Here is a 62174-nt window from a genome sequence, read left to right on the forward strand (position 1 = left end):
TAGATAGCTGGGGACATAGGATGCAAGATGGAATTCACTCCTACCCGCATTCAGGGATAGTAGAGAGGTTGTTCCCTTAAGTGCTGGCTCTGGGTATTTAACAAGGCGCCCCGCCCTCTCATTGGCCCGGGAAGGACTCGGTTTGTTGATCGGATCACAAACTAATTGTTCATTAGAGGATCAATGAGACTTAAAGAAAAAGAGGTAATCTCGGGAGTAAAACAACCATTTGACCTAGCCGTTATTACGAACAACCTATGAATGGTTAACTTACGAATCATGGTTATATCGAGTGGACATAATATATCTAGAGTGAGGAAAGTGTAACTCTGGGCTTAGTGGAGTGACCCAGTAGTTAACGAATGAGGGTTAATTTGGTGTAAAGAGTTTAGCCTTAGAGTAGCGTGATAAGTTAATTTGAAACATTCAAATTAGAATTAAGGGAATTAGTAATTATATGTGATATAATTACACGTTTGATTTTGGAATTAAACGGAATTGGAGAATCAATTAATATTTAAATACAATATAAATATTAAATTCATGAATAAGGATTCATCATGGAGGAATTAGTGTTAAATTAATTTAATATTTGATATTGATTAATTATAATTAATTAAAATTTTTAATTAATTATTAATTATTTAATTTATTAGAAAATTAATTAATGAATTAATTTTGTAAAATTAATAAATATTTCAATTTTGAAAATAAAATTGATTTGGGAAATCAATTTAGAAAAACAAAATTGAAGAAAAGATGGAAAATGAAAAAGTTGGATTTTTCCACTTTCCATTTTCTAAATAGCTCACTCATTCTCCACCAATTTCTTGATTCAATCTTCCAAGCATGAGCCACTCTTCATGCAACAATCTACTTTGCATGATGGTCTTGCAATAAATAGAGAAGATTGGTCTGAGAATTGGGCATGCAACTGATGCACTTGATAAGTTTTTGCTGAAAAACTTGAGGTTGAAGAAGGTCTTCTTCCTTGGTGCAACAGTGACTTCTTCTCCAAATTCCCTTTATTCAAGCTTATTTTGAGTCCCACAACTCAATCTAAGGCACAGAGAATAGTAGAGAAGGCCTTGAGGTGGCTCACAAGTAGATTTGGAGGAGATTTGCAGCTAGAATCGAGATTCACATGGTTCAACAAAGGTATGTTATGAAACCCTCTTATTAGTTTATGAGCATGCTTAATTTAAAGCAAAAATTAATGAATTAGAATGCTTATTGATCTGTTGTACTTCTATTGCGCATTCTCTGACTCTAACATAAATTACATGAAATAACCTCGGATCATAGTTTATTAGATTGAGTATATGTTGATAAAATAACACTTATTTTATTAACAACAATATGTTTATACAGATTTTACAAACTACGTGATTACAAGGAGATTTAGGATACCATTCCCAACACTTTAAACAGGCAATGAAGGATGTAGATAGAGACCAATGGATAAAAGCCATGGATCTTGAAATGAAATCTATGTACTTCAATTCAGTCTGGGAACTTGTAGATCAACCAAATGGAGTAAAACCTACTAGCTGTAAGTGAACCTATAAAAGAAAATGAGACCAAGTTGGTAAGGTATAGACCTACAAAGCTAGACTCGTGGCAAAAGGATGTACCTAAAGAGTGGGAATAGACTATGAAGAAACCTTCTCTTTTGTTTCCATGATCAAGTCTATTAGAATACATCCATTGATTCCTTTTATGATTATGAAATATGGCAAATGGATGTCAAGACAACTTTTCTAGATGGCTATCTTGAAGAAAGTATCTACATGTCTCAACTAGAAGGGTTCATTGAACAGAATCAAGAGTAAAAGTTTTGCAAGCTTAAAAGATCCATTTATGGGTTAAAACAAGCATCTCGATCCTGGAATATAAGATATGACACTACGATCAAATTTTATGACTTTGAACAAAACATCGACGAACCTTGTGTTTACAAGAAAATTGTTAATAAATCTGAAGCTTTTTTGGTACTATATATTGATGATATCCTACTCATTGGGAATGATGTAAGATTCCTTGCTGACGTTAAGAAATGGCTAGCATTGAAATTTCAAATGAAAGATTTAGGAGATACACAGTATGTTCTTGGAATCCAAATAGTTCGGAATCACAAGAACAAAATACTTGCACTATCTTAAGCATTTTATATAGACAAGATGTTGTTTAGATATAAAATGCAAAATTCCAAAAGAGGTTTATTACCTTTTAGACATGGAATTCATCTGTTTCAGAAATAACGTCCTAAGACACCTAAAAAAGTTAAAGATATGAAAAGAATTTCATATGCATCAATAGTCGGAAGTTTGATGTATGTTATGTTATGTACATGTCTAGACATATGCTTTGCAGTTGGAATAGTTAGCAGGTTTCAGTCCAATCTTAGATATAATCATTGGACTACAGTTAAGAACATCCTCAAGTATCTTCGGAGAACAAGAGACTATATGCTCGTGTATAGCTCTAAGGCTTTGATTCTGACTGGATACACTGATTCTAATTTTCAGACCGATGTGGGTTCTAAGAAATCTACTTCAGGATCAGTATTCACTTTGAATGAAGGAGCTATAGTATGAAGGAGTATAAGCAAAGTTGAATTACTACATGTGAAGTAGCTAAAGAAGCATTATGGCTTCAAAAGTTCTTGACCGATTTGGAAGTGGTTCCACATATGCATCCGTCAATCACCCTCTATTGTGATAACAGTGGAACAGTTGCCAACTCAAAAGAACATAGAAGCCATAAGCGCGAAAAGCACATCGAGCGTAAGTACCACCTCATCCGGGAGAGAGTACATCAGGAAGACGTGATCATCACGCAGATAGCCTCAGAAGACAATTTAGTTGATCCATTTACAAAATCCCTCATGACTAAAGTGTTCGAGGGTCACCTAGTTGGACTAGGACTACGAGCTTCATAAATCTAGGGCATGTGGGAGAATTCATGGGTACATAGATTCCCTAGTTTATTGGGTATATTCTTTCATACTCAACATTGTATATTTGTATATATTTATACTGGAGTTTTAGTCCATGTGGGAGTTTTTTAGGTTATATGTCCTAAAACTCGCAGTTTGTAAACTTTAAACATATTCTATTCAAGATAAAGATATTAAATTTTTTTCAATAAAGTTGTTATTGAATATGTAAATTTCAATCCTAAATCCAATAAACTAACGAACCCATGCCTATAACATGAATACTTAAAATTTATGTCGGGACATAAAAGAGGATCAAGTTCGAGTATGTAGCCAAAATAGTCTATAAGTATATGGATAGGGTTGGGTACCTTATCCTGGGGACACTATGGATACGACCCACTTTGATACAAACGAGGTGATCTCAAAGTCGCTCATTTGGGGCATCTATGCAAATGATGTTTGCATAAGACCAGACCACGAAATAGTCACTTTTCTTTATAATAATCGTTTACTGTTAAAACTGAGTATTTCAATTCAATGACCTAAGGTAACTCGATTTCAATTCTAAGCTAACTATAAACTCCCGTTATTCGGGATTATCCTTTAATCTGCATGAGTGAGAGTGGCTCAACATCGCCACTCAATAATCCTCACATTTTAGGGGTACGACTGGATAGATAGCTGGAGACATAGTTTTGCAGGACGGAAATCACTCCTACCCATCTTAGGGTTAGCAAATAGGTTGTTCCTTTAAGTACTAGCTTCTGGTCTTAAACAAAGGGGCATCGCCCTCTCTATGGCTGAGAGAGACCTAGTTTATTAGTAGGACCAAAAGCCAATTATTCATTAGAGGATCAGTGGAGACTTAAGAAGCAAGATGTATTGCATGGGTAAAACGGTAATTTTGACCTAGCTGTAAATACAAAAAACCTATGAAGGATCGACTTACTAATTATGGTTAAATCAAGTGGACGGAAATATATCTACATTGAGGAGAGTGCAACTATTGAGCTATAGTGGAGTGTCTCGGTAGTTAACGAATATTGATTAATTTGGTTTAAAATGTTTAACAATTAATCTCAAATCATTGGAACTCATGATCTGTAGGTCCATTAGGTCCCTCTACTAGCTTGTAAAAGGATTAAACCTTAGAATAGCGTGTTGAGAGAATTTGAAATGTTCAGATTCGGTTTAGGGTTTTGATTATGATATTCGATATAATTAAAATTTAATTAACAAATTAAACGATTTTTGGAGAGTTAAAAATATTTAAATAAGATTTAAATATTAATTACATGAATAAGGATTCATATTTTTTATTAGGTATTTAATTAATTTGATATTTGATATTAAATTAATTAATTAATTAATTAAATTTGATTAATTAATTNNNTTTAAATAAATTTGAATTTGAAAATTTGAAAATTAAGTATTCAATTTTCTATTTAATTTTAATTTGATTTCTTTTTTAAAACTAAAATTGTATAAAAGGGAAATTAATTGAAAAGGGGTGAAAGTGGGTTTTTCCTACTTTTCACATCTAATCCACCTTTCAAAGTGGGGGTTTGAGTGTCAAATTCTCATTCTCTTTTAATTTGCATGCATGAGTTGATTAAATACCAGCTTAATCAACAAAATTTTTGTGCATGCTAAACTAAAAGCTGAAGAAATTTTCTGAATTTTTTTTCTCTCCATCTCTCCAAAACTCATCTCAAAACCTCACTCAATTTGGATTTCACAATCCAATCTAAGGCTTGGGAATAGTAGAGAAGACTTTTGTGGTAGTCTACTTCAAGGATTGGAGAAAAAAATCATGGATATTTAGAGCAATCAAGAGGAATCATCAAAGGTGATATTCCTGAAACCCTAATTCTGTTATTATCATGAACATGCATGCTAATCCACTAAAATTGATGTAGTTAGAGTACTTAGGATCCTAATAGCTTCCATATGTTGAGTGTCAACTCCATCAGAATTTTGTAGAAGAAAATGTTCTTCTTCATCCTCATACCAAAACCATCTCCAATCTAAAATTTTCTCAAAATTTACACTCAATTTGGGTCCCACAACCCGTTCCAAGGCTGAAGAATAGTGAGGAAGACACTAGAGATGGTCGACGAACTGATCGTGTGCTAATTTCAAGGAGAATTTGTTCATATTTGGAATTCTTCAAAGGTTAATTTCCGAAACCCTATTTTTCTATTGTGAACTAGCATGCTTGTTGACTAAAATTAAAGAAATCAGAGTGCTTAATATTCGAATTTCTTCTACTTGTTACTTGTTAACACCAACTACAGACTCTAGCGATCGAAGTCATATGAATTCTCTTCGCTCTGCTCATTCTGATGACAAAGATGATGAAGACGATATTACTATCACACAACTTTGATCAAGAAAAATTGTACTTGATGTTGGTGCTTTTGATGCTATTGATGTAAATTTTGATGCCTTCTCTGAGACATCTGAGAATGAATCTGAGAAATCTACTTCTGAGGAAGCTTCAGACTGGGGTTTCAAAAGCACCTTGGACAATGATGATACTGGTTTTGCTCGTGTCACTAGAGCCTCTACTCAGGCCAAAAGAAAACAACCAGCTACTTCCAATGTTCCTTCTGTGTCGTCAGATGGTGTTTCCTTGCACTCTTAGGAGGGTATCAACCTGTGGAAGTTCATTGTTAAGCACAAAATTGTGGATGAGATAGAATCATCTTACTGTACTTAAGAGTATGTTGAGCTTATGGAGTTAATTCATGGTGTTGGACTTAAACGGATTGTTTTGAACTTGGTACCCTACTATTCCCAACTTTTTTGTGAGTTTATTGTGAATCTTCCTTTAGTTTTGCAAATCAAGCCAGCCCAAATTACCAAAGGCTGCATATCAGGTGTCATCTATTTGTTTTCTCTGCTGCTGTGATCAACCAATTTTTGCATTGAAATGTGCCTAAGCATGTAAAGGAACAACGTCTTTCCTTCAAAGATTTCACAAAGTTGGAGGTTCAAGCCCTCGAGAAAAAAAAAACATAAAAAAAGGAAAACTAGAAGAGCCCGTTCCACTTGGCCTCAAAAGGGTCGATTGCTTATAGCTGTTTTGAGTGTTAAATATGCCATTCTGCACATAACTAACATTTATAATTGGTGCCTCTCCTCTCACAAATCGGGTTTATCCATTGCTCTCGCTACCTTGCTGTATCAGATAGGGACTCTAGCGTAGTTCAATTATGGTGTGTTTGTGTTGAACCAGATTAAAAGGCATATTGGGTCCAAAGCTCTTAAGTTGCCTATTTTCTTTCTTTGCCTTATCTGTGATATTTTGTTGTCCTAGAAGCCTGATCTGCTATCCCCTATAAAACCTATTGTGGATTCTCTAAGTCTCTTTTCCATCAACCCGAAGCTTCTACAGGGACACCATGTTCCTGACCTGGACACTATCACCACGACTCATCATCTTCATTGTCCAAGCAGGGCTTTAATTGAGTCTTCTTTTGGTGGTCATATCCTTCACTTGCTCTCAAATGAATCTTGTGAACTTTAGTCTATTATGCACATACTTCATGAGAGAAAGACTGAGGCTGATGAAGTTCTACAAATTATGCGGTCTGTCTTGTCTAGAGATGGGAGAGCATCTACTTTTCAACCGAGGAGTTGATTTTTTTTTTTTTTGACAGCCAGAAAGGAGGAGTGTTTGGGTTGATGCCCCAAATCTCCTGGTATTATAGTTTGTAATCATATTTGTACAAACATTTTATTTATCTAATAAAATAAGAGGTATTTTATTCGACATTTAGTTACATTAACCCAAAAACCAATAAACTAAAATTCAAGGTTATTTGTTATAACTTAAACATGTATGTGGAGTCATACAGGTGGAATATGTCTATGTGATAACATGAACGGTCTGTAATAAATAGATAGGGTCGGGTACCTTATCTTGATGACACTATGGATACGACTCGCTTTGTAGTTGTTACAACTATTGTAAAATGCTACAAATGATCTGATTATGATCATTCATGTGGAGACATGTGCGCGGAGGTATCTTATCCAAAGAGTTTGCATAAGACCGAACCACGAAATGAATAGTCTCTCTTTATAATACCATTGCTAGAAGAGACTTACATTTCATTAGGATAACCATAGGTGACTTGACCTAAATCCTGAGTGATTTGTGAACTCTTGCCCATGAGGTAATCTTTTGATTTGTATGGGTGAGAGTGACCAAATTCGTCGACTCAATAAATCTACCATTTTGGGAATCCGTTTGATTGGGGAGTTGGGAATGCAGCTACACAAGAAGAAATTCACTCATTCCATTCTGTTAGGGTAAGTAGATAAATTGCTCCCTTAAGGGCTGATTCCAGGGCTTAACAATGTACCGCCACACCCTCTCTTGGTCTGAGAAGGTTCGTTTATAGTTGGACTATAATTAATTTTTATTAGAGAGATTAGTGGTACTTAAGGAGCTAGATGTAACTATAGGGGTAAAACAATAATTTTGAACCAACTGTACTTACGAGCAATTTGTAAAGGGTCAATTTACCGTTGATTGGTTATATCCAATGGATACAGAAATATATCTACAATACAAAGAATGCATTTTTCTATGTTTAATGTGAGTGATCTCATATCTAAGAGTTCCATGAGCGTGTTCGGATCGCTTTGATCTCACTGTGACCGAAATATAACAATATACATTCAACACATACACATATGCAATCAAAACTTAATTAACGGCATGCTATGAACAACAAAATCATGGGGGAAAGAGTTCCATACCAGTTGAATACTATCTTCAAACTTCAGAACTCCTACGCAGCGGAAACCCTCCACGTGATCTACCAACGCCCGACGGGAGCGTCGACTGCAACAACACGATCAACGCGAACACAAATGCCGCAACGGGGATGACACAACCAAAATGAGCCCTGGGTATTCTCAGAGTGAAAACTCAAAGGGTGGGCTTTGGTGAATTTGGTAGAGGATGAAGGAAAACGAGTCGTGTAGGCGATAAGCAAGTGGGAGAGAAAACAACGCTATTGTATAGCAGAAGTGCTTATCACATAGAGGAGTTACACGATCGTGTAGGATTTGCTGAATGATTGTTTTGGAAAAGGTATACGATCGTTTAGCTAAATCGGCACACTATACGATCGTTTAGAGAAGCTACCCGATCATCTAGGCGACTGTGCGATCATTTAGGCGGAGAACGCTATCGTATAGGTTTCGAGCGATCGTTTTCTTTTACCAACGCGCACTTCACAATTCTTTTGGGCAAAAAACCGATGATCGATCGATCGATTCAAAATGAAAATATTTTTCATTTTAACTCATCGATTACCATAACCGACGTCCGAACGTGAATTTTGGATTAATTATCATATAATTAATCAATTAATCAATTAATTAATATAATCATATTATATTTATAACCTATAGTTTGATATCACATATCTACTATAGTATTTTCTCCTTTACTTGATATAAATCATATTTATATCTAATTTCCTCCAAACTAATGTATCTCATACATTTAGCCAATTATATCATATATAATTAACCAGTCTAATTATATAATATATAATTGAACTTCCTCTTGTCAATTTGAACATTTCAAATTAACCCAAATACTGGTTCTCGACTTTTATCCAAGCTACCCAGGGGATTTAATGGACCTGTGGCTCGAAGCTCCAATGGTACATGAATAGCTGATTAAACTCTTTAGCCACGAGATCCACCATCCGTTAACTGTCAGGCATTCCACTAAAGACCAACAATTGAACTCTTCTTACCACTGATATATTTTTGTGTCCATCAAATATAACCAATCATGAGTACGATGACCGTTCACAGATGCTCGTAAGTATAGTTGGGCCAATTTACCATTTTGCCCCTGTAGTTACATCCACTCATTAAGTACCACTGATTCCTCTAATGAATAATACAACATAGTCCAACTATGTGTGAACACCTCTCGGGCTAGGAGAAGGTGTGTGTGGTGTCACATTGTTCAAGCCCTGGAATCAGCCCTTAAAAGAGCCATCTATCTACTTACCCCTACCTCGAGGAAGGAGAGAATTCCATCTTGTGTAGTTGAGTTCCCAGCTCCCAGATCAGACGAGACGCTAATACTTCGTGGTTAGGTCTTATACAAACTCTTTGTATAGGACGCCCCCGCTTGTATGTCCCCAACACGAATGATCAGAATCATACCATCTGTGACAAGTCACAAAACTTGTGACCATTCCACAAAGCGGGCCGCATCCGTAGCGTTACCAGGATAAGGTTTCCCTCCTTTATCCATATACCACAGACCATTTTGGTTATCACTCAAGACATGATCCACTTGTATGTCACCACATACATGCTTGAGTTACATACAGATAACCAGAGATTTTATGTTTATTGGTTTGTGGTAAAACAAATTAAAACAATTAAATGAATAAAATACAAGATGTGAAGTAAATATCATATATTAACAACACAAGCGTTCGTACATACTGTTTACGAACTACAGGACACGAGACTTTAGGGCATCAACCCCAACAATCCCCCACTTGTCCTAAAGAGAAGTGGGGTATACAAAAAACTTAGTACAAAATAATAAACTAGGGCATAAAAGCCCAGTACAAGAAAATCTCCCACTTGCCCTAGTCCAACTGCGGGTTATCCTGTAGACCCATACTCCATAGGTGACCCTCGCCATGAGAGCCTTCGTAAACGGGTCAACAACATTAAAATGGCCTGGGTTAGACTGATCCGTCTCATCTTCTTAACCTCTTGAGGCGTCTTAAGACACATTTTCTTAGACAAAGTGACTCCATTCCTGAACGGCAGTAGGCCCCTCCTGGAGTCCTGCATCGAGTACTTAAACAACATCTTGTAAATGTAGGATGCCTGAGACATTGCTAGCACTTTGTTCTTACGATCTCGAAAGATCTGTATACCTAGAACAAACTGAGCCTCTTCCAAATCTTTCATTTGGAATTGGGTCGCTAGCCAGTTCTTAACTGCAGTCAATAGACCTACATCATTCCCAATGAGTAAGATATCGTCTACATACAACATTAAGATATCGTCTACATACAACATTAAGAAGACTACTGAAGCGTTGATGATCTTCCTGTAGACACAAGGTTCATCAACGTTTTGTCAAAGCCATACGACTTGATTGAAGTATCAAACCGAATGTTCCAAGTTCGAGACACCTGTTTCAGTCCATAAATGGACCGATTCAGTTTGCAAACTTTTTTCTCTTGACCTTGGGCTATGAATCCCTCAGGCTGCACCATATAAATGGTCTCCTCAAGATTTCCATTCAAAAAGTCGTCTTGATGTCCATTTGCCACATCTCATAATTATAATAAGCTACAATGGACAGGAGGATGCAAATCGACTTTAACATGGCAACAGGCGAGAAAGTCTCCTCAAAGTCGACTCCCTTTATCTGGGTATAATCTTTTGCCATAAGTCGAGCCTTGAAGATCTGTACCTTCCCATCAACACCCCGTTTGTGCTTGTAGATCCATTTACAACCTATAGGACGAACCCCATCAGGCTGATCTACAAAATCCCATACTGAGTTCAAGTACATCGATTCCATCTCTAGATCCATGGCCTTGACCCATTCATCCCGGTCAACATCCTCTATTGCCTTCTTATAAGATAGTGGATCCTCAACGTCACCATCTGCTACCATAGTAAGAATTTTCGTGAAACCCAAATAGCGAATGGGTGGGTTCGAAATCCTCCCACTACGTCGAGGTTCCTTAAACTCTTGAGGTGGAACCGACCTACTGGATGAACTCCCATCAACAAATCTTGTTGATGTAGTAGGCTCTTCAACAACTTTTGTTGAAGTTTCAGTAGTTTCATTGGAAAGATCATGCAACACGACTTTGCTTCATGGACTGTGCTCCCTTATATGATCCTCCTCCAGGAAAGTAGCGTTTATTGAAACAAACACCATATTTTCCATCAGATCATAAAAATAACCCCCTCGTGTACTTTTGGGGTAGCCTACAAAGAGGCATAACCTCGACCGTGATTCCAACTTCTTGGGATTAGCCTTAAGCACACGTGTAGGGCAACCTCAAATGCGGAAGTGATGTAAACTAGCTTTACGCCCATTCCACAACTCCAGAGGTGTTCTTGCAACACTCTTGGAGGGAACACAGTTGAGTATGTACACCGCAGTCTCCATTACGAAATCCCAAAACGAGTCTGGTAAGGAAGCGTAACTCATCATCGAGTGAACCATGTCTAACAAGGTCCTATTTCTCCTCTCCGCTCAACCATTCTGCTAATGGTGTACTCAGTGCTGAGAGTTGGGAAATGAATTCCATGTTCTATCAATAGCCTTAGAATACCGAGTCTAAAAACTCTCCACTAGATCCGATCGAAAAGTGTTTTAATCCGTCTATTCTCATGCATTTTCAACTTCAGCCTTGAACTCTTTGAACTTTTCCAAAGGATTCAGACTTTCGTTGCATAAGATAAACATACCCGTACTGGAGTAATCATCAGTAAAACTGATAAAATACTCATACCACTCGGGCTCACACATTCATGACTAACAAAGGTCAGAATGTACTAACTCAAGAGGCTCCTGGCTTATACCTTTCCAGTATAAAAGGTCGTTTAGTCATCTTACCCTCAGCAAAGATTCACACCTGATGACAAAGAATTTTCTTCTAACTCACTTAGAAGTCCATTCTTCACCAATCTCTCAATCCTATTGAGATTGATGTGCCCTAAACGTAGATGCCAAAGTGCATTTTCTTTTGGAGAATTCGTTGACGTTTTATTGAGTTACGAACAGTTTGAACAATTTCAATATTAGGAGGGAATATGATAACGCTTCTTTAGCACATTAAATTCTATTCCAGATTTGCTGTGCAAATAAAAACCACCATTCTTTATGAATAAAACTTATTCAACATCAGAAGAGACAGTATATTTACATTTGCAATAAACATTTTACACGAAAATAGATTCCTTTTTAGTTAGGGAAAATATAATCATCATTTAAAATAAGAAACCTATTGTTAAAGCTAACTGGAGTCCTTCCACTGCCACAAGTCTGAGACGATGTGCCGGTGCCTGCTCGCATGGTCATCTCACTAGCCTCCAGCTATCGCCAAGAATCATAATTCCCCTGAAAAGAAAACAAACATGATTAGTGCACTTGAATCAATTATCTAGGAAGAATCATCATTTCTCCACTAAACAAGTTTCAAGCACAAGTAAATCACATTTTATCTTTATCGGCCTTGGCCTTAGCCTTGGCTGCTTTCTTCTCTTTCAGATACCCGAGGCAGGTCCTCTTCCAGTGTCCATCTTGGTTGTAGTGGAACACTTCTCCGTTAGCAACTTGTGACGCCTACTTGGGGCGATCAGCAGTGGGTTAGCAGGTGCCTTTCCTTTACCCTTACCACCCTTCTTCCTTCTTCCCCTTTACAGAGTTAGAATTAGAAGGTGCAGACTTCGTTCCTGAGGTCAAACCTTATGAAACGTCTGGAGGATGAACAACATTTGCCTCACTCTTCTGCCTCTCCTTACTTTTCAGTAAAGATTGGTATGTTTGCAACTCGTTGAGGAAAGTTGTAAGGTTATATTTCACTTTGTTTAAGAATCACATTACTAACAAAGTGCAGGAAGCTCTCCGGCAAAATGAGCAGATTATGCTAACCTGGTTGTCCTCAATCAATGTAGGACCCATTCAACTCTGCCACATTAAAGTGGATCATCATGTTTAGCACATGTTCACGAACAGAGGTGCAATTCCTGGCATTTTGGAGTTGAATATGTATTTAAGAGCCTCATGCATAAGCTGTTCAGACGGTTGTCCAAACATCACCCGCAGGGACTCCATGATCTCAGCACTGAGAACATAGGCTCATGTTTCTTGGCCAAGACTTCAGAAAGACTTGCCAAGATGTAGGCTCGAGCCTTCTCATTCGCCCTTGTTCATCGCTCATATGCCTCCTGAACATTTCGAGCGGCATTTGGAGCTACAATAGGAGGACAAGCCTCCGTGAGAGTGAACATGAGATCCTTGATGATTAGGATCGTCATGATCATGTGTTTCCATGTTGCGAAATTATCGCTAGTAAGTTTTTCAGCGCTTAACAAAGCTAATGTGGTTATTGCCATTTGAAAATGTTGCTAAAAATACGAACATAACTTTATTAGATTTTGCTAAACCACTTTTAAACCAATCAGATTTGCAAAACAGATTCAAGTACCCTAAGTTATAGACTTCTATTTTGCAATGACGCTCCAATGAGGAAGGACAAATGGTATTGGTGGGGTGATCAGTTGTCCCTTTGCTGGGATGAGACATTCTCAACCATTAGACAGAACCAACTCTTGGAACTGAACCTAACAACCACCATTTTTTCGGTTCAGAATCGTTAACTTTTAACTATTTCACGTAAGTGTAACCTCTCGCTTTCGATGCCAGAGTCCATCCCTAATGCGTTTACCGTAGGGAAAAGACAAATTAGGAAAAAAGACTAAGTTACCTTATCCTCTTATAGGAGATCAAATACAGAAACGCGTAAAACTACGATCCTTTAGGAGGACACTCCCAGGGTATCTCGAGGCGATGCGTAGTAACTTTATTCATCCTAACGAGGGAGACCGAGGGATATGCTATCGCACTTCCCACTCCCACTTACTATGAACATTCTCTCCATCCACCTTGATATTGACCTACCCAAACACCATCTATTGGGGGGACACGCCAAAGGTGCCGTGAGGCCGAGGATAGATCTCACGGTGTGGACTATGTAGGAGAAATGTGAAAGGTTTAAGTGAAACATCTCATGCCCCAAGTACCTCCCACTGAATGTTCTACCTAGGGATTCATTAACCTAGACAATCCGGCTATTGATTTTAGTCTAAGTCGTCTTTTTAATCTCTGCTCATAAACAACGTTTGTCTATGAAATATGAACAAATTCAAGTAGTCACATTTAAACACTTTAATGAACTGTCCTTAACTTGCATGCATGCATCAAATCTATCTAATTCACCTTTCTAGGTAAGTTCCTAGGTAGGGGTGTTACGTTTCCGTCATCTTAAATACCCCAACCTAGATAGAACCCGTCTTAGATAAAAGGTCCCTTATAGATAGATTTGCTACACTTTAACCTTTTATTAGCCAATTTAATCCTTTTAAACTGATTAAAAGATTAAAGCCTTAGGGTTTCTAATCATATTAGAACCGTGATTTTAGGTCTATGTGATCCAAGTTTTAAATACATAAAAACCATGAATAAAACCTAAGTGAGCATGCGTGTCTTTCTTATTTCTTTTAGTTCTAATTTCTCTTTAACTTTTAAAAAGAAACAATTAAACCATTGCGCACAACTAGAAATTTATAACATTTATAAAATAACCTATGTGTCATGCTTCATGCAATGTCTGGTCATTACTATATATAACTTTTATATATAACGTGTAACAACCTAGCAAACATGCTATCATTCACCCTTATACTATAAAAATTATAATATAAAGATGATGCATGTCAATGCTTTGTATGCATGCATAAACATAACTCTTATATTATATGATGCATGAGCATGCTCTTACATAATTAAATCATACTTCTCTAAATTATAACAATTACAATAAAGAGATGATGCATGACCATTGCATAACCTAAGGTGAGATTTACTATATGTGCATACCATATGACATATAAAGACATACATCGCATGTAATAAACAAATGATTAATGGACCGGGGTGAGCCTTTACAAAAAACTAAAATGAAAAACCCTATCCATTACATTTTTCATCGAACAAATCGGTTCACAGTCGAACCGGGTTTTGAACCGCCAGGAGGTCTTCATCGTGTAGCAAACTCCAGTAGGTAGACGATCGTTCAGCATGCACTAGACGATAGAAGTATAAGTAAACGATCGCGTAGACGATGATGAGGCTGCGAAGCCTGATTGTCCATGCGATCGTGTAGTGCGATGATAGGTAAACGATTTACCTTGCTATGCTAAGCGATCGTTTAGTCAGTTACTAAGCGATGAAGCTTGCTGACCTAAATGATCGTTTATCCCGCGCGTGCTTTAAACGATACGCGAGTGGCTCATCGTCTACACTATGTGTGCAACCAGGTAAACAATTTACCTTGTGATACTAAGCAATCGTTTAGTCAGTTACTAAGCGATGAAGCTTGCTGACCTAAAGGATCGTCTAGCGCGCACGTGCATTAAACGATACTCAGCAATCGCGTACTCAATCGTTAACCCGATGCAATCAACTCTTGATTGCATTCCCCATCGTTTAATCGATGCATTCATCAGCGATTGCGTACTTCTTCATCTTTACGATGCGATCAACAGTGACTGCGTAGAACATCTTCTGCTCGATGTGATCAACCCTAGATCGCCTCCTTCCTCAAAGAGCTGCAACGCTTACCCAGAACTTCGACGAACGACTCAAAACTTCAAACAAACTTTGAATACATACTCGATAACGATTATTAATGCCCAAAAACGGAAGGGCCTTTACAAATAACCGCAAATGTAAAAGAATCTTAAACAAACCGAGGCTTTTCATCCCGAAAACATCCATTAATCCGACACATCCACAATGGATTTAACAATTAAAACAACGTAGAAATGCACCCACCATGCATGTAAAAGTCATTTCGTTGCAACAGATGAAATCGGAGTATCAGAACCTGGCTCTGATACCAATTGAGGGATCTCATATCTAAGAGTTCCATGAGCATGTTCGGATCGCTCCGATCTCACCATGACCGAAATATAACAATATACATTCAACATATACAGATATGAAATCAAAACTTAATTAATGGCAAGCTATGAATAACAAAATCATAAGGGAAAGAGTTCCATACCAGTTGAAGACTATCTTCAAACTTCAGAACTGCTATGCAGCGGAAACCCTCCACGTGATCTACCAACGCCCGACAGGAACGTCAACTGTAACAGCACGATCAATGCGAACACGAATGCCGCAATGGGGACGACTGATAATGGGCAAAAATGCACGTTATTACAGTGCTAAGTTATTAAACATTGCAGGTTTGTGTTGATAAAAAATATAAGATTGCGTCCAAAAAGCATTAAGTTCATAACATTGCGGTCGAATGCATACATCGCATGAAAACAGTTAACTTATGTATTTTTGTGTAGAATATGCGTTGACGCAAGGCAGAAAACGCGATCACAAGAAATCAACGGTCGAACGCAGCGTTACCGCAAGGCTTTGCGGTGATTTGCGCTCACAAATATCTGCTCAAGAAGGATTGCCGCATAGAGTCGGCACAACTTGGTGGGTGCATCTGGGTGAAAAGCATAATAAATCACGATAGAACAGAAAGCTGAAGACGGTCGATTCCGAATTAAGTTGACAAGCCGCTAACGAACTACTGTAGCAAGTACATCAACTTTTCAGTGATAAATATTCGGCGCATCAAACAGAGAATTAATGCCATCTTATCAGTGTAATCATAAGAGAGAAGAAGCCTTTCACCCCAAAGCTCTATAAATATTAAAGGCAACCTTCAATGAAGGAGTTCAGACAGTTAGATAATTTTTCCTTAGATAGAAGTAGCCTTGTTCATAGTTTTTCTTTCACTTAGAAGGCGGAGCGAGAGAAGGGAAAAGACACCGGAAGATCGCGCTGGTAAGCTCGAGAGAGAACCCAGAGGTGTGGAAAAGCAGAGAGAGGGCCGGCTCTCGCGAAAGCGAGACTATCTTTTGAACAGAGTAGAGAAGAACAGTGTAAAAGCCTTGGGAAGCAAGAGATTGCTACCAGGCTCTTTATTCTCATTTCGCATTGTTATTCTGTATTTCAACTCTGTATCTATAAAATGAAACTTGCTTATCTACATCTATTCACTCTCTTAAAAGCACGCATGAGTAGCTAAATCTATCGAATGGGTTGCGAAGAACTAAGCTAACATGACCTAGGATCTTCATTGCATGTGATTATCTTATCTTATGTTGCACCCAACATCCCTTTAGAGCTACTCGAGAGAGAGTCTAAAGAAAGAACCTAAGACTTGAGAGAGCTAGGTTAGAATCTAGACTCGAGAGAGCGAGATTAGATCTACATAAGTGAGAGATAGAGACTTAGAAATAAGCTCTGTTTGCCAACATGCATCGCATGCACCCTAAAGATAGGTTGTGGTATTATGCGGTCGCCTTGTATGTGTGTATGTCATTTGTCATCGCACAAACAAGAATAGAGGCTTATGTGTAGGTCCTATAGGATTTATCGCATATATCGCATGCGTTATAGAACTAGAAGTTGTAGCATTTGCGTTGAGAGATGACTTGTTATTGTATGTATGTTGCATGATCGCATAACATGAAGGCATCCTAGGAAGTGTTAGCTGAACTCCTTCTCAACCTGTTCCCCGCATATTCATTGAATCTTCCGTATTATCAACTCTTTTCTTAACTCCGCCACATACTTTTTTTTATACCACAAACAAAAAACCAAAAATGACTCCTAATTTATTGGTTACCATAAAGTCTTCTTAAAAATTATTACCGCATACTGTTTTCCTTAGTCCCTGAGTTTGACCCTGGACTTGCCGGAAACTCAGTAGAATTTATACTTGGATTCTGCTGAGAAAACTTGTTGCACAACACATTCCCATCACCGCAATTCACTTCATTATTTCACCACATAAAATAATGCATCAACGACACCACCACTAATGAGCCCCGGGTATTCTCGGAGTGAAAACCCAAAGGGTGGGCTTTGGTGAATTTGGTAGAGGACGGAGGAAAAATGAGTCGTGTAGGCGATAAGCAAGTGGGAGAGAAAACAGCGCTATTGTATAGCAGAAGTGCTTATCACATAGAGGAGTTACACGATCGTGTAGGATTTGCTGAATGATTGTTTTGGAAAAGGTATACGATCGTTTAGCTAAATCGGCACATTATACAATCGTTTAGAGAAGCTACCCGATCGTCTAGGCGACAATATGCGATCGTTTAGGCGGAGAATGTTATTGTATAGGCTCTCGAGCGATCGTTTTCTTTCACCAACGCGCGCTTCACAATTCTTTTGGGCGAAAGACCGACGATCGATCGATCGATTCAAAATAAAAACATTTTTCATTTTAACTCATCGGTTACCATAACCGACGTTGCCCACTAACCCATGTCCAAACGTGAATTTTGGATTAATTATCATATAATTAACCAATTAATTAATATAATCATACTATAGTTATATCCTATAGTCTGATATCACATATCTACTATAGTATTTTCTCCTTTATTTGATATAAATCATATTTATATCTAATTTTCTCCAAAATAATGTATCTCATACATTTAGCCAATTATATCATATATAATTAACCAGTCTAATTATATCATATATAATCAAACTTCCTCTTGTCAATTTGAACATTTCAAATTAACCCAAATACTGGTTCTCGACTTTTATCCAAGCTACCCAGGGGGACCTAATGGACCTGTGGCTCGAAGCTCCAATGGTACGTGAATAGCTAACTAAACTCTTTAGCCACGAGATCCACAATTTGTTAACTGTCAGGCATTCCACTAAAGACCAATATTGAACTCTTCTTACCACAGATATATTTCTATGTCCATCGGATATAACCAATCATGAGTACGATGACCCTTCACAGATGCTCGTAAGTACAGCTGAGCTAATTTACTGTTTTACCCCTGTAGTTATATCTCACTTCTTAAGTACCACCGATTCCTCTAATGAACAATACAACATAGTCCAACTATGTGTGAACATCTCTCGGGCCAAGAGAATATGTGTGGCGCCACATCGTTCAAGCCCCGGAATCAGCCCTTAAAGGAGTCATCTATCTACTTACCATTGCCTCGGGGAAGTAGTGAATTCCATCTTTTGTAGCTGAGTTCCCAGCTCCCAAATAAGACAAATCCCCAAAATGGTAGGTTTGAGTCGGCGACTTGGCCACTCGCACCCATACAAATCAAAGAACCGTCTTTAATGGCAGGAGTTCCCAACTCACTCAGGATTGAGGTCATGTTACCTATGGTCATCCTAATGAAGTGAAGTCTCTGTCATGAACGATTTTATATAACGAGACGTTAACACTTCGTGGTCAGGTCTTATACAAACTTTTTGTATAGGACGCCCCCACTCGTATGTCCTCAACACGAATGATCAAGATCAAACCATCTGTGACAAGTCATAACACTTATGACCATTCCACAAAGAGGGCCGCTTCCGAAGCGTTACCAGGATAAGGTTTCCCTCCTTTATCCATATACTACAGACCATTTTGATTATCACTCAAGACATGATCCACTTGTATGTCACCATATACATGCTTGAGTTACATACAGATAACCAGGGATTTTATGTTTATTGGTTTGTGGTAAAGCAAATTAAAACAATTAAATGAGCAAAATACAAGATGTGAAGTAAATATCATATATTAACAACACAAGCTTTCGTACATACTGTTTATAAACTACAGGACATGAGACTTTAGGGCATCAACCCCAACATAATGGAGTGACTAGTAGTTAATGAAGGTCGATTAATTTAATTAAAGAGTTTTACTAATTAATCAAGTATCATTTGAGGTTCAATCTATAGGTCCATAAGATCCTTTTGTTAGCTCAATATGGATTTATAAGAATCAAATTATTTTTTGTTTAATTTGAATTTTTCAAATTAATTAAAGGGAATTAATTATATGAGATATAATTAATATAATATATAAGATACACTATAATATAAAGTTTTATTGAAAGAAATAATATTTGAATATGATTCAGATATCATTTATTATTTATGATATAACATAAACTATAGGTTATATGTTATACGTGATATAACATGTAGTTTGATATTATATGTATAATAAGTTAGTTAATATATATATAACAAACAAGATTCGCTTGTTCTTCAGCCCTCACTTAGACATAGGGGAGAGGAGCGAAGCTGCTTTAACGAGTTGGCGAGGGGAAGGGGGGAAAGGAGATCTCACAAATAAAATTTGAGTAACACGAAGAAAAGCTAGTTGGATAAATGGGGATCATCATCAAAAGAAAAGCTTCTTAAACTTCAACCGAATCTTAATCCTCTTTAGTAAGGAAATTTCATCCCAAGGAACTGACTTCAAATAAAAGAGCAGTTGATCAATAATCTTTCTTTTGCCCACTTAATTAACAATTAACACATAGTAAGCAGAAAGCACTTCTATGAATATGCTATACTATATAGGTTTGATCCATTACAGGCTCTTTCCTAGGAACTCTACAGACCTCATGGCTCTAAGGGGATGCTATGGGACCTCATGGATCGATGGGGGACCTCAGATAAAACATCGACGGCGAGCGTGGCAGAGGAACTGCTAGTCTTCTAAGACTCTTAGTTATTTAGTTATTATGCTAGGTAAAAGAAGAGGGAATAAAGACCTATTTTTCACTATTGTTAACATGTTAGCTCGCTAGTAGTACTGATAGAATAGAAGATTATCTCTTATCTTAAGACATAAATCATAATACTCATGCATACTTACCTCCATTTGAGAGTCTCATTCACTCAATGTATCTTCCACTATATTGATGATCTTATAAAAGGTGTTTTTATACATAACTATCATTAATTATTGTAGAATTTGGTGACAAAAAAGATCTTTTCCTTTATCAACAGTGGTATTCTCTCTTGACTCAAGACTATTTTGAACATTATACAATTCTCAATCTCCCTTAGGTTTTGTCACAACGAGGGGATTACTCATTTCTTAATGAAAGAAGAACAAATGCAGCAGGATGCATTCAATGAATTAGTTCGATTTTGGGGCACCTTTTTTGAAGGTTATCAAACCATATATAATGAGAGAAAATAGAGTAAGTCTGCTCAGTATAAGAAGAAAGTTTTTAATATATTTAATGATGCAAAATCAAGATTCCCATTATCTGATGAAGAATTATTATCAATGCAGATGGAGATAGAAAAGGGGGAGGGAGTTATTGGATAACTCCCTATACCCCTCAACTCCCTCATATACGTGAACTTCATAGAGAGAGTAGAACCATTTGGTCTTCTTAATCTCCTTCTTGAAATCTCACTGTGAAAACTCTCTCAAGTAAAAATCGATTCCTCCCTTACCAAAATTAACTCATAAGACCTCGTGGTGGTGTTTATTGGGTTGCTGTGAAAGTGAGATCGGGAAAAGGTGGCCATTCATGTTCTTGCTGTGATTTGAAGAGGATTTGAGAAGATAGTTTTCTTCAAGGATAAGTCTTTCAAATTCCCTATTTCCTCATAAAATCACAGTAAGTTGCATGCTTAATTATTGTTAGTTTATCTTGTGTCTTTGCCCTCTGTGTTTATTGTTTTGTAAAATATAAAAATGGTACATGATCGCATTAATTTCTTTTTCGCTACGGGTTCTCACATATCCTTCACTCGAAGCTTCTGCAGGGACACCATGTTCTTGACCTGGACACTACCACCATGACTCATCATCTTCATAGTCCAAGCATATCTTTAATTGAGTCTTCTTTTGGTGGTCGTATCCTTCACCTACTCTTAAATGAATCTTGTGACCTTGAGTCTGTGATGCACAAACTTCAGGAGAGAAAGACTAAGAGTTCTACAGATTATACATTCCATCTTGTCCAAATATGGAGGAGCGTCTACTTCTCAACCTGAGGAGTTGATTTTTTTTTTTTTATAGCCAGAAAGGGGGGAGTGTTTGGTTGTGGTTGTTTGATTATAGTTGTTGTGTTTGTCTTTGCTTCTGGTTTTGCTATTAGATATTTTGCTACATCTAATCTCATGTTTGGGTTGATACTGCTCTTGACTTATGGTTTATGATTTATTTTTCTTTGGAAGCCCTTGTTGTTTGAGTTTGTCTTGTATTGTTACTGATGATGTTATACTTTTGTCAAGCCTTTATTTCAGACATCCTTTTCTTTTTCATATTTGGTTATTTGCTTTTGTTTTGCTTATAAAAAAATAAAAATTTATAAAAAAATAAAAATATAAGCCAAAGGGGAAGTTTGTTGGAAATTTGTTTAGTTGGCTTTATATTTTTTTTAAGACAATGGTTTCTACAAATATCTCAAATAAAGTCTTAACAATTGTCTGTGACATCGAAATATCTTCCTACATAATATTTTCCTTATTTGGAAATATTCGAGTGTAATATTTTATCTGGTATTTTCCTTTATCGAAGTGCGACCTTTCTTTTCCAAATGAGGATTTGTTTCCTTTCTTGGATTCGATTATTAAAGGAGAATTATGCTGATCATTTAAGGTTGCAACTTTTGTTGATCAAGCAAGATGTTTTCTACTCTACAACCATTGTTGTGCATTGTTGTGTTTTTGTTTGTTACTTACCATTCCGTTGAAGTGCAACACTTTGAAATAAATCACGGTCTTAGGGGGAGCCTAAGTCATTGCTGTTAGAGAAGGGATTCTCAGTCTTAAGGGGAGCCTAAGATTCATCTTCGGAGAAGGAGTTCTCCATCTTAGGGGATCCTATGATTCATCAGTGAAGGGAGTTTGCTGAATTGAGGAAAGATATCATCGTGAGAGGAGTCTCACTCATCGTCAGAAGCCAAGGTGATCAACACTAATAATGTTAAACTTAGGGGGAGCCTAAGTTCACTTGAGAGGGAGTCGCACATCTAAAGGGAGCCTAGGTGTTCAGTAGGCTATGCTCTACTTTTGTCACTATAGCGGTCGTGTATTATAGATAAGTACTATGTTAAAAGCTGTTTAATTCTTTAATATTAGTGAATTATCTTTTCTAGGCACACTGCTCCCCAGATATAGGTGGTTCATCACTGAACTTTTTTGTTGTTTCGGTGGTTGTAAGTGCTTTTCGTTTATCATCTGTATATCGAGTGAAGAATCATCCTATGGTTTTTTCAGAGTCCACCAAAAGCTGGTTGGAAAACTAGTACTTGTAAGAGAGAGTGTTCTTGAAATCCATATACCAAAATCATAAGAGTAGCTCCTTCATTCTAATTACTAAAACAAAAATCAAATCAAAGGCATAGAGTAAAAGCTTGGGTTACTCTTTCTACCTAGATAGAATCAAACTATCAATCCTTGAAGTATAGCTTCTCCAGATGTTGTTCTTCGTCACCATAATAGTGCTTCAAGCTTCGATCATTCACCATAAACGTTGACTCATCATTGGATTGTAGCTCGACCGCTTCATAGGGAAACATTTCCTTAACTACAAAAGGATTAGACCATCTCGTCCTCAGCTTACCTGGAAACGAATATAGATGAAAGAAAACCATCAAACTCTCGTCCAGGTAGAAATTAGCTTGGCAGAATCATCAAGTCATAGCATCTCGCAGTATGCTCCTTGTACAGTTTGACATTTTCATATTGTTGAGCACAAAACCCTTCCAACTCATTGAAGTCTAACAATCGACGCTCACTTTCCTTCTAGAGGTCCATCTTCAACTTCTTTGTGGCCCAATAGGCTATATGCTCGAGCTCAACAAGTAAGTGACACGTCTTTCCAAATACCAACTTCTACGGAGATGTACCAATTTTGTTTTTAAGGCTATCTAGTATGCCCAAAATGCATCATTGAGCTTAAGGGTCCAATCTCATATTTTTGTTCAAACCATTACCTTCAAGATATGTTTGATTTCCCTATTAGAAACCCCAACCAAACCATTAGTTTGAGGATGATATGCAAAAGAAATTTTATGTTTAACACCATACTTAGCCATCATCGACTCAAATGATTTGTTACACAAGTGAGACCCCCCCCCCCCAAGTCACTCGTTATTGGAGTGCAAAACATGTGAAAATATGCTTCTGTACAAATTTTAATACAATGTGAGCATCGTTGTATCTTCCTGTAGAATATTTTCCTTATCTAGAAATATCCGGGTGTAATATTTTGTCTATTATTTTCCTTTATCGAAGCGCAACCTTTCTTTTCCAAATGAATATTTATTTCCTTTCTTGGATTCAATTATTAAAAGAGAATTGTGCTAATCATTTAAGGTTTCTGCTTTTGTTAATCAAGTAAGAAATTTTCTGCTCTATGACCATTGTTGTGCATCGTTGTGTTCTTGTTTGTTACTCACCATTTCGTCGTGCAAGTTCTTCATCTTTTGAAGTGCAACACTTAGAAGTAAATCACGGTCTAAGGGGGAGCCTAAACCATTGTTTTCAGAAAAGGGATTCTCAGTCGTAAGGGGAGCCTAAGATTCAGCTTCGAAAAAGGAGTTCTACATCTTATGGGATCCTAAGATTCATCAGTGAAGGGAGTTTGCTGACTTGAGGAAAGATATCATCGTGAGAGGAGTCTCACTCACGTTGAAAGTCAATGTGATAAACACTAATATTGTTAAACTTTGGGGGAGCCTAATTTCTCTTGAGAGAGAGTCTCACATCTAAGGGGAGCCTAGGTGTTCAGTGGGTTATGCTCTACTTCTCTCACTGTAGCGGTTGTGTATTACAAATAAGTACTGTGTTGTAAACTGCTTAACTCTTTAATATTAATGAATTATCTTTCCTAGGCACACTGCCCTCAGACGTAGGTGATTCATCATCGAATTGGGTTACAAACTTCTGTGTGTCTCTACTTGCTTATTTGTTGTTAGTATTTTTGTTGTTTCGGTATTGTCGGTGCTTTTCATTTATCATCTGTATATCGAGTGACGAAACATCCTATCGTTTTTTTAGAGTCTACCAAAAGCTAGTTGGCACACTAGTACTTGTAAGAGAGAGTGTTCCTGAAATCCATATACATAAATCATAAGAGTAGCCCCTTCATTCTAATTACTAAAACAAAAATCAAATCAAAGACAGAAAGTAAAAGCTTGGGTTACGCTTTCTACCTAGTTAGAATCAAACTATCAATCCTTGAAGTATAGCTTCTCCAGATGTCGTTCTTCAACCTTTGACCATTCACCATAAATGTCGATTCATCATTGGCTTGTAGCTCAACCGCTTCATAGGGAAACATTTCCTTAACTACAAAAGGGTTAAACCATCTTGTCCTCAGCTTACCTTGAAACGAATATAGACAAAAGAAAATCATAAAACTCTCTGTCCAGGTATAAATTACCTTGGCAGAATCAACCAGTCATAGCATCTCATAGTCCGCTCTTTGTACAGTTTGGCATTTTCATATTGTTGAGCACCAAACTCTTCCAACTCATTGAAGTCTAACAATCGATGCTCACTTTCCTTCTAGAGGTCCATCTTCAACTTCTTTGTGGCCCAATAGGCTATATGCTCGAGCTCAACAAGTAAGTGACACGTCTTTCCAACTTCTATGGAGATGTACCAATTGTGTTTTTAAGGCTATCTGGTATGACCAAAATGTATCATTGAGCTTAAAGGTCCTATTTCATATTTTTGTTCAAACAGTTACCTCCAAGATATGTTTGATTTCCCTATTAGAAACCTCAACCAGACCATTAGTTTGAGGATGATATGCCAAAGAAATTTTATGTTTAACACCATACTTAGCCATCATCGACTCAAATGATTTGTTACACAAGTGAGGCCCCTCCCCCCTTCCAGTCACTTGTTATTGGAGTGCCAAAACGTGTGAAAATATGCTTGTGTACAAATTTTAATACAATGTGAGCATCATTATATTAGTTTTAATGGCTATAGCCTCTATCGATTTTGAGACATAATCTACAACGAGTATATACAAATAACAATCTAAAGGGGGTGTTTGGCTCACCAACATGAGTTGAGTTGAGTTAGTATAATATACCAACTCATTGTTTGGCCCACCAACTTTAAATGTTGGTGGAGTTGAGTTGGTATATTTTACCAACTCACCCCAACTCACCCTAACTCACCCAACTCTCCCTTCTTCCCATGTTTTTAATGGTTCCACCCATCGGCCACTGTTACACTCTGAGAACTAACTTCGGGCTCCGAAAACCACCTCCAATGAAAACTTCGGCGACCAACCCCAGGCTCTGACAATCACCTCCAATGATAACTCCGGCGACTAACTTCAGGCTCCGATAACCATCTCTAATGACAATTCTGACAATAAAAATCCGAACTCCAACAATCACCTTCCGTGATAGCTCCGACGACCAACTACGAGCTCGACAACCTTCGCGCGACCAACTCTGACAACCAATTTTGGCCTCCGAAAACCACCTTCGGTGACCCAACTTCGGCGACCACCTTCGCGCTACCAACTCCAACAACCAATTGGCTCTGACAACAAACTTTGATGACCAACTCTAACCACCTTCGTAAGCTTCGACAACCACATCTTAGTACAAACTTCGATGAAAATCACCTTCGATGATCACTTTTGAGCGAGCAACTCCAACGACCAACTCGAGGCTTCGACAACCACCTTCAACGACAAACTCCAACAACCAACTCTAATACCACCTTCATTCGACTAACTTCGGACTCCGACAGTCACTTCTGACTGCAAGCTCCAGCAAAAATCATATTCGATGATCAACTTCGACGATTACTTTCACTGACCAACTTCAGGATTTGAAAACCACCTCCGATGACAAACTTCGACCAGGCTCCGACAACCACCTCCGACTACAAACTCCAATAAAAATCATCTTCGATAATTAATTTTGACAACCACTTCCGACTATTATAAGACTGATGACTGTTAAAGTATGTGGTAGGGTTGTTGATTATGTAAAAAAATATTATTTCGTTTACATTAAGTGCAATATTTATACATATTGAATTCACATATCAAACATTGTTAAGAATATTTAAACGAAAAGTATGTATATAGTTGAAAAGTATGTAACATATAACAAAAAAAAACCCATAAAATGAAAATTTTTTCTTGGAACATTTTCCAACAAGAATTAGTGAAAAATAAAGATTTTTTCTCTGATGATCCTCCAAATTTAGAAGAAATGAAAGTGAAACTGTTGAAGAAATGTGGTGACATTCCATTGATTGTTACGATGATGGGGTTAATTTAATCAAAAAATCCATAACCTAGTAAAAATATAGAGCAACAATAGGAAGAAAAAAAATAAGAAAAATAAGATGATAATGAAATTCATGGAGAAAAATTAGCTAGAATAAAAAAAAATTATTTTACTTTAGTTTCTCATTTTATTTAACCATATTTCTACAAGAAATGTAATGGATTAATTGTTGTTCATAGCCCAAAAAAGAACCAAAGAAAGAAAAGTTTTAAAAATTAAGAGAAAAAAATTGTAATCCATATTTTATTCAAATAAAGATAGGTAGAATTAGTGAATAAAAAAATTTCAAAACAAAAAATAATAATCATAAAAACATATTATTTAGAATCCAAAAAATTGAATCAGATATCCAAACATATGAACTCAATCTGCACCTCAAACATATGGACTCAACTCTGCATCTCAAACACAGACATATGAACTTAGACCAAATAATTCTGCACCCCAAACATAGACATATAAACTCTAGACATTTTATCTTAACTCAGTGCCCCAAACAGATCCTAAGGGTGAAAAGGAGCCCATAAAGTAATTACTCCATACATTAAACAACTCAACCTCTATAACATGGGAGCAAGAGGGAGTGCATGAAGTTTGGAGATATTGTCTTTATGTTAGCACCTATCACAAGATCTCACGAATGTATAACTATCTTTAAATAACGTGGACGAGTAAAAACCTTCGACTGTCTAGACTCTAGCGAGTGATGTGATCAAGCGAATTCAATAATAGACATTTGTAGACTAGAAGTCTTAAAGACAATTCAGCTAGCCTTCCTTCGATTGTTTTCTAGTGACTTGAAAGGCTCGTTTTCGACGTTTTTGTTGACTAGAATTCTTAGAAGACACAAAGATTTGAATCAGAGTCAAACTAAAGCCAGCCCATCCGTTTCTGCTTTATTATTATTATTCTTCCTTGAAAGTCCAAGTTTCATTTAAGCAATACTGATGAAAGTTTGGATCTTTTCATATAACTGCATTTAAAGAATTACTATGTACATGAATTCAATTTTTGTGTCAAATGAAAAACAGGAGAACCCCCCTATTCCCTGAAGAGAACAGCAAAGCATGCAATGTCAAGCTACATAAGGAAACAGTTCAATGTAAGTCATCCACTTTTTCACTATGCAGACACTGAAATGGAAACTGAAGCTTCCTCTGAAACCCAATCTGTCTTCTGTGAGGATCCCTTTTGTTAAGTGAAACTAGCCTCCCATGGGAAATCTCTATAATGTTTGGAACTAAACAATGAAACCGGTATCAATGAAACTTCGAGGCCCATATGACAACCAGCTGACTAGCTTCTGATCATTTACCTGCAATGCAACATTTAATTCTGAGCTCAACTTTTGGTTGAAACATGATCGCTTCTACGTGACAGTTCCTCCGGTATGGTGCTTTGACTGAGAAGATATGTATCAGATGGGAGAACAACTAATATGATTCTTGTATTCTCAAACAGATTTCCTCAGGAGGCACTTCTTCATCACTATACTTTGCTAGTTCTCCATTCCCGGTGCAGAGCCGAGTAGATAACGAAGGGGAACCTGGGGTATGAGTGCCTGCATATGAATTCCAAACACCAAAGATTTTGAGTCTACAGATTTTCATAACATTTGCAGGTGAAATATTTCCCCTCTATGATGCAAATTTTATTAAATTCTTTAACATACCTCTGAAGGATGAGCTTCTTTCGAAATCTTTTGTAACTTGCAATAAGATGGTACCAGAAAGCACAACAACAAAGCCACATATTTCAGATATGATCGTTCCTCCACTTTGGCCATCCCAATCCTGAAGTTGAAGTGTATTTCTAAGCACTTTTAACATATTAAATTTAGATTTGAAAAACTCATGATAAAGAGAGAATGAAATGAAGCTAAACTACCATCCTAGCGCACCTCCTCATCAAGCACATGAATCCGAATTCAAAATTTTCTGGGGAAAGTACCTTACGGTCCTTAAGCTTTAAGTCTAGTTTCCATTTGGTACTGAGATGTCAAAAATTAGTCTTTAATCTTAGGTTTTAAGCTTAATTTCCGTTTGGACTTTAGGTTTTAAAAAGTTAAATTTTTGCTATAGGTTTCGAGTTTAGTTTTTAATTGGCCCCTAAGTGTTCACCCTACATGGTGTTGAACTAAAAAAAAAAAAAAAAGAAAAAAAAGGAGAAAAATCCCTAGGCATAAATATTTTACATTTTTACCCCCGAGTTTTTACTAATGCTCACTTTTGGTCTTTGGCACAAACTTTAACTATTTAAGATAATTATGATGTGAAAAATTTTAATTAATTTTAATAATGATGAAAAATTAGTGAGAACTAATTTAATTATAATAAATTTAATCATTTTAAATTAATTTATAGACTTCGAAAGTGGGTTTTAGTAAAAAATCAAAGGTAAAAGTGTAAATCTTGAAATCTAGGGGATAGGGACCAAATGGAAACAAAACTCAAAACTCAATGTAAATGCAACATTTTGAAACCTAGTGAAAAAAATGGAAATTAAACTCAAAACTGAAGAGTAAAAGTATAACAAATTGAAACCCACGGACCAAATAGAAATAAGACTCAAAATTTAGGGACAAAAGGGTGTTTTCCCAAATTTCTTTCATTATATTCTCACGCAGATCAAGAGTACACAATAGTTCCATAGTTGTTCCCTTATATTCAGACTTCTTTTCGGTTAAAATCATTAAAACTACATCAGGAAGATACCAAAATAATGAGAGAGATCCTCCGAGTCCCAATGAAGAATCTGAATTCTTAGGCCACGTTTGGTATCTAATTTGATTTTTGTTTTTTGTTTTTGGTTTTTGAAAATGGTGTATTTTCTCACGATTTCTTACTAATAGTTTCTTATAACATTTGAATTTTTAGCCAATTTTCATAAACAAAAACAAGTTTTTGAAAACTACTTTTTTTTGTTTTCAAAATGTGGTTTTGATTCTGAAAACATGCCTAAAATCTAGACAACAAAACATATAAACCAATCGATGCAAGTGATATTTATAGGCTTAATTTTCAAAAATAAAAAATCAAAAACCAAATGGTTATCAAAATGGAGCCTTAAGACATAATTCGTACTTCCTAAAAATACTAAATAAAAAGCTATATATTTTTAGTGCAATCTCAATGCATGCCTCAGTTATTCTTGAGTTCAAGCAAAACACACAGGATTTTGTAATGCCCTAAGCTAGGGTGATTCCAGCCCAATGAAGTGTGAAATGTCCAACGCCAAATGAAGACTTAAATTTTTGTGTCAATATACAGATTTTCCATACCTTGAACATTATGACACTTGCAAGGATTGTAAGTGTCGTAAACATCACGTAGTATATCGGGGAGACAATTGCAGTGTTGAATGTGTCAAGTGCCTGTAAAACAGAAATAATACAAAATACGAATAAGAGGCATTCATTGATGTTCCATAAACTACTTGCAACCCAACTTTCAGTATTTAACTCAATGAATGAATTGAGAAATTGGAGAGCACTATATCAACGGCAAGAGTTCTCAGTGAATAATCTGTAAAGCAAATAAGACCACTGGATTCTATATACTTCAATTCTCATCAAGGATATGATTTCTCTTTTGCACCACTTGCAACCAACCATATTTCCAGCAAATAAGCAAATGAAGTTCATATCTTGATTTCAACCATGATTGGTTACTGGCCTCCATAATGAGTTGCAGATTAGGAAATAGAGGACAGCACATAAGCAAATGAAGTTCAAATCTTGATATCAACCATGATTGGTTACTGCCCTCCTTAATGAGTTGCAGATTAGGAAATAGAGGATTTTATATGCAAAGAGAGACTCGCTAGATCCCAACATTCTGAAATGTACAAAGGGCAAAAATATGTGGAAAGGCCTCCTGAAGTGGATTTGGACTCTTTTTGTTGGTTATTATCAAGGATTAAAATATCTGTCAATATATTCGTAAATCAGAGAGTCGATGTTGATATTGAGGTTTAATGGTTATATTTTGTTGATATTGAGGTTTAATGGTTACCTTTGATATCTTTAATAAATACCCATAAAATAAAATAAAAATATCATCTATTAATTCCAGTGTGATTATAAATACTAATAATAATCGGTTATGAGCATTTGATCCAGTTCATGTAAACATCAACTAATTCCATATTCAGACTTTGGATGTGACCATATGTCTCCTCCACTAGTTTTGCTACTCTTCTTAACAAGAGGGGTCTAGTCTAAACTAGATTCTCGCTTCCAGAGGCATTCATCAGAGGGTTCCCTTGTCTCCCTTTCTTTCTCAATCGCTAACTGATTTTTTTTAGTAGCCTTCTTATCAATCTAGTTTTGCTGCTCATAACGTTGGTAGAGATGGCATTCATATCAACCACCAACAATTTTCCCCCGAGACACTCCTATTTTCTTTGGGATGGTCACCTCTAAAAACCTCCTCAAAATTATTTACATCTTTGAAGGTTAATTCAGCCAAATCCACTGGCTACAATTAACTGCAACATCTCAAAGGTCCAGAGTGTGGCTGATGGTATCGGATGTATGGTTGGTGTGACTCAGTGGCCAATATAGTATTTGGTTTTCCCTTGGGAAATTTGGAGTTGACGTTGTTACCGCACCTGTGAAATGTCTGGTAATTTGAGCAAGTGGGGCGATTGTTTATCTTAGAAGGTTGATGGATTATTGTGATTTAAGTTAGTTTATTTAATCACTGATTGACTCAAAAGCTTAATCTAATGGGTAAAGATAAATTTAATATTATATCATCTAACACTCCAATTGCTTATGGGCTTGAAATATGTAGAAGACCCAACAAGTAGAAATCAATATTAATTGGGAAGCAAATAAAATAACATTCCCATGTTAAATCATCAATTGACCTAAAAGCTTAGATTGATAGGTAAATGTAAATAATATTATATAATCTAACAAGTCATTTCCAATATTTCCCCTTAAAATTTCTCTATCTTTTAAGGAGATGTCTTCTTTTGTTGTGGTGATGGGTAGAAGGTATAGATTCTAGGAAGATCATGGGGGGGTCCAAATCCACTTCAGGAGGTGGAATTTTTGCCCTTTCTAGTTCATTTCAGAATGTTGGGATCTAGCGAGTCAAGTTTTTCTCTTGGAACTAAAGTATGTGAAATAACTTTAAAGTTAATGATGAAGCGACAGAATAGAATTATCTAATGAATTCACAGAAAGAACTGATGTCCTAATAGAGATGTAAAATTGCAGGCACCAAAGGTGTTGGACCCTTGCATGCATGAATCGAGAATTTTTGTTTAAGTTCCATTCCCTCAATCATGATGTTACAAAGATCATTAGGGAAAAATATTCACAAACACGTTTTGAAAGGATACAAGAATTGAAAGTAACTAAATTCATGAAATCTCTTCCTTTCCTTCAACATTTCCACAAAGCCAGCTATAATGTTAAAAAGAACATTTGATTGTTTCAATCTTTCACAAGCCAAGAAAATTTTATTTGTCCTGGACAGGAGTGTTTGAAGAAAAGTGAGCAAAAGAAACAAGAGACTAGGGGGGGAAAACTTGGAATAAATAAGGTCCCGTTTTGTAATCATTTGGCTTTTTTGTTTTTAAAATTAAGCTCAGAAACACTCCTTTCCACCTCCAAATTTCTTGATTTGTTATCTACTTTTTACCAACGCTTTCAAAAACCAAGCAAAATTTTGAAAAAAAAATAGTTATTAGAAACTTGTTTTGGAATTTGAAATTTGGCTAAAAATTCAACTTTTGTATTTAAGAAAGATGCAAATCAACGTAAGAAATTGAGAAGAAATAGGCTTAATTTTCAAAAATAAAAAGCGAAATGGTTACCAGCCTAAAGAAATAAAACAAGAGGATTTCACCTACTAGTCACTACTTGATTTTGTGAAACAGAAAACTCAAACATGACCTTTAAAGCTGAACAACCACATGCCAGTCTATGAACAATAAAAGAGTAGTACAATTGCCAACCTTGTTGAGGTAATTCATTTGAATAACAACGCATATTACAACCACCAACATGAAAAACCACGTCTCGGGGAAGATTAGTTGGTTCTTCCCCTCAAAGGTCAATTTCAATGATGTCCCAAGGGCTTTAACACTCATAACCTGCAAATATTCAGGATGATATCAGCACTTACTTTGAGATAGACTACAAGCATACAGAAAATCAATTGACAGAATGAGAAAGCAAGCCTTCTATCATTTCAACTTAATTTAGGAAAAAGGTTGATAGGGAAGCTTGCCCAAGAAACTGTTTTCTTATTAAATATCCTTGGCTCATGAACTAACTAGTTTTAATCAGACACCTCAAATAAGGCTATCGAGTTTAGATGCCAATAAGCAAATAGCTCTGTGGTTAATGTATCTACTTCTTCCTTTAAAGTTAGAGGTTTGATTCTTCACCTACACTAAAGAAAGACCATTGTGCTAAGATAATAAAGATACCAACTACAAGTAGAAAAAGTTGAGAAGTGCTTGTACTGAGCATATATGTATGTTTTGCAACAGAGGAAGTCCTAAATAGGACAGAAATATCACAATCTGCAACATGCTAGAAGCAAATATTGGATCCTTCAACTAAAACAAAGAACTCTCAAGTTCAAAGTAACAATTATCAATTATGAAGGAAGAGATATCAGGGCAATAAGATGGATCTTGTGAGTGCATGAAAGTAAAGTCTTAGCTCTTGTCTATGCACATTTTCTGATGCATTTAAACATACACTCGAAAGCCAAATGGACTAGTGAAGGTTCTTCCCTTCAGTGAATTACCAGATCCAAATGGGTTTCATAAGAGGGGGGTTGACAAACCCATATATGAATTATGCTTTCCTTTGTAAGAAGAATTTATAATGTTCATCCCCCTTTGCCACGGAGAGATAGGTTCCTAACTAGACATTTCACATCCAGATTATTTTCAGAATCTCGGAGCACTACCAAAGTGTTTCAAAGAAGGGTTATCCTGACGTATAACAAAGAAATATGGAGGGAGAGGGAGGATAAGTAGATATATTACGAGGACGAGGTTGTAACTAGAGTTTCCTTTAGCCAATTCACTTGAAGGTGCAACAAGTTGTTGGCAAGATCAGTTGCCATTCATGCCAAGATCTCATAAGTTTAAATGCTTTAGTTTGAACAATGAAATGTATTGGAATTCATATAAACTCGATGCTATACTAAGACAAGACATACCGAGAGGGAGCCCACCAGCGAGCAAATTCCAGTGAACACCAACACATTGGTATGCCCACACCGAGGGTCAAAATGGATGACAAGAATAAAAACCAATACAATCACAGATCCCATATATAGCAAAAAGGCTGAAAAACAAAATAGTATCAGTCAGCCATGAAGCTCATATATGACAAGTTAAACAACAAAATAGGAGGAGCCACGAGCTAGACATTTAACCTGGCTGTGTTGCCATATTCCATATTTCCTGTACAGAAGTGATGGGAACCTCCCTTGGTGCATGAACAACAATAATGACTGAACCTGCTATACACATAACACAGCCCAAAATCCCAAGCTTGTGCAGCCTCTCCTTCAAGATAAAGTGAGCCAACACAGCACTAGAAAAATCCCATTTGAAGAATATAAGAAAAAACTCTAAAAGCTAACATGAAGATGAGTTTTTTCCTCCTAGAAACAACTACTTCCATTGAGAAAAAATGAAAGAAGACAAGGGCATACAAAAAAAAAAAAACCAATCCCAGGGGAAACACTCCACTAGAGAAAGGATTTCCAACTAAGTAAGATGTTACCTAGAGAATAATTTCAAAAGGTTATCGAAACTAAACCTCAAAGAGAAACATGGAACCTCATTAGGGTCCCTATCCACACCTCTAAACACTCTATTGAGAAAGAACAAGCATAGTGGACGAGAAGTAGAGAAATACCTGACAATTATGCTTAATGCACCAAGAGGCGTCACGACAACTGCAGGGGCAAATGCATATGCAGTGAAGTTGGCAGCCTCACCAACAATCACTGGATTACAAACAATAAGAATATTGAGGTTTGCATGAATATAATCAAATATGAAATCATAAAGCAGAAGTTTCAAATGCAAGGAAAAGAAAGGGAAAATGAATCATGTCCAGGAAATCACTTGAAGTTTGAATCACCAATCAGTCGAATTTAAATTCATTCATATACATGGTGCACAAAACTTGCACATACCCAAGATAAGAAAACCTGTGAAAATTTATCATGATATCAACCATCTAAATGCAAAAAAATCAAAGCCCCTTGAGAAGAAGAAAGAATATCTCACTTATAATCATGCCTATCCACCAGAGAGGCTCACGGAGGTAAGTATATCCACCAACACCTACAACAATAAGAGCACCAACAAGGCCATCTGATTCCAAACAAACCCCAAAAATATCAAGAAACAAAAAACCCAAATCAAGTCCATTCAGAAGAAAAATTTTCACCAGCTCTGACCCCAGATGCTGCTGCCGCTCTTCTAAGCCCCTTCTTCTTGATAATAAAGCTTGCCCCTATGAACCCACTTGAGAGCAAAGCCAAAATAACCCCATTCAGATTGTCTTCGCTAAAACCCATCTCGATAATTCAATCCTTATTCTTCTTCTTCTTCTTCTCCTTTTCATCATCGAATTACTTACCAATCACAATCGTATCTACAACCCAGATCATCATCTTCTTCTTCCTCCAATATAATACTCCACTTTTCCTTTTTGTTTTTTTTTTTTTTTTTTTTTTTTTTTTTGCTGCGAAACAGAGTCGCCACGTTGACGATGTTCATCAATCATCAGTACAGACGGATAATTGCGTTTTGTCGCGTGAGGATAGAAATGGGCCAATAGGATCCACATCCGTGCCACGCGATTGACGGTCGACGGACAAGAAATAATAAATGAAAAAATTGTTAGAAATTATTCGGTGAGTGGCTTGCGTATTTCGAAAACCTCAGATGTCATAATATAATATAATCAAATCAGCATTTTCGAATGTAAACCATACGATTAATTACACGATCTCCTTATCTTGATCTTGAATGTCAAAAATCTTTGATGGGTTTTTGAGATGAGAAAGGCCGATACCATCCACTTTAGTATACTTCTTTTGTCTCTATTTATCGAACTGTCGACAGCGACCAGCCACATGGAAGATGGAAAATTAAGATTTTTTTTCCTATCTCAACTCTAAATGATGAATGACATGTCTCTCACAAACTTATAAAATCTAATCTTATAATACAACACTACACTACAACATTCTATAATACTTTGAGTTAGAATGATCATGTCTATCGTAGTCCTAACGTAATGTTTATTGCGATCTTCATTTTTCTCTACTCCATTGCAATATGCATGGAGAAAGCACATCAAAGTTAAATATGACCATCACTTTAGGATTACAACATTCATGATTATCTCTAACACGGTTATTATAAAATGCAGTAGTATATTCTAATATAAACATAAAAGTTAGGCTTCCTGATCATTAATTATAAAAAGGCTCGTGAAATGGTCATTCATCAAATAAAAATAAATATATAAAACTCGAAACTAACTACTAGTGGTTGGTTGAATTTTATTTTATTTTATTTTTCCTTTCATTTCCATGAAGGAAACCATAAAATATGGGAAGGGAGAGTGAGAAATACAATAAAAATCATCACATGGGTTGAGTGGTAGGACGAGTTGGGAGACATTGGGTTGTTTGAGGCGTTATTATGGATTGTAATAGTATATGAATTATAATACTGATAATAGTTTAGGTTTGGAATGCATACTATTTTAGTTGAGGTTATAATAGTCTGTGTTTAAAGTGCAGATTATATTAGTTTGGTTTAGGTTTTTTCTTATTATTTTTTTATTACAAGTAATGATACCTTAAATATCATATTTGTCAACCACATAAATTAATTGAACTTGATTCTTTAATTTGTGCATAACTCAATTTGATTAAGATATATATTTGTAATCAAGAGATAAAAGATGTTTAAGACACTCAAACTCATACAATTATTAAAATTGGGCCTCAAAACTTTCAAATGTATGGAATTTCGAGATTTTTTTTTTAAAAAATAATATTATTTTAATAATTAATAACAAAATAGGATTGAGAAGAAAATAATGGGACTGTTTAATCGTGGATCAGGTACACGTCTTTAAGAAGTCATGTACCCAATCCACGTTTCGCTCGTTCTGAGAATCTTTACCAAATAACAATCATATACTAGGTACATGTATATGACAAGGGACTCACTTACGGGCTACAATCATCGTGTGGCACATGAGTTTTTGAAATGTAATGATATTTTTAACTTTCTATGTACTTTTATTTAAATACTATTTTGTTAATCATTTTTCATATTATATGTCTCAATTTACATATTACCGCTAACATGTTTAATTATTTTATAAATACCATAATCAAAAAAGAACCTAAATCCTACATTTCTTAGGAAATTAAAAAATAAGAAGAAAGGATTGTGTACCCCGCTCACCAGTAATGCACAGTCGATACTAACGTGGCTATCCACAAAGGGATGAGGTGAATCACGGTACTAGTGTACCGGGTACATGATTTCCTCTCCTCTTAGTATCACCCTATTTTTGTCAATACTTTTGACAACCATTTTAAATAATTGTTGAAACTAATCTGAATTTTGACCCTTAAATTTTTAATTAATTACTTAATTGTTAAAAAGGTTTTTTTTTAAAAATTAAATCTTTTGTTTGTATTAGAATTTATTTTCTTCTTTGATAGAACTAGATAACAATCTGAAAACTAATCCTTTCCCTACGTTTTTTATATGTTAATTTCCTATAGTTCCTCACCAGTTTCAATTACAGCAAACTTGATTTATTTAATTTCATTAATTCATTTTTTAAGAATTAAACTACAAAAAAAGAAATCAAAAGTAGTATAAGAAAGGAAAATATCTTTTTGGGGTTAGTATCCATTTGGTCTCCCTACTTCAAAATGTTACACAAGTTGATCTCAAAAGTGTTTTTTATATACAAGTTTGTTTGATTTTCTAAACTCAAAATATTTCTTTTAATGTCAAATTGTAACATCCTAATTTTTTTTTTATTTGGGTGTATTTTGGAAATTTTGATGCTATTAAAATAAGCAAGATAAAGATTTAGATTTTGAATTTAAAGTGAACGAAATTGAGGGATTTGGAGTTAATTGAGTACGTATTAAGATGATTGAATTTGAATATTAGGTGATTAAAAACTGGGAAAAACATGGATTTAATTTAATTGGAGATTTGGAATTTTGAAGTTTAGTGTTCGGAGGAATTTGAGACTGGAAAACAAAAAGGGAAAAGGAAAGTGAATATAGAAAATTTAAATATATGTACTTAAATATGTATGTGTGTGGTTTTGAAGTCAAAAGGAAGGAAAAAATTAAAAGCGAGAGTCAAGGCCCGCAACTCTTGGACTTTCCATCTTCTTCCCTCTGTTCTCATGTTGAACACAATAGAGAGAAAAAGAAAACAACGCTGCATTTTGGGCACCCACGCGCAACCATCTAGTCGCTTCACGTTAGCAGTTATCGGCGTCGTTCATGCCGAATCTGGGTCATCATCGTCTAGCATTGTTTCCGTGAGTGTGGTTTCGATTTTGTTTTTAGCCACCACACCTAGTCGAGACCATCTGTTATCGTCGTCACTGCTGTGACCTTTGGGTTTTCTAAAATTTTAGATTTGGGGTAAGATCTAATTAATTTGGTTGGATTTCTTGAAGGTCTTGTTTACCCATTAGTTTTTTTTTTTTTTTTTTTGCTTTAATTGGTTGACCCATTGCGTTTTCGATTGAAGTTTGGGAGCGTTATTGATCACTGTCCAACAAGTTCGGGTTTGGTTCCAACAAGATTTTGGTAAGTTTTAGGCAAGTTTTCTTGTGAACCTTGGTTACCCATTCAATTTTAGTTTGGATTTTAGCTTTACCCGTAGATTTGGGATTCTAATTGTTAAGTATTGGTAGGTGGCTTAGCCTCGCCATGATTTGGAAATTGGAAGTGATTTTGAGATTTCAAGCCACACTTTGGGTAAGGTTAATTTGGATTAAATTTTAGTTAGTATGGTGATTGGTTACGACCTAAATTTGGGTAAAATCATTTGGAATGGTTTGGGTAAATTAATGCATGAAACTAGGCTCATAGATCTAATTTAACTTTTGGATCATGGCCTAGATTTGAGTTCAAGGTTGTGAAGTTAGATAGAGAAGGTTATTGTCTGCAGAATTATTATTTCGGCTTAATATCAAGGTAAATGACTTTACTATTGGAATGCCTTTGTGCCAGCAACATTAGTTCCTCAGTTTCAGTTTGGATTAAGTGAATGTAGAAGTATGTTTTAGATCTTAAGAATATGTTATATGTATGAATGGTTCTGTTATGCACATGCTAGGACGGTGAGATTGTGGTAATGATTATGTTGTGGGACCCGTAGATAAATACTATATGGTTCATGTTCAGTGGGTGGCAATTGCCTTCTAACACTAGCCATGTTTTTGTGATCCTTCGGGCTCACTACCATGTTCAGCACCATGATCCTTCGAGTTCACTACCATGTACAACACCGTTATCCTTCGGGTTCACTAATATATTCAGCACTGTGATCCTTTGGATTCACTACCATGTTTAGCTCCAAGAATCAATGCATTTCCTACCATGTTGTGTGCCTTTGAGCCACCAGATATATGCTAGAATGGGTTAAATTGTTCACCAGATGGCATTCCATGTTTTCATGTTCTCATGTTTCTATGATGAAATATAGTATGTTGTTCCACCAGTATGCATGCGTTTACAGATGTGTATGCATAATCAGACCCCGATAGTGTGGTTACTTACTGAGCATTTTATACTTATTCTTTATTATGTTATGTTTTTCAAGTAAGGGTAAGAACACCCCGCGAATGACAGAAAGAATCCATGATCATGCTATTAAGACTAGACAAATGCTTACGCTTATTTTTCCATGCTTTCATGTTTTAAATTCCAGTCTTGATGTACTAAATTTAATTTAAAAAAAAAAAAAAGTTTATGCACTGTTAGATGTTTCAGATAAAATTTTTCAGTGTTGTTTTATTTTTTAAAGGGTACCCTGATCAAGATTTTCAGTTATTTAAAAGTTATTTGTTTTATAACATTCATTTGGTTTTAGTCAATTCACAAGAAGGGTGTTTGAGAAGTATGCATGCATATAATAATGACCTAGTATAAGTCTCAGGTAGCTGGGTATTTATACAAATTACTATAAAAGAAGACTATTAAGCACTATGAACTGGTCGTTGATGGTGATCGTCAAAGTTGGCTGCTGAAGGGAGTTGTCAGAGCTAGTCTCTAAAGATGGTTGATGTTGAATTTGGGGGTCGAAGTTGGTCTTTGCTATAGTTGGACACCAAAGTGGTTATCAAAGTAGGTACCGAAGTTGGTTGCATAAACATGTTGGGGTTGATGCCCTAAATCTCATAGGGTCCTATAGTTTGTAATTGTATTGTACAAACATTTTATTTATGTAATAAAATATGTGATGTTTTATTTCAAAATTAGTTACATTAACCACAAACTAATAAACTAATATCCAATGTTATCTTGTAGCTTAAACATGTATGTAGAGACATACAGATGGATCATGTTTAAGTGATAACCTAAATGGTCTGTAGTAGATGGATAAGGCTGGATACTTTATCCTAGTGACACTACGAGTATGACCCATTTTGTAGATGTTACAATTGTTGTAAAGTACTACAAATGATCTGGTCTTGATCATTTATGTGGAGACATGTTAGCGGGGATATTCTATACAAAGGATTTTGTATAAGACCGGACCACGAAATGTTTAGTCTCATTATATAAAGTCGTTCATAATAGAGACTTACATTTCACCAGGATGACCATAGGTAACATGACCTGAATCCTGAGCGAGTTGTGAACTCCTACCTATGAAGGCGGTCCTTTGATTTGTATGAGTGAGAGTGGCAAGATTACCGACTCAACAAGCCTACCATTTGGGGGATTCATTTGATTAGGGAGCTGGGAACACAGCTACACAAGAAGGAATTCACTCTTTCCCTAATGTTCCTTATGAGCTGATTCTGAGACTTGAACAATGTGGCACCACACCCTCTCCTGGCCCGAGAGGGGTTTGGTCAAAGTTGGACTATGATTTATTGTTCATTAGATGGATCGGTAGTACTTAAGGAGTTAGATGTAACTATAGGGGAAAAACGGTAATTTTGGCCCAGCTGTACTTACGAACAATTTGTGAAAGGTCATTGTACTATTGATTGGTTATATCCAATAAATACAAAAATATATCTGTTGTGCGAAGAGTGCAACTATCGGTCTTTAGTGAGTGCCCGACAGTTAACGAATAGTGAATAATTTAATTAAAGGATTTTAATTAATTATTCACGTACCGTTGGAGCTTCAAGCTACAAGTATATGAGGTCCCCTTTGTAGCTCAATAAGAATTAATGAGAATCAATTTTTGGATTAATTTGAATTGTTCAAATTAATTGAGGAAATTAATTATATGCGATATAATTAATTTAATCTAATTATATATGATATAATTACTATAATGTATTTGATACATTATAATATAAAGTTTATTTGAGAGGAAATAAATATTTTAATATGATTCAAATATTAGTTATATGAATTTGATTCATATAATTAAATTTAATATAAATAGGATTTATATTAAATGTCATTGATGAGAGAATAGAAACTATAGATTATGTGTTATATTTGATATAACATATAGTTTATATATATATATATATTATATGATAAGGTAGTTATGATATAAATATATATTAAATTGATTTATTTTATTTTATTTTAAAAATCATTTTCCTCTTTTCTCTCTAATACGTGCTAGAGGGGGAAAAAAGTTGTTCTTCTTCCTAGTGTGGTTTCACAAAAAGAAGAGAGATCCATAGTAGAGTTGTTAGACAATATGAATCCCATCTTTTTCTCTCATCTCTTTCAAAATTCCCTCTTTTCCAAAATAGCCAGAGCCCACAAAACTCCTGGATTCTCACCCAGAGAATACAGAGGTAACATTCATGGCGGTGTCCTCATTTACGATTAGAGGGTTCGAGATTGTACGTGACAAGATTCGGAGAAGAAATCTCGTGAAGAAGGGTTTTTCAAGGGTAAGGTTTCTTAAACCCATTTTCTATTCTGTAATCTATGTTTTAAAGTATGTTGCAATTATCTTTTAAATGCATAACCTATATGTTTTGCTGTAAAATTTATGTTCTGTAAATTTTGGGTTTGGGTCTAATCCCATGCTTCCACTTAAGGACCTTTAATGGTTCCTTCAATTGGTATCAGAGACAGGTTTCTAGTCATAATATTTTTAAAAATTTTGGATTAATTTTATAGTGTTCTAGTGGGATTTTGCATTCTATAACTCATGTGATGAATGTTCTGTGGAATATATGGTTTTGCGATTATTGGATATTTTTAGGATTGGACTATTTAGATTATCACTTTTAATTTACAAATTGGTTTGTAGGGGCCCATGTTTTGGGGTGTTTAAATGCAATTGAGTATGTATTTAAATTTTTGGGCCGCTCGTGCTGTTCTTGGTGTGTTTTCTAGAGAAAACGAAGTTCTTTTTTGGAAGAAGAGGAAAGTTCATTCGATCAATGCTTGGCGATGCCTGCTATGTGATAGCTTGTAGAAATACAAGCTATTGCAACCTTTTATTTAGAATTATGAGGGTTGATGAGCAGAATATGCATTAATATTGCTAAGGATTCATGTGAAAAAATGAGCTATAGTGGAAAAATGAGCTTGCGATGATCAGAACTAAAAATCCCCGCTAACTTTATATCATGCGTTATTTTACGTCAAATTGTCTATCTTGTAGCTGTCATAGGAATCGATCGCATGCGTTGATCCCAAACCATCACAAAGTTGATCGCATGCATTGATCTTAATGAACACAAGTTGGTCGTATGAAATGCTGCAACTACAGAGCGATAGCCATGATAGAAGATGATCACAAAGTGGGTGGAATGCGTTGATACTTAAGAAGAAACAATCATTAACGCTTGCCTTGGGAGTATCAAAGAGATAAGATCATGATGACATTTCACCTACCGCGACAGGAATGGTAATGATTCAGAGTGGGATTACTAAAGCTGTCGGCGTTTGAGCTCTATAAATAGAGCCTTGAAGCCCACACTCAAAGCATCTGGAACTCTGCCTTAGGCAAATTCTTGTGATCCCAGATGAGAGTATGAGTAGTCAGTCTTTGAGAGCTCTTCATTCCCACAACCCTTTCCGATTGACGACTGGATCTTCTTCAGAGATAGAGCTCGAGAGAGACTACTCCACTGCCCATCCATTGCACCACCGGCAACCTTGACACACATCTGATGGAAGCAAGAGATTGCCTACATCTAGCCATCCATCTCTCTTCTCACCTCTGTGTTGTATTACATTTTGGCTTAAAACATTAATACATTCTATAATCAATGCATCTCTTCAATTCCTTCAACATCATTTTCATCATCTTCTTCTACTTTGTCATCTTTTACTTTCATTGTAATGAGTTAAGCGCAGATTGCAAGAGTTATCGCATACTCAATCATGCGATATAGAGATATGACGTATGTAGCAAACCACCGAGAGGTGTACGTTGTGCGAGTATAGTGAGTCAATCCTCTTTGCTTAGTGCAAGGTTATCGTAATGCTTGTCTATGAGCAGAGTAGCTATAACCAACTGCCCAAGAGGGTAAGTAGTGGAACTCATTAAGCAAAGTAAGCAGTGTTCCTAGAGATAGGAATAATCTTATGCTCAATGCAACCATGCGTTATAAAGATATAAACATGTGGCTGGCTACCGAGAGGTATGCGATGCATTAGTGTGTGAGCTACCCTTGCGACCAAACTTAATAACTTGGTGAAATTTCCCCTAAACTTTACTTCTCCATGCATCTCATTACGCGTTAACAGTTTCCCCATCTCTACTAATTCTCATAGTCAAACTTCAATTGCTCAGTTTGTTTAGCTAGGAGTAGGAGTAGCGCATAGAAATCAACTTCTTTATTTTTATTTTTATTTGCTATCTCAAACGCATTACTTTACATTCCTCTCTTAGTTGCAAGTCCTCGTGTTCAACCTCGGATGATCCCAAGAAACTTACGTTCTCGTTATACTTGGCGAGAGAGCAAGAAAACTTATGACAGGAATGCATGGTCATCGCATACACGATTAATGCATACTACATATTCTTTAGATTACCGTATGATCATCGCATACACCATTAATACGTATTCATCAGATTAACATATGATCAGGGTATGACCATCAACGCATATCCATTAATGCAACAAATTAAAAGTTTCCTTTCCCACATCAAGTTTTTGGCGCCATTGCCAGGGACTTACAATCTAATAATTTGTTAAGTTTTGTGTTTTCGCAGGCACGCTTTTGGTCTTAGGCGTACTATAGCTTGTGCGACCAAGTTTCAAACGATATTTAAGTGAAGGTGTTGCGCCCGAATTCAATGGATCAGCAACATTGTGCTCTGACGCAATCTCCATGACTATCACATCACTGCGATGCACAATCTCCCTAATCAAGTGGTATTTTCGTTCTATATGCTTGTCTCGACGATGACTCCGAAGCTCCTTTGAATTTGCCATAGCCTTATTGTTATCACAATAGAGAATGGTTGGCAAACAGCCTCCTTAGCTGCTTCACAAACGGCTACGTATTCGGCTTCCGTATTGGAGTCTGCGATACATCCTTGCTTGATGCTTCGCCACACTACAACCCCTCCATTCAGAGTGAACACTGACCCCGATGTCGATTTACGAGAATCTCTATCAGTCTGAAAGTTAGAGTCTATGTATCCGGTAAGGATCAGATCCTTATCTCTATACACGAGCATGTAGGTTCTCGTTCTCCGAAGATACTTGAGGATTGTCTTGATCGCTGTTTAGTGATCAAATCTTGGATTGGACTGATAATGACTGACAATCCCTACTGTGTAGCAAATGTCAGGTCTGGTACACAACGTTGCATATATTAAGCTTCCAACAGCTGAAGCATAGGGAATCCGTCTCATCTCCTCAACCTCTCGAAGTGTCTTAGGACATTGATTCTTAGACAAAACGATTCCATGCTTGAAGGGTAACAAACCCCTCTTGAAATCCTGCATTCTGTATCTGATCAACATTTGATCGATGTACGATGCCTGAGACAAGACTAACCTTTTGTTCTTACGATCCCGAATGATCTGTATCCCTAGAACATACTGTGTCATACCCAAATCTTTCATTTGGAACTGGGCAGCTAGCCATTTCTTAATGTTAGTAAAAAATCCTACATCATTCCCAATGAGTAGGATATCATCCACATATAGTACCAAGAAAGATACTGAGCTGTTGATGATCTTCTTGTAAACACAAAACTCATCAACGTTCTGATCAAAGCAAAACGACTTGACCTTTTTGTAAAATCTAATTTTCCATGATCTAGATGCTTGTTTCATCCCATAAATGGACCAATTAAGCTTGCAAACTTTTTGCTCTTGATCTGAAACTACGAACCCCTCTGGTTGAGCCATGAGATGGTCTTCTCAAGATTACCATTAAGAAAGGCAGTCTTGACGTCCATTTGCCATATCTCATAATCATAAAATGTGGTTATGGATAGGAGTATCCTGATAGACTTGAGCATGATAACAGGTGAGAAAGTTTCCTCATAGTCCACTCCCACGACCTAGGTATAACCCTTTGCCATGAGTTGAACTTTAAAGGTTTGGACCTTTCCATCTACACCTCGCTTTCGCTTATAGATCCACTTACACCTAGTAGGTTTTACCCCATCGGGTGGATCCACAAGCTCCTAGACGTTATTGAAGTACATAAACTCCATCTTCTAGTTCATGGCCTTAATTTATTCATCCTTGTCAACATTCTTCATTTCTTTCTTAAAAGACAATGGATCCTAGACCCCATCATTAGAAATGATGTTCTAGGCTTTAGTTCAACCCATGTAGTGATCCGATGGATTCATAACCCTCCCAATACGTCAAGGCAATCTCAACTCTTGAGCTAGTTGACTAGATGTATCGACCTTAACAACTCTTGTTTATTTGTCAGTCTGTTCAACAACTCTTGTTGAACCATCGGTAGTTTTAGTCTCACTAGAACTCTCACGTAAAACAAGCTTACTTCGTGGCTTATGATCCCTTATATGGTCTTCTTCCAAGAAGATAGTATTTGTAGAAACAAACATTTGGTTCTCACTCGGATCATAGAAGTATCCACCTCTCGTTTCCTTGGAGTAGCCTACAAAGAGGCAAACTTTCGAATGCGGTTCCAACTTCTTCGGGTTAGTCACAAGCACATGGACCGGACACCCCCAAATCCTGAAGTGGCATAAACTACCTTTACGACCTCTCCATAACTCAAAAGATGTTTTAGAAATACTTTTTGAGGGAACTGTTCAAAATGTAGCTAGCAGTCTCCACTGCAAAACCCCAAAATGAGTTTGGAAGATGAGCATAATTCATCATAGACCGAACCATGTCCAACAAGGTTCTGTTTCTCCTTTCTGATACACGATTCTGCTGAGGTGTACCTGAGGCCGAGAGTTGGGATGCAATCTCATATTCCATCAGTTCTGGAATTGGAGGTCCATATACTCTCCACCACGATCAGATCGTAGTGTTTTTATCTTCTTACCTAACAAGTTTTCAACTTCAGCCTTATACTCCTTGAACTTGTCAAGGGTTTCAAACTTACATTGCATTAGGTAGAGATACCCGTACCTTGAATAATTATCTATGAAAGAGATGAAATATTCATGACAAACTCGAGCTCTAATACTCATTGGACCATAGAGGTCAGAATGTACAAGCTTCAAGGCTTTCTTGGCTCTGTAACCTTTTTCAGTAAAAGATCGTTTGGTCATTTTACCTTTGAGGCATAATTCACACATTGGCAAGGAGTTTTCTTCTTAATTCTTTAGAAGTCCACATTTCACCAACTGCTCAATCCTATTGAGGTTGATGTGACCTAACCTTAGATGCCAAAGATGGCCGTTTTCCTTCGGAGAAACCTTTGGTCTTTTAGCTGTTGTCGCTGTACTAAACATTTTAGTATTAAACAAGGCTTTAATGACTAATAGCCTTAGTACATATAAGTTACTTTCCATTGAACCAAAACCAATCTCCATTCCATTCTTGAAAATAAATACTTTATTCTAAAAAAGGAGATGGTATACCCTTGTTCAATGAGACAAGAAATCGAGATTAAGTTCCTCTTAATATGAGAAACTACAGAAACATTATCTAGTAATAGACAACGTTTCTTGTCCAAAATTAACTTTAGCCTGCCTACAACAACAACTGAAACAACCTCACCAGTACTGACTCGAAAAGTCATCTCTCCCTCTGGCAACGTTTGCCAGGTACTGAATTCTTGGTAAGAGAAACTGACGTGATTAGTAGCACCCGAATCAAGGATCCAAGCAGAATCATCATTGTCTACCAAACACGTCTCCAAGACCATTAAATAAGATTTACTATCTTTAGACATCCTCCTCTTTTGGAGAATAGTGGGATCAGTATCAGAACCTAAACAAGCTTCAATTTCAATTTCAGAGAACACTTCTCTTCTATGAACTTCAACAGAGTTAACAACACTTGCTTTCTCTTCTTGGAGTTTAACTTGGGAACTGACACTACTAGTTTTGTCATCCTTCCCTTTGTGCTCAAAAAGTAAGAACTGACGTTCAAACAATTCTTGCAACGAGTCCATGATCTCGCATGCAATGATCATGTTCTCAACCCTTTTGGCCAAAATATTAGGTATGCTAGTCAAAACGTGAAGTCTGGCCAATGAATTAGCTTTCATCCACAACTCATATGCATTACGAACACTTCGTGGTGCATCAAGGGTCGGGACTTGAGGACATTCCTTATGCATAAAAAATTCGAGGTCATTTACCATGAAATACGTGTTACAAGACTCTTTCCAATGTATGTAACCGGTCAAATTAGAGGCATTTCACGGAAATACAAACAAGTTGCTGAAAACAAAAACACATTGATCTGCATTAGGTTTTAAGAAAATACCCGTTGATAAAACATACAATTACCAATAAGGTTTAGCAAAACTAACATGAACTTCGTGTGACATCTAGTTTCGCAATGACATTTCAAAGGTTTAGGACAAAAGCCGCCGAAGAGAGGTCAATTATCCCTCCTTTGAATTGAGAAATTCTCAACCAGCCCTTAATACCATAACAACTTTTTCTCCTATAACGACTAGCCATCATTGATTTGGTCATGAAATCATTAACTTACTTAACAATTTCCCATAAGTGTGACCCACAATTTTAGGCCCTAAAGTTTCGATCCAAGTAGCCAATCCGAAGGGAAAAAATCCGATTGGGGCAAAAACTAAAGCGACCTTATCCATTTCTGGAGTTCACCTTGATCTTGACCTACTTCACAAAACCCATCGAGGGGGACGCTCCCAGGGTACTACAAGGGAGTGCAAGAATGATCTCACGGTGCGAACCAATGATAGAGATCGTAGGACGTGTTGACACACACCCTTCACCCAATTACTATAAACATGCTCTCCGTCCATCTTGATATTGACTCATGCAAACACCATTCGAAGAGGGATACTCCCAGGGCACCACGAGGCCAAGTATGAATCTCACGGTGTGATTATTCAGGGAGAAGCGTGGGTGGAATCATTGACATATCAGATACATCTCTTCCTCCCACTGAGAATTTTATAACCTAGGGTTTAGTTTCCATAGAAAAAACATGGCAAAGAATTTTAACTAAGTTACTTTTTAGGTTTCCCTAAGAGTAACTTTTACCTTGGATAGTTAAACAACTTTTGATCATCATCCATTAAACTCTTTAACGGAGTCTTTGACCAACTGTCGCATGCTTGCAGAAAATCTATCTAATTCACCTTTCCAGGTAGGTTCCCAGGTAGGGGTGTTCCGTTTCCATCATCTTAAGTACCCCAACCTAGACACAACCCGCCTTAGACAAAAGGTCCCTTATAGATAGATTTAATATAATTTTAATATTTTATGCCAATCAATTTAATCCTATTAAACCGATTTAAAAAGATTAAACTAGGTTGCTAATCCCATTAGAACCTTGAACTTAGGTCTATCTTAATCCAATTTTAAAACCCTTTTAAAACATGAGTTCACCCTAAGTCCGCATGCAACTCTTTCTCTCGATTTTAGTTCTAATTTCTATTATAACACTTATAACAGAAACAACCAAAATCATGCACAACGCAAAGCAAACACATACGAGGCATTCATAATGTTTACAAACAGCCTAAGTATCATGCTTCATGCATTGTTCATTCATTACTACTTTTTATATAACACTTATACAAAACAACAACGAACCAAGCAAAACATGCTTCCATTCACCCTTATACTATAACGCTTATAATATAAAGATCATGCATGAATATGCTTACTGCATGCCCAAATATAACTCTTATATTTCATGATGCATGCACATGCTCTCTTGTCATATTATAACACTTATAATACATGATGCATGATTAATTGCATAACCTAAAGTGGGTTTCAAATCTATATGTCAAACACTTTGCCATATAAACCACATACATCTCATGTATATTAAACAAATGTTGATGAACCGGAAAAAATTGCCTCCAAATCCTCAAAACTAAAGCTAACTATTACATAAACGAAGAGTCTCCGGTTCAAATAGGCGAACCAGGTCTTGAACCGCCCGATCGAAGTCCGCGTCTCCACTAATCGTGTACCAAAAACCAACGCAATCGTCTACACGAAAGAGTAAACGCTTTACTCAGTCGTTTACCTACACTTCCAGAGCTAAATGATCGTTTAGTAACGATCGTGTACCTTTTACTATGCAATGAAGCACGAGGTACGCGATTGTGCAACACGCCGCGCATAATGCAATTTCTAAACGATTGTCTAAACAACAACGATGCGGTGAAGCACAATCGTCTAAACGATCACCGAGCGAGCGTCTTCATATCATATACCACATGATCGTATAGTCAGTAACTATGTGATGAGCATGCTAACTACACGATCATTTAGCACGCGCATTTTTCTATTAAACGATGAGCATCAAATGCTCCCACTCGATCATTTACCTCCAGCATCTATGCGATCGGGCAACCAACACTACACGATAGAGTAAACGATTTACCCTATCATTTAATATTAGCAAAACGATCGTTTAGTAAATACTACACGATCGTATAGAAAACTCTACACGATCATTTAGTTAAATCACAAGGATCGTTTACCTAAGGCTACACGATACGACCAACTCTTGGTCTTATTCCTCGCTGAGAACCAGATCTCCATGCTTCGAAACTTCATCACGAACGACATGACGAACTTAAACATTTTGAATTACAGACTCGAATGCATGTTAATTATGCCCAAAAATGCAGGGACACTTACAAATTAACACTTTGTAATTGAAAGAAAGCTTTAAACAGAGGCAATTAAACTCGTAAACATTCATCAACGCCATCTACAAACGCGTTTAACACTTAAATGCGATGTAGAAAACTCACCACGACTATAAAAGAAGTTCAAAACAGAATTAAAATTTGGAATATCAGAACAACCTGGCTTTGATACCAATTGAAGGAAATTAGACATGAGGATTTCCATGAGTAGCAATGATCCTTCCAAATTCCATTCGTATTTGAACATACATAATTACAATCAAGAAACAGAAACATACAGGCTTTGCACAAAACGAAATTACTGCATGCTTTACATAAGATCAAGGGATAGAATTATACATATCTTTGAAGACTCATATTCAAACATCCTCGATCTCGAATGCTCGTTCAATCAGCAAGACAGCAATCACGAACGCACGAACATTTTGACCGCTACACTGCACGATGAACAACGACCTTGAACACAATGAACTCCAAGATCACAAACACAGTGAACGACCTCAAAAAACCTCAACTATGTCGAGTTGAGTACGACAACACCACAATGGCTACCTTGGTATTCTCAGTGTGAGAATCCAGAAGTGTGGTCTTTGTGTGGACTTGGTTAGGGGATGAGACCGGAGAAGAAAAATTGTGTAAACGATTGAGCAAATGGGAGATGACAAGGTCTAACGTATAGACGATGCCCAATCGTTTAACAAATGTTATGCGATTGTTTAGCAAAAGCTCTGCGATTATTTAATTAAAGGCCAGCTGAGTGAACTATTATGTAGTGTCACTCCATGATCATCTAGTCTCTCTTCAGCTATCGTTTAGTAAATCTCATTCACTTGACAACCTTTCCATGAGAATTCTTTCCCAGAATGGAAAATCTCAAAAAATTCTAAATTTAGGAAAATATTTTTCCTTTTATCTCACGGTTACCATGAAACCACCAATAACCTCCCACTCAATTAGTTATTAGAAAAAAAGAGTAATTATCCAATATTTAATATTATTATAAATATATATGATAACCAACTTACTATAGTATATTTATAACCTATAGTTTTAATATTTCATCTTATGAAACATATAAACCATAACTCCTTTTCTATTTCATGGTACTTAATGTAAATATCATTTACATTAATCCTCCACTAGTTGTATCTCATACATCAGACCTATCATATCATATATAATCGAATTACCTCTTGTTAATTTCAACATTTCAAATCAATACCAAGAACTGATTCTCAACTTGAATCCATTGAGCTACCAAGGGGACCTTATGGACCTGTAACTCAAAGCTCTAACGGTACGTGAATAATTGACTAAACTCTTTAGTCACGGGATCCACCATCCGTTAACTGCGAGGCACTCTACTAAAGACCGACAACTGAACTCTTCTTACTACAAATATATTATGTGTCCATATCAACCAATCAATAGTGCGATAACCTTTCACAGATCGCTCATAAGTACAGTTGAGCCAATAACCATTATGCCCTTGTAGTTACATCTAACTCCTTAAGTATCACTGATCCCTCTAATGAACATAAGTCATAGTCCTACTATAACTGAGTCCTCTCTTCCAAAGAGAAGCTGTGGGCACTATGTTCAAGCCCCAGAATCAACTCTTAAGGGAGCAATCTATACTTATCCCTGCTTCGGGGAAGGAGTGAATTTCATCTTGTGTAATTGAGTTCCCAGCTCCCAAATCAGACAAATCCCAAGAAGGTAGGCATGTTGAGTTGACAATCTGGCCACTCTTACCTATACTAATCAGAGGACCACTCTCAAAGGCAGGAGTTCCCAAAACACTATGGATTGAGATCATGTCACCTATGGTCATTTAGGTGAGATGTAAGTCTCCAGTATCAAAGACGTTAAATACAAAGACGAATCATCTCGTGGTCCGGTCTTATACAAACTCTTTGTATAGGACACCCCTACTCGTATGTCTCCACATGAATGGTCAAGATCTACCATCTGTAGTAGTTCACAACACTTGCAAACCTCTACAAAGCAAGTCGTATCCGTAGTGTTACCAGGATCATGTATCCCTTCTTAATCCTTATACTACAAACCTATTTAGGTTATCACTTAAGGCATGATCCACTTATATATCTCATATACATGCTTAAGTTTACATACAATAACCATGGAGCTTTGTTTATTGGATATGAGTAAATGCCAAATAAAATAACTCATTTTATTTATAACAATGTATACAGATTACAAACTACGAAACTCCGGGAGAATTAGTACATCAATCCCAATAATCAATTCATCTATAGGTTAGATCAACCTCAATTATTAAGGGTGTTGGGGTTGATGTCTTAAATCTCATGGGTTCTATAGTTTGTAATTGTAATATACAAACATTTTATTTATTTAATAAAATATGAGATGTTTTATTCAATATTTAGTAGCATTAACCCATAAACCAATAAACTAATATCTAAGGTTATCATCTGTAGCTTAAACATGTATGTAGAGACAAAGGGTTACACCCAAGTTGAGGGAGTTGACTATGAGGAGACTTTCTCACTTGTTACCATATTGAAGTCTATTTGGATACTCCTGTTCATTCCTGCATATTATAATTATGTGATTTGGCAAATGGACGTCAAGACTGCCTTTTCGAATGACAATCTTGATGAGACCATCTATATGTAGTAACTAGAGAGATTCATAATCCAAGGTCAAGACCAAAAGGTTTGCAAGATTAATCGGTCCATTTATGAACGAAACAAGCTTCTCAATCTTGGAATATAAGATTTGATACTGCGATCAAATCTTATGGCTTTGATCAAAACGTTGATGAACCTTGTGTTTACAAGAAAATCATCAATAGTTCAATAACTTTCTTAGTATTGTATGTAGATGATATCCTACTCATTGAGAATGATGTAGGTCTACTGACTGATATAAAACAATGGATGGCGACCCAATTCCAAATGAAAGATCTGGGAGAGGCGTAGTTTTTTCTCGCCATTCAGATCTTTAGGGATCACAAGAACAAATCGATAGCATTGTCTCAGGTATCATACATTCACAAGATGCTTGTAAACTATTCGACATAAAACTCCAAGAGAGGTTATCTCCCTTTCAAGCATGTAGTTACTCTATCGAAAGAAAGTGTCCTAAGATACTTCAAGAAATTAAAGAGATGAGACAGATCCTATATGCATTGGTTGGTTGCAGCCTGATATATGCAATATTATGTACTAGACCTGACATCTGCTATGCAGTAGAGATAGTCAGTAGATATTCGTCTAATTCAAGATTAGATCACTAGGCTACTTTTAAAACAATCCTCAAGTATCTTAGGAGAATGAGAGACTACATGCCCGTGTATGGGTCTAAGAATTTGATCCTTACAGGACACACTGACTCTAATTTTTAGACTGATAGGGATTTTAGGAAATCCACTTCAGTGTCAATGTTTACTCTTAATGGAGGTAGTTTGAAGAAACACCAAATAGGGGTGCATTGCTGACTCCACCATGAAGTCAGAATATGTAGCGACTTGTGAAGTTGCCAAGGAGGCTGTTTGGCTCAGGAAATTCTTGACAGATCTGGAAGTTGTTCCAGATATGTCAAAGCCCATCACCCTTTATTGTGATAATATTGGTGCTATGGCTAATTCCAAGGAGCCCAGAAGCCAAAAGTGTGGAAAGCATATTGAGCACAAATAAAACATGATATAGGAGATTGTGCATCTAGGAAACGTGATGGTCACACAGATAACTTTAGTGCACAACGTTGCTTATCCGTTTACAAAGACCCTGATGGCTAAGGTCTTCAAGGGTCATTTGGAAAGTTTGGGTTTATGGGACAAGCAACATCTAGTCTAGGACAAGTGGGAGATTTTATATTGGGCGCGTATTGTATATCCTAGTTTTTTTTTCTTTTTTTTTTTGTGTACTGTTGTAATAGTTTGAATTTTATGATGTACACCCCATTACCATTAGGGCAAGTGGGAGATTGTTGTGGTTAATGCCTTAAATCTCACGATCTTGTAGTTTGTAATTGTATTGTACCGACTTTTTATTTATCTAATAAAATAACAATATTTTATATGACATTTAGTTGCATTAACCCACAAAACCAATAAACTAAGATCAAATGTTATCTTCTATAACTTAAACATGTATGTGGAGATATAAAGGTGGATCATGTTTAAGTGATAACTTAAACGGTCTGTAGAAGATGGATAAGGCTGGGTACCGTATCCTGGTGACACTATGAATACAACCCCTTTATAGTTGTTACAATTATTATAAAGTGCTACAAATGGTTCGATCTTGATCATTCAGGTGGAGACATGTGAGTGATAACTTATAGAAATACAAGTTATTTATACTGTTTTATTTAGATTATGCGGTAAAAAGAAGGAAAAGTTGCATCGACCGTATAGAAATTGGCTTATTATTGATAAAACTCCAAAATGGCATTTTCTTTTGATCCAATTTTTTTTCTCCTTATCATTCAGAAGCCTTCGTATTTTAATGCATGTATTTAATTTATTCGGAGTAGGAGAACTAAGCTAAGCAAGAAAGTCTTTCAACGGGGGGGGGGGGGGGGGAGCAGAGTTATAGCAATTGAACTCTTTTCCTAAGGTTATTCCTCAGATTTTTCATAGCCAAGGTCTTTGGGTCTAGGGCAATAAAGAGTTCCGAACGCGAAAATTGTAAAGTGTCGTAAGCACACCCGCTAACCCCATTGCGATGGCAAAATGAAATGCCAAGTCTTTTTTTGCAGGAAACAGGTCACTACATGCGATAATCGCTCGAGGACAAAAATGAACAACGCATCCACATTGCATGCGGCAATCGATCAAGAACGAAAAAGAACAACGTATGCGACGATCGATCATGGACTCAAACGATCAACGCATTTCCACCGCATGCGGCAATCGATAGAAGATCAAAAAAATTACACCGCATGCGGTGATCGATTGAAGATGTAAAGAGCAATGCATTCGCAAGGACTTCTAACAGTGTACAGCTTTTCTGTTGTACGATTCTGAAAAATCAATCGTGGAGCAGAGCGGACGTTTCCACCAAGCCATGGCAGGAATTATCAGATTTTCAAAGTGGGACCACTAATATAGAAGGAGCCAAGGTCTATAAATAGCTCCTTCAAAATCAATGAAAAGGAGGCTGGTCTGAAGAGATAATTTAGAGAAAATCAGGGAGAAAGACGAGACAAGACCGAGAGGTAAGTCTCTAAGCAAGCAATTATTTTCATTCCCGAAGAAGAAGCTTTGTGCGAAAGGTCACTTCTACTTGGAAAGCAAGCCTGAGAGGGAAGCTTTCCACTCCATTTTTACCACACGCCGACAAGTAAATCGTCTCTGATCGGGATCCGTGTCAAGACATTGACACTCTTTCCGTATTTGTTCTTATTTTTCATTCATCTACTGTGTTCATCTCTAATCTTTCATTCACTATCTATAACAAATGCTGATCTTTAGATTTAAATATCATTATCGTATTCATCGTCATTTCCCTGTTCTTCTCCATACATTCATCATCCATTTTCTTCATCATGTGTAACTAATCCCCAGGGTAAGGGGAAAGATTAAACGAGTGAGTTAATCCTTGTTAAGGAAATCGGCTAAGTTTAGCTAAAGCGTGCTCGATGGCATCTTCACCTGTGAGAGCAGAAGTGAAGATGTTATTCCGCCTATCGAAAGAAGGTTGGAAGAATGCGTTAACTAAAGCGAGAAGTATTTCTAGAGATGGAAACAACCTTGCGTTCATCACGTTCATCCCTGTTTCACCATAGACGTATGGAAACACGACCGATCACTGAAAGGTATAAGCCAAGGGAAAACGGAACCTTAGTTGCGTCCTTAATAAGATTGATGAACTTGCGATGCCCTTCCCTCAACCCATTCTCTTTCTGACACATTTCACAAGACTTGCCACCACATTCATCAGATATTTTTGCACATCTTCACAACCAGTCCTCATCTTGTATAATTAATTGTTTATTCATTTATCTTTTACCGCATTTTATTTTATTACCGCAATTTACTTTATCACCGCAATTTACTTATTACCGTAATTTATTTCACTGCACTTTATTTACCATCGCATTTTATTCTTTACCGCAATTTATTTTTTACCGCATTTTACTTTTCTCAAATCAATTCATTATTCTTTATGTTAACCGGTCGCATGTACCACACTAGTATCGCATTAGTCACAACAATTCCTGTGTTCGACCTCAGATCACTCTGAGAAACTTGCATTGGAATTATACTTGGTTCCAGTGCAAGAAAACTTGTGACGCGCATTACACAAACGCATACTACAAAGCATATCATTATCATCGCATACATTTAGAACGTAGTATCGCATATTTTTATTATCGCAAAGCGCATATATACATACACATACATAGACACACATCGTTAGCAGCCTAACAAGTTGTTTGACGACAACACAATAACGAATTAATTTTTGGTCAACAGTGAGCAACAGTATTCTATACAAAGAGTTTGTATAAGATCGGACCACAAAATGAGTAGTCTCTCTATACAACACTGTTGCTAGTGGAGACCTACATTTCACTAGGATGACCATAGGTGACTTGACCTGAATCCTGATTTAGTTGTAAACTCTCGTCTATGAAGGCGGTCATTTGATTTGCATGGGTGAAAGTGGCAAGTTTTACTAACTCAATGTGCCTACCATTTTAAGGATTTATGTGATTGGGGAGTTGGGAACGCAGCTACATAAAAAGAAATTCACTCATTCTCTATAGTTAGAGTAAGTAGAGAAATTTCTCCCTTAAGGGTTGATTCCAAGGCTTAAACAATGTGGCACCACACCATCTTCTGGCCCGAGAAGGATTCGATTATAGTTGGACTATAACTTATTGTCATTAAAAGGATCAGTGGCATTTAAGGAGTTAGATGTAACTATAGAGGCAAAACGGTAATTTTGGCCCAGCTGTATTTACGAGCAATTTGTGAAAAGTCAACCTATCGTTGATTGGTTATATCCAATGAACATAAAAATATATTTGTAGTGCGAAGAGTGCAACTTTCGGTCTTTAGTGGAGTGACCGACAATTATTTGAAGTTGATTAAAATAATTAAAGAGTTTAATTAATTATTCAAATACCATTGCAGCTTCAATCTATAGGTACATGAGGTCTCCTCGGTAGCTCAATTAAGATTAATGACAATTGAATTAATTTTGGATTAACTTGAATTTTTCGAATTAATGGAGGGAACTAATTATATAAGATATAATTAATGTAAAATTAATTATATGAGATACAATTAATATAATGTATATGATACATTATAATATAAAGTTTTATTTGAGAGGAAAATAAATATTTGAATATGATTTAAATATTAATTATATGAATATGATTCATATAAAAAACTATAGGTTAAATTTAATATGAATTTAATTTATCTTACATACTATAGATTAAATGAGAGAATATTAAACTATAGGTTACATTATATATGATATTGTTGGGATTGGTGCCCTAATTCTTCCGGAGTTCGTTGTTTGTAATTATATACATTGTTTTATGAATAAAATAACTGTTATTTCATTCTGGCATTTACTCATATCCAATAAACAAAGCTCCATGGTTATCTTATGTAAACTTAAACATGTATAATGTTGATATACAAGTGGATCATTGCCTTAAATGATAACCTAAATAGGTCTGTAGTATAAGGATTAAAGGTTGGATACCTGATCTTAGTGACACTACGGATACGACCCACTTTGTAGCGGTTTTGCAAGTGTTGTAAACTACTACAGATGGTAGATTCTGACCATCATGTGGAGACATGCGAGCGGGGGTGCCCTATAAAAAGTTTGTATAAGTCCAGGACCACGAGATGACTAGACTCTGTATATAACGCCAATTGATACTGGTCGACTTACATTCACACTAACGCCCTAGGTTGACTATGACCTCAAAATCCTGATGTTTGGGAACTCCTGCCTTTGAAGGCGGGTCCTTTGACTAGTATGGGTGAGAGTGGCCAGATTGCATAACTAAACATGCCTTATCTTTTTGAGGATTCTATCTTGATTTGGGAGCTGGAAACTCATTACACAAGATGGAATTCACTCCTTCCCTAAGCAGGTAAGTATGATAGATTGCTACCTTAATTGGCTGATTCCGCGAGCTTTGAACATAGTGGACATAACTTCTCCTTTGGAAGAGAGGGACTCACGTCATAGTAGGATTATGAACTTATGTTCATAGAAGATTCAGTGTACTTAAAGAGTTAGATGTACCTATAGGGCCATAACGATTTTATTGGCCGAGCTAATACTTACAAGCGATCTGTGAAGGGTTGTCGCACTGTTGATTAGTTAAGTGGAACATATTTGTATCTTGTGGTAAAGGAGAGTTCACTGTCGTCTTTAGTTAGAGTATCTGGCAGTTAAGGATGGTGGATCCGCTGACTAAAGATTTATTAGTTATTCACGTACCGTTGGAGCTTCGAGCTACAGGTCCATAAAGTCCCCTTGGTAGCTCAATGGATTCAAGCTGAGGATCAGTTATTGGTGTTGATTTGAAATGTTCAAATTGACAAGAGGTAATTCAATTATATATGGTATGATCGGTATGGTATATGAGTTACATCAAGTGGAGGATTAATGTAAATGAGATTTACATTAAGAGCCATGGAATAGAAAAAGAGCTATGGTTCATATGTTTCATGACATGAAATATTAAAACTATAGATTATTAATATATTATGGTAAGTTAGTTATCATTTATATTTGTAATGATATTAATTATTGGATAATTATATCTTTTTCTCTAATAACCAAATTAGTGGGAGGTTATTGGTTGTTTCATGGTAACCGTGAGATAAAATGGAAAAATGTTTTCCTAATTTTAGTAAAGTTGACAAATGGATTTGCAAAAATGTTGATTTTGAGTTTTCCATTCTCGAAAAATTCTCACGGAGAAGTTGTCAATTAAATAAGATTTACTGAGTAACAGTTTGAAGTTAGCTAAATGATCGTGGAGTGTTCTTACACGATAGACACTCAACTAAGCGATTGGGTATCGACATATACAATAGCTTTTCCTAAACAATTGGGAATCAACCTATACGATAGGTTGTTCCATCTCCCACTTTCTCAATCATGTACACAATTGTGGTTCCTTCGATTTTCTGCCTCAAACCAAGTCCACATAGAGCCCACCCACTGGATTCTCACACAGAGAATACCAAGGTATCCTTCTGGGTGGTGTCATACTCAACTCGACACTGTCGAGGTTCTATGAAGGCCGTTCGTGGTGTTCGGGGTATTCGTGACCTTGGCAATCACTTAGTTCGAGTGCACGGTGTTCGTGCAGTGTAGAGGTCGTGTTGGACAAACATTCGTGTGTTGCTGTTTTGCTGTGATCGAGCATTCGTGATCAAAGAACTAGAAGATGAGTCTACAAAGGTTCGTTAATTCCTCCATTGATCTGTAGTAAAGCATGTCGTAATTTCTATTTTATGCATAACCGCATGTTTCCGTTTGTGATTGTAATTGTAAAGTTCATATACGAATGCAATTCGGAAAGATCCTTCCACTGCTCATGGAAATCCTCGTGTTCGATTTCCTTCAATTGGTATCAGAGACAGGTTGTTATGATATTACAAATTTCAATTCTATTTTGAACTTCTTTTACAGTCTTGGTGGGTTTTCTGCATTTGTGTTTCATTGTTAAATGCTTATGTGGATGGAGTTGATGAATCGTTACGGGTTTAATTGCCTTTGTTTAAAACTTTCTTTAATTACAAAGTGTTAATTCATAAGGGCTCCTATGTTTTTGGGCGTAATTAACATGCTATCAAGTCTATAATTCAAAGAGTTTGAGTTAGTAGAGTCATTCGTGGTGAAGTTTCGAAGCATGGAGATGTGGTTCTCAACGAGGAAGAAGACCGAGAGTTGGTCGTATCGTGTAGCCTAAGGTAAACGAACATTGGGATTTATTTAAATGATCGAGTAGATTTTTCTATATGATCGTGTAGTATTTACTAAACGATTGTTTAGCTATGTTAAACGATCGGGTAAATCGTTTACTCTATCACGTAGCGGTGGTTGCCTAAACGCTTAGATGCTGGAGGTAGACGATCGTAGTGGGAGCATTTGATGCTCATTGTTTAGTAAAAGGCGCGCGCTAGACGATCATGTAGTTAGCTTGCTTCATTGCTTAGTTACTACCTACATGATCGCGCAGTATACAATACAAAGGCGCTCGCTAAGTGATCGTTTAGGTGATGGTGCTTTGCCGCATCGTAGTCATTTAGACGATCGTTAAGGCTTTCATTGTGCGGAGCGTGCTAGGCGATCACATACCTCGAGTTTCATTGCTTAGTAAAAGGTACACGATTGTTTAGCTCTGGGAGTGTTGGTAAACGATAGAGCAAAGTGTTTTTTCTTTGTGTAGACGATCGAGGGGAGTTTGGTGCACGATGGTTGGAGACACGCTGCTTTTCCTGGACGGTTCAAGACCCGGTTCACCTGTTTGAATCGGAGACTCCTTGGTTTCTTAATAGTTAGTTTTTTATTTTTTGTGGTTTTAAGGAAATTCTACCCGGTTCATCAACATTTGTTTATTATACATGTGATTATGGTGCTTATATGGCAAAGTGTTTAACATATAGTTTAAAACCCACCTTAAGTTATGCAATTATTCATGCATCATGTATTATAAATGTTATAATCTAGCATGAAGAAATTACATGAAAGCATGCACATGCATCATGAAATATAAGAGTTATATTTTGCATGCAGTGAGTATTATCGTGCATCATCCTTTTATTATAAGTGTTATAGTCTAAGGGTGAATGGAAGCATGTTGTGCTTGTTTCGTTGCTGTTTTTGTATAAGTGTTATATAAAAGAAGTAGCAATGAATGAACAATGCATTGAGCATGACACTTAGGTTGTTTATAATCGGTATGAATGCCTTTCATGTCTTAGCTTTGCATTGTGGTTTTGGTTGTTTCCGTTTATAAGTGTTATAAAGGAAATTAGACCTAAAAATTAATAAGAAAGAGTTGCATGTAGACTTAGGGTGAACTCAAGTTTTTTTAAAAGGGTTTTAAAATTGGATTAAGATAGACCTAAGTTTAAATGATTCTAAAGAGTTTAGAAACCTAGATTAATCTTTTAAAATCAGTTTAATAGGATTAAATTGATTGGCATAAAAGATTCAATTTGTTTTATATCTATCTATAAGGGACCTTTTGTCTAAGGTGGGTTCTGTCTAGGCTGGGTTTTTTAAACTGACGAAACGGAACACCCCTACCTGGGAACCTACCTAGACAGGTGAATTAGATAGATTTTCTATAAGCATGCGACAATTGGTCAAAGACTCCGTTAAAGAGTTTAATGGTTGATGATCAAAAGTTGTTTAACTATCCAAGGTAAAAGTTACTCTTGGGCAAACCTAAAAGTCATTTAGTTAAAATCCTTAGCCGTGTTTTTTCTAAGTAAACTAAATCCTAGGTTATAAAATACTTAGTGGGAGGAAAATATGTATCTGATATGTCTATGATTCCACTCATGTTTCTTCTTGAATATTCACACCGTGAGATTCATGCTTAGCCTTGTGTTGCTCTAAGAGCATCCCCCTTCAGATGGTGTTTGCATGAGTCAATATCAAGGTGGATGGAGAGAGTGTTTATAGTAAGTGGGTGAAGGGTATGTGTCAACACGTCCTATGGTCTCTGTCATTGGTTCACACCGTGAGATCATTCTGTACTCCCTCATGGCGCCCTAGGAGTGTC

At 36.5% G+C, this 62174-nt stretch overlaps 1 protein-coding gene and 1 long non-coding RNA gene across 6 annotated transcripts; one reads left to right on the forward strand and one right to left on the reverse strand.

The window, feature by feature from the left end:
* Positions 1-27767: 27767 nt before the first annotated feature.
* LOC120071047 (probable magnesium transporter NIPA6) lies at positions 27768-35797 on the reverse strand. 5 transcript variants are annotated; one of them, XM_039023045.1, is made up of 10 exons: positions 35343-35797; positions 35180-35236; positions 35086-35100; positions 34803-34893; positions 34315-34475; positions 34096-34223; positions 32873-33010; positions 30183-30275; positions 28575-28695; positions 27768-28463 (listed from the first exon to the last, which is right to left on the reverse strand). In XM_039023045.1, the coding sequence occupies exons 1-10, from the start codon at positions 35470-35472 to the stop codon at positions 28336-28338; spliced, it is 1062 nt and encodes a 353-aa protein (XP_038878973.1). In that variant the 5' UTR covers positions 35473-35797; the 3' UTR covers positions 27768-28335. The 5 variants fall into 5 exon arrangements, with proteins under 5 accessions (XP_038878973.1, XP_038878975.1, XP_038878974.1 ...); XM_039023047.1 differs by having other exon boundaries at positions 35353-35795; XM_039023046.1 differs by lacking the exon at positions 35086-35100 and having other exon boundaries at positions 35343-35794.
* A 2484-nt stretch (positions 35798-38281) lies between these two features.
* LOC120071702 lies at positions 38282-39615 on the forward strand. Its single transcript, XR_005480314.1, has 2 exons — positions 38282-38598; positions 38708-39615. It is a non-coding gene; the product is annotated as an uncharacterized LOC120071702 (long non-coding RNA).
* The last annotated feature ends 22559 nt before the right edge of the window (positions 39616-62174 follow it).

The sequence above is a fragment of the Benincasa hispida genome, chromosome 2 (assembly GCF_009727055.1).
Source record: "Benincasa hispida cultivar B227 chromosome 2, ASM972705v1, whole genome shotgun sequence".
Taxonomy (NCBI): domain Eukaryota; kingdom Viridiplantae; phylum Streptophyta; class Magnoliopsida; order Cucurbitales; family Cucurbitaceae; genus Benincasa; species Benincasa hispida.

What these genes read in the sequence shown, in the direction of transcription:
- LOC120071047 (XM_039023045.1), bottom strand. Translation starts at nt 35,472, where the DNA reads ATGGGTTTTAGCGAAGACAATCTGAATGGGGTTATTTTGGCTTTGCTC. An exon ending in AGCATCTGGGGTCAGAGCTG is followed by an intron (nt 35,237 to 35,342) that starts GTGAAAATTTTT and finishes TTATTGTTGTAG; the next exon opens with GTGTTGGTGGATATACTTAC. An exon ending in GAATATGGCAACACAGCCAG is followed by an intron (nt 34,224 to 34,314) that starts GTTAAATGTCTA and finishes TTTGTTTTTCAG; the next exon opens with CCTTTTTGCTATATATGGGA.